The sequence below is a fragment of the Balearica regulorum genome, chromosome 4 (assembly GCF_011004875.1).
Source record: "Balearica regulorum gibbericeps isolate bBalReg1 chromosome 4, bBalReg1.pri, whole genome shotgun sequence".
Classification (NCBI taxonomy): domain Eukaryota; kingdom Metazoa; phylum Chordata; class Aves; order Gruiformes; family Gruidae; genus Balearica; species Balearica regulorum.
Window position 1 is genome coordinate 35,168,578 of NC_046187.1, and position 72,089 is coordinate 35,240,666.

Genomic DNA, 72,089 nt, shown 5'->3' on the forward strand with positions numbered 1-72,089 from the left:
ATATCCTGGCCAGGGGGTGGACAAAAAAAGGCAAGGAAAAATAAGAGTTTAAGAGGCCCGGTATTTAACTCAAGATCTTCCTCAGATAAAGCTCTAGCCAGGATGGGAGTTTTGCCTTAATACCTGATCTTCACCATGATCTCTGTATGCATCTGGATGAATGAGAATAGACCTTTCTTGGAACTGATATGAAGTATACACTGACAGATACACCGATATGTGTATACCTTCCCGTAAACCTAGGAAATGTGTTGCTTTACTAGGATTGCTGAAATATCACTCAAATATCTGAGAAAGGAAGCACTCATAAGATGTAGTTGGAAGTCGTAGCAAGGAAGCTGCTGAAGACGCCAGGATAGGGGATTCTCTGCTACACATCGGCTATGAAAGAGGCATTGAGTGCCTGAGCCCACTGTGCCTCTCAGCAAATATGTGGTATTCATGCACACACGCTCAAAAACATGGCAGCTGCTATCTGTACAGACTGCAGAACTGTAGAGCCAAGATATGAGAGGGAGCTCTCCTCTGCTTTGCTTCTTGCTTCTCCTGTCTCGTATTTTTGCCTCACCCAGTCTTACTGTGCACTCTGCTGTCTTTCTGCAAGGGACAGGGACTGGAAGGCTGGGTGGCCACACATACATTTAAGAAGACTCAGTTAAGTTTCCAAAACTGTTTTCTACTGGATGAAAGAAGATGCATCTATTATCTGGATATGCAGTTGTAATAGTTTGTTTTAATCTACATTATCAGTATGTATGTTTGCTTTGTTACTAAAGGTTGAATGCAGAACACTCTGTTAACGGTTTACAGCCAATTAATCAACAAGTTACTTAACAATAGCTTTAAATGATGTATATATTTTCAGTCCTAATTTCCTGGGAATCAATATTAGTTTTCCAAATTTATTTAAAACTTTAAATTGATTCTTATCTACTAATGGATAGTTCAGTGTTTTTATATTTGTGCCTGTGAAATACGCCAAACTTGGCATATGACAAAAGAATTGTTTACATTGTTACAGAAAAGACACAGTAGTATGTATTTGAAACTACTACTCCTCCTCACTCCAGTCTATATCCCAGAAACAAACACAGCATTAAGTTTCCTGTGAACACAGAATTAAGGTACCCATGCCCAGCAATGATAGTACAGAATATAATTTATCAAGATGGAAAAAGTTCAGTCTCAGTGCACAGTCAGGGTTTGAGCCCTTTACCAAAAATGCAGTAAACCAATCCAGCCATCACAATAAACACCCCGGTGAGCATCTGGAAACCTCTGTGCAAGATACGAGACTGAGGAAAACAAAACTCACTTCGCATATACCACTGAATGTTGCCAGTATGATGAAATATAGCCAGAAAGGATCTAGGCACCTAGAAGTTAGTCAGTATAATACTTAATGTTCAGGCTCATGATTAATACAATGGGCTTTGAAACCTGTATTAGATGCCTAGGTCCACACACGATACCTGATGGCGAACTGGTGTTTCACCCAGGGATTCTATATAGGTGTCATGCAAAGCAAATTGTCATCTATAGAGAAGGAAATCTACAGGTCATAGGAAATACAGATTTTGCACCCTCTCTAGCATAACCTAATCTTCAACAACAGAGTGCTGGAAGGTTGTGTCCGCTTGTGTAACAGCAAATAAACACAGCAGCTGTACGAGATGCTGTTAGGGAAAGCCTGGCCAGCATTCAGCCTACTCCCATCGTATTCCTAACACCCAGCACTGTTGTACTGGTGCTGCCAGAGGGTACGTCCCTGCCTATGGCTTCAGAGAACTAGCAACTTCAGTATCACTTTCTGGAGTTGCATCTGCCACTTTTGAGCTCAGCATCCCATATGCACAGATTATTTTTTCTCTAGAGGCATTACTTTGCTTTAACAGAGCATATATATTGCTGACAGTTTGCTCAGACCTGTGAGGTCCTTCTGGAGCTGCCTGCTATTAGCACAGCATTTAACTACCCAAAAGAACCAAAAGACTGATTAACTAGAAAGAAAGTTTAAGACAGAATAACAGAAAAATGTTGAAGCTTAGTAGTTAGGACACGTACTAGGGTAAGACCTGATTTCTGTCTGGAATTCATTTAAAGTCCTTGAGTATCTGGTTGAATGCAGCCTGTTTCAAAACTTCAACAGAATTCGTAATAAAAATTTAGTCTCATTATCAGTGCACTGAGCCATTTACTTACTCCCACACACAAGTCAGATGCATGGCAAATCAGTTTGCAGAGATCATTTAATTACTCATGAGTGCACCTAGGGCAGTATATCCTAATTCTCATAAATGACCTATAGTTTCAAGTGTTTATTCAGAAGAGAAGCATTTCAGAAGGTCAGAAGGGATCATTCATCAGAGGCTCAGAAATTGCTCCTCTGTCAGTTTTACATACAGTAAACGGATACACAGTAATTTTCAGACTTGCATCAGGTTTCATTATTTTTCTGATAAAGAGCTTTTTTTTTCACCACAGAAAGAATGAATTCTCATTTAAAGGATTTCTTAACTAGTATATTCTTTCATATTGAATCTAGTATTGAACATAATTTTATGCAATCATCTTAGAACTGTGAACAAGAATATTTTTTTATTTATACTGGCACTCAGAATTTGATTGCTTTTGTACAGCTACATTCGCTGTAATGTACAAAGGTTCTCTCTCCCCCTTAAACAAGAGAAAGAAGACTAAGGTCCATTAAGTTCTGAACACTCATGAAGTATCACACTATTACCGTGAACATAAAGAGAATTTAATTTTCAGCATTTTACTATATGAAATTCAGACTTATTCTATTTACAAGGCTAGGGATGTTGCCATGTGAATGAGAAAGATGAGGTAAATGTCTTTCCCTTGTCTCTTCCATGTATGTCATACATGATGGCAAGGCATGTTCTTCCCAGGCTATGCTGGGGAGCACCATTTAAATCTCAAACTACATCACTGAGATGATGTGGGGTGCAGTGACACAGGACACCAAGTCACTCTAGTAAAGGCAGATGAGGGGCAGCACCATGACCACAGGAAGACTCTTGAGATTCTGCCCCTCTGTGACCTCCTCCTCACACTTCCCCGTCAGGGCTCTGCGAAGCCCTAGGGAACACCTGAAGTTCCCACCCTGCCACAGAGGGGCTGGAGCCTGCCTGATGGAGAAGGAAGAGGAGGAACAGTAAGTGCTGTGGCTGCCCCATGCTCCAGCACTGTCTGCAGGGGAAAATTAGACTTTGCTACAGCTTAAAAGAGGGCAAGCTTTGCCCAAAGGCTTCTTTCGTATACCTGGTGGGCATTGATTTTAAAATCATGATTCATTTATTGTGGCTCTTTTTAACTAAAAGATGCAATAAAAACGACTGCAAGCAGCTTAGCAGCCAACTTCAGAGATGTGGTGCCCTGAAAGGCTGGTACAAACAAAGACTTCTTGGCTCAGAACAGACGTTTCAAGTCTTCCCACCTCCCTGGGAAACATTTATGACCTGCTTAACACACACTAGTGCAAATGTCTTTTGTAAAGACAAAATTCCAGATATAGATCAGGTATAACTCACTATACCTCTGCTTTACTACAGATAGCCTGAAAAATGACTGGAGGTTGAAGTATTCCTTCCTCAGTTAAAAAAATTATTCTGAAGCCCAAGAAAAACATGAATGTAAGCATTAACTATTCAGATACCTGTCATTTCAGTGGCTGATAACTGAAAAGAATTGGAGACGATATAAACTGCTGACAGTAAAAAAGTATCTGAAAGAGAGACAATGAAGAGGAAAAAAAATGAAACAGGAGTACCAAAACCAGGACAGAAGCAATTGGGTTTTTTTGCTGGACTCACTGTCACTCTGCATGATATAAATCATGAGAGAGTCCTGAAGAATTAGCAGTGACGCAAGGCAAGTCTCTACCACTGTCTCACCTGCAGATATATCATTGCTTTCGGTAAAAGTCTGGCTTTGAGCAGAGGACAGCATAGATAGGTAATATTTCTTGGTTGTGAGCCAGAGTATAAATTATTTGCAATGCGTCATCTCTGCTAAGATACTTTGCACAACTCATGACTGAGATAGCAGGGCCTCCAAAACTTTAAGCAGGGAGTTGATAGCAAACCACAGCATTAACAACTGTGAGTGCAGTCTGAATATCTGCATAGCTCCCATAATTCTGTGCCATATGGCCTTTATGTAAAGTCTGTGAAAGCTTTGAGATGCAGCCTGCTCTATGGGTTGCTTGTCAGTGCTGATCAGTACTGCTGAGTGCATATCTGCAGGTGCCAGGATATCAAATGACCCAAACCTAAGAGCAATGAGCTCTAATCCACAGATAAATTTAAAGATCCCAATTCCCTGCTGATTTAAAACAGGATTCAAGAGTCTCTCCAGCTCCAGCCATTGACTAGTAAGAAACAGCAGGGCATAAAAATTAGGGAATATTCCTTGCAGTAAGCACAAGCTCACCGTTACCCTCAATCAGTCTGAAGATCCTGAGTAGCTTTGAACACCCTATAGCAATTAGAAAGACAGCTTTGCAGTAAAAAGGGCATTTGCATTTGAACGAAACACACTTAACCAGCTAGCCTCTGGCATCTCAGATTCTTTTGTTTTCCCCTCTTCAAACAACCCTAATAATGTAGATACTATTTTCAAGGGCAGAAAATTCAAAGTTGCCCTATAGAAAGAGCTTCCCCACTTTTTTCATCTGCTTAGTCCCTCCCCTAGACTCAGATTCTTTACTATTTCAGCTACTGCAGTTTCAACAGAGTTAGTCAGAACAGCTTTCTGTAAAACTAATGACTGTATTCCCCCTTTAATCTTGTTTTGTTTGACGGATTAGAAACAAATAGAGCATGAGCTACAAAGGAAGAACTTTTGCTCTTCATCAGCTGACAGAAGGCAAGTTATTCTCAAACTCCCAAACACGGACCTGCTGGTTTATAAATAACTTCCAGACAGACAGTCACATCTAAGCCTCCCTAAAAGAAAATGGAGGGGAAGAGACATGTTTGGACGAAATTCCTGTTCTGGATCATTTAACCATTAAATTGAACCAGGAATTCAATTATTTGGTTACACTGTTTAGAAATACTTGGGCAGATCTGCTTTATCAGAAAATTGGATACAATTATCCCTCTTGCATTTTTGTCATGTGCACATTCTGACAGGATTTTCTTGTAGGAATGATCACACAAATGAATAAGACAACTGGATACACCTGAGTAATCCAGATTACTAGATTCTTGGTTTCTTCCTATTCTAGATTCTTGATTTTCTCCTATTAGGACATCAAGGTGACAACTAGTGATTATTTTAGCTGGAAATGGCTACAGACATACATGTTTTGAAGTTCATGTGATGCTAAGTGGAATAAAGTACCACTGTTACTTTAAAGACTACAACTAAGAACCGAAATACAGCAGCTAAACAACATCAAACATCACATACAGTTTCACTAGTGGAGCTAACCTAAACATCCATTTGCCTGCACTCTTACATGTGTGTAGGAACTGCACATGTTCCAGTATTTGGTATTTGTTTTAAAAATACCATTTGTATTTGTTCTCCTCTACTACAGATTCACAATCAAATATTCAGAATGGTGGTGTAACTATTTTGCATTTTATTTAAAAGAAGATAACACATTTTGCAACTTACCTGTTTCCATATTTCCTTGGAAAAGGTTTTAAAAAGTAGCTATTTTCATAGCTTTGGTGTTATTTTTATGCATCTTTCTAGAGGTTAACTGGAACAGAGGAACACAGACACGTCAGGTGCCCCAGGCTCTCCTACAACCTTGTATATTCACTGCTTCCAGTTTGCCCAGACTCAAATTACCTTTAGTATTTTACTTGCACATTACTGATGCCTTTAATTTCAACAGGACACTGTGCATAACAAGTAGGAGGGTGTCAGAAGCATACCTTTGTGCCCTTGGACAGCGACATCACGTATCCACCTGTGCTGCGTTGAGAATTGGTATTTGTATTAATTTAGTTTCCTGCTGCTTTAACATAGATAATGCAAGCATAAGGAAGTTGTTGTGCAGCCATATTCAAATACGTACATGTTAGTCTATGCTAAGCAAAAGATCAGTGAAATTAGCTGACTTGAAGACACTGGCAGAGGCTGGCAGATAATTTGCTTCTTAATGAAATGCATCACCTAAATTGACACCTTTAATGTCAGAAAGGGACATGCTGAGGTGCACTGAGTCTTGCTGGTTTCCACCTGAAACTTGGTCTGCTCACTTTTTGCCACTGAATAGCTCCAGTAATTTGGGGGGCGGGTGGGAGAGGGGCACCTGGAAGAGTGGAGATTCTCAGTTTGGATGCCAGTGTGTACAAGACATCATGTCTGCTGTTGCTTCTGTACCAGAACATCTTTATGTGGCAACGCCACACACCAAGAGCCGCCCAGAGAAAACTGCCCGTGCAATTATGACTGATGTGATTAAACATTTAAAGATTAGTATGCGGCTTCCAAACTGCTTCAGAGTGCTAAAGGACAAAAGAGAGACTTCCACAGATGCTAGTCCCCACAGGGCTCTGCTCAGTCTGAGATGTGGCCTGAACTCACCCCTCAGCAGCCAGATCCATTTCGGAACTGAGACCCAGGACACATCTCCAGCCAAGATCCTGGGACTTCCCATTTCCTTGCAGGATACCTCTGCTTTGTAAGTTACCCATCAGAGTAAAAAAATCACTTCAAGAGAACACCATCTCTTGGGCCATGTTTTACCAAATACTTTACATGGATGCACACAGCTTCCTCTGGCTGTGAAGATTTTCTAACCTTTCTGGTTTTAAAGCTTTCTATTAAACAACACTTCAGCAAACGTGAATCCTACTTTCAAGTGGCAGTGCCAATTTCCAGAGTGCTGTGCTGTAATTTAATAGTGCCAAATATATGCTTGAATTTTAAAGCGTGCTTTTAGCAGTTTGAACTGCATTTTCCACAAGACTAGTTCACTACAGATACTCTGGGCTTGCTGTTACACAGTCAGAGAGCCACACTTTGGAGAACATTTCAACATCACAACCAAATCACGACTGTCTGATATCATCACAGTTGCTGTACCATGTCTAGCAAAAATAGATTATGGAATGTCATATGATTACCAGAAGTAATCTTACAATAATACTATTTTTGGAGAGCAGACATAAGCATTCAGGGCCAGTATCTATAGCTTCTCCAGCAAGCATACGTATGCCAAGTTTTCCCTGAGCCTTTCTGTTGTTGAGTGGATAACTGCAATCAATCTTTTCTGAGCCATGTTTAATCCATTTTCTGTCACCTACTTTTTTAATTATACCAACATTTTTATCTTAATCTTTTCTTCATACTTTTATTTAGGTACCAGAATTCAGCTTTTCTCTTACTTTTTGATACTTTCATTTAATTAAAGCTTTCTTTATTACTACATTTATTTTTCTTTTTAACTTGTGTATTGTCATGGCACATACTCCCTCAGGCACAGCTCACTCTAAGATTTACTTCACATTTCCTTCCTAGCACTTCCCAGCTTTTTGTCATGGATTGTCTGTCCCTTTCCCATCTATCTGCTTCCTCTTTGAAATATAGGAATCACACTGGAAGTGTACTAACTGAATAATAATCATGTGTATTCAGGGGGAACACCATAGGAATCCTAGACTCATTGCCTTTCTGCAATAATATACAAACATGCATTTCCCAGCAGGGAAACCCATGCAGAAATACAAGGCTGTTGCTAATTACCATGGCCAAATAGACAGCCCTAATGCTGGCAGAAGTGTCTAGCAAGAATATAGATGGGAATGAATGGACAGAACTTGCAAATTTGACTCCATCCTTTTCACTGGCACTGCCTATCCCACTCCTCAATAGTTCCTCCTACTATCCTCCATCTCTCATCCCTGGTATGCAGCACTGGCATTATCCATGGTCCCTGGACGTCACTGATCTGGATCTCCTCCTGTTCCTGGGACTCCCATACCATTCATGTCAGGCAACATACCTGTGCCTTAAGCTAGCAAGGAAAGCCCAGATGAAGGCAGCCCAGGAAGAGGCAGGTCAGTATTGATCAGGATCCACACCACAAAACTCCCAGCATGAAGAATGAAACTCGGAGTTAGACTATACCTGAACATACAGCTGAAAAGTTCCCTTTGTAATTCCCCAGCTCCCACAGCTGGGATGCTGCTCAGAGAGCTGCTGCAGCTGTTCCCCATCATCTGAATATGCTTTCTAGGAACATCCTCCTCTCCAGGTTCCTGTCCCTCATTTATATGTGTGAGTCCTCCAGCTACTACTGAATGCAAATGGCCCTATAAAGTATGTCTCAGTAATCTCACTTATCTATCTGTGCTGTTGCCAGGATGTAAGAGTCCCACAGAGACCAGGCAGTTGGCAGAGCACCTTTAAGCTTGGCCAAAGGGATTCACCAGGGTGATGCTGAGCATCAGCATGCCAACTCTTTCACCAGGCCTTCTCAGCAGTCCACTGAATTCAGCTTTAGACTTTCCGAATGCTACTTTTAAATTCACATATAGGCTTGGGTAGCCCCCCTCTCCCTTTAGAGAAGCGGTTTCAACCCGGTCTGTGTTTGCTAGCATTTTAGCAAGCATACTACAGAGGCCACATTAATACCAGAGCTGAGTTATATCACAACCCTGTTAGATGCAGGAGTCAACATTTTGGATGCATATCTAGCATATTTTCAGTATAGTAATAAAAGATTGGTCTCTAGTTTCCCGACTCATCAAGTTTCTTTGCTATAGGACCACAGCAACACCTATTTTCCCAAAGAATCAATATAAAGCATGAATAAAAAAAAAAAAAGCAGCTCTTGGTGCCCTACACAGACCTGCTAGCAAATATACATGTGCAACTGTGTTCAAGGGAGTTTAGGTTTCCAAGGTCTAGCTGTATCAACACTAATTTAGTAAGAAATTGTCACTAACTGCTTGTGTGTCACAACTGTCAAGCCCCAGAGCGCTGCACAGGAGCGAGCAGGGGGTCCCTGTGGGATCACACCAGCATAAGGAGACCAGGGCAAAAAGTGATTCTCTACACCCCGGGCACAGGCACGGCTGAGTGGGGTCCCCCCCGGGCTGCTCGCTGGGGGAATGGTAATAGATCCTTGTGGACCATCCTTGCTGCTGCCATTGAATGCTTCCCTCAAACAAGGCTTGCCTCGTTAGCTGGCAACGTGGCTCTCAGCTAAAACTCATCTTCCCACAAGCAGTGAAGGGAGGGCAGCAGTATTCATTCCGGGTTGTACGGCAATAAAAATACTTCAGAAATACACATTTCCGAAGCTTTCCCTCTTAGAAGAACTAAACTAAGCTATTTTGAGAGTTTCAGCCAAAACAGACGTTCCCCATCCATAATTAAATGTGGGATTTGGGTTTACTGAGCTGCCCAAAGTGCTTTGTTCCTCGCCGGTCGAGCAGCAGCCGGCTGCAGCACTTAGGCCTGTTTGACCAGTCACCGGGAAAGCTGCCGGCCCCGTCTGCCCGGTCAGCCCGGGTCTCTGGTCACACAAGGTTTTGTGTAATGTACCGCATTCAGTACAAGTGAAATATTTATCATCATAATCACATTTACAAGGGGTCTTGCTCCCAGGAGAGGATGAAAGCCTGAAGACCATCTCAGATAAAGCACAACGTGGGCTTTTTTCCCAGTTGTACTCAAAAAGTTCAGAGCCAGACAAAATCCCAGTTTTGTTGGGGTCAGTGGCCACAAGAAATACTTGAACATTTCTGGTGAGAATCAGGAAAAAAAGTAACTGACCTGAAGTATTGCTTTCCAGCAGAAAGCCTCTCTGCTTGTAGCAGGCTCCACCAGGCCCCGAGCCACCTCTCCCTGCTTCCATCTTGTTTGCTCCATCCCACCCCCAAGGCACTGCTGCAGTGGCAGCTGTGTGCTGGCAGCTTGGTGAGGCAGCAGGGGGTAGTTATAAATGTATAATGAATGTTTTTATGGCTCTCCGGCAGGCAGGGCATATGCCATTTGTGAGCGGCTGCAGTGATGTTATGTCCAGGGCAAAATGCCATAGCCTAATGGAGAAAGGGTGGGAGTGGGGCGATGTGGGGGACAGGGGCAGGCAGGGGCAAAGCTGGTGGCACGGCAGCAGCAGGGCATCCAGCAGCCCAAACTGCAAAAAGCAGGTGACCAAAAGTTTCTAGTTCATTTGAACTTAAAGCCTATAGAAAATGTGAAAATGTAACTACTTTGCTAGAGCTTTTGCTCATGAGGGGTGTGCAGCTCTGGAGGCAGGTACCTGGACATCCATGCTGCAAGTAGAGGTTCGTGCTTGTCGGCTTCATGAAGCACCGTCTTTAAAAGGCGGTATGTTCTCATGTGTTTAGATGGAGGGGGAAAGCAGCCTATGACTCGGTCTGTAGCAGGTTGCCTGTTTCCCAGAACCATTCTAATACATATTTTACTCAAACTGTTGGACGGTTCAACAGTCTCCCCTGGTTATATTCAGGTACTTTCTGTTCCTCGAGTTTCCCCTCAAGTCTCAGTATGTCTCTGTCACAGCCCATTGAAACGAACAATTTCAGGTTTTCTCTACTTGGCCTATTTAAGGTTTGTCTCCAGCACTCGTTTTCCATGGAAATTCCTATAGCCTGATCTTGTAGGCCACAGCAGAGCTTGATACTCTTGGTGTCACCTCGGCTAGCCTGGTGAATTTGTAGCGCAGTAAGTACTAATGTTCAGGCACTGAGTTTTCTCCTAGAGATGGGCATGTTGGCTACTGACAACATTTCCAGAATTTGGGGCTTAGAAGATCTTTCAGGCCACACTGGTGTGGTTGCTGAGCTTTGTTCAATGTCTCTGTGTAGCTCTTCAATACATCACAGTATAAATATCTGAAACACAAGTTCCCATTCTCCTCAACCACCAAGGACTGTGTGTGATGGGCGGGAGGAATGACCTGATAGAACCTGAAGCCTTTACAATGATCTTTGCACAGTTAAAACCCTGTAAGAAAAACAGCAACATCTGCAGGAGACAATGCAGGTCTGGGAATTATAAAGCTGTGTTATCTGATCTCTGATTTGGTTGTGACTCAGGGTTGAAAAACTACATTTGTCTAACACAGGGGATAACAGCTCTAACCTGTTCCCATGGGACACTGGGAGGATCTCTTTAATGATACCTTGTGTATCAAATCTATCACACTACCTATGAACAGCAAGTACTCTAATTTATTCCAGATATGGCTGGATATCAATACAAATGAAATCTCTGGGAAGTTCAGATACCTGAAAATCTTGCTTTGTTTTACAGAGCCAGGTTTCAGGATTCATAAGGCAGGATGGATCTCTCCTTGAGCTGCTAGTATTTTAAGTGTGGCCATAAAAAACAATCCTTGCTTTTTTCCTTAAGAATTCTTAATAGTATTCAAGGGCAATCTAGGTCTCATACAAAACCAACAAAGATGTATGTGCTAATTCTTGGCTGCCTGTTTTGCTAAAGATGAGTAAGACTCACTTCTTCCCCATGGAGTGTTTTACTGTGGCAACAGATTATCCATTTTTTAAGAAATAAATGTTTAAATTGATGAAAACAGAGCCTTGCCAGCCATGACTATAATACATCCTGCCTACAGTAAATCCTGTTCTGGCACGTGTGGGCAGAAGCTTGCTCAGAGGCATTTTGGCAGGTCAGAAAAGAGACATTCAGGCTATAGCAAAGTGAAACCTGTACAAAAACTTACTGGCCCATCTTGTCCTTGCTCTGTTTTACCCCATCAGTGGGGAGACAGTCCACAAGCTCAGGATGTCATCACAGCTCTGTGGCATGGCCGCTTAGGACACCTTTATATGAACCTGATAGCACAGCTGTGCAAAAAACCAGGTCCGGTGGCATCCGATGCAGAGGCTCTGAGCCTGAGCTATAGGCTGGCACACTTAATTTCCCTCCCTCGTGGCAGTAATTTCAAGTAGTACAGTCTTGCCAGTTAATTTTTTTTAGAAACTTATGTTTTGCATCCATGCCCATTTTATAATCTTACTTCTCCATGTTGCTCATAGACTGACAGCAAGGATTGCATATACAGGTAAAACTCTCTCTGCTCTTTCTCTGATGACTGCTTTAACCAGTTCACATGATTATTTAAAACAAATATCTGCATGAGAAAAGGTGAAAGTGAATCATAAAGAGAATAGTGTAAAGGATATTTGACTTACAAATCAATAGACAGGTTTCATGAAACACTTAGCGTGCACTTGCTACGTTGAGCTGTGAGCTATTAATCCTGTTGATTCCACCTATCACTGCCCTGATATTATTTGCACATAACCTCACTAGTGATACTTGGTGAGCCAAAAAACATAGCTTGCCCTTGAAAATCAGGGGTCATTACCATGAGCCCTTGCTTTGGATCAGTTACAAATGCATAGTTGTTTGCAAAGAGCATTTGTCTAATGCAGTGTTCCTACATTTTATTGATTCACATGAGGAATAGAAACTTTAAGCAGAATGCCATTTTGCTGCAGTGAAATTTAACAGCTTGATGCTCTACCATCTGTTTAAGGGAAAATAAGTATCAAGCTGATGTTAGGGTTTAATAATACTTTAAATTGTACAGCAATACTGGCGGAAGAGTCATTCTTTGAGTAGATTGATCTCTTTTGGAAGTGCTGTATGACAGCAAGAATGAACAGAATTATTTAGTATCTTAAGCAGGAAAGAGGAAATTTGGTACATTATAAGAAAGGAAACCAGAGGATGCTTGACAACAGTCAGCAAAAGAGTCAAGGGGAAAATGAGCACATTGGCTTTGCCTGCTGAAGGCAAGATAGCAGGTAAGGACAGTAGCTGGTGGACTGTGAAATCAAATTGCCAGGAGCTGTTGATGCAACTGTACCACAGCTGGTGCTCTGAAACTGCTGCTGCCTTCCCAAGACCATCCTCATTCTCCTTGTGCTTTTGACTAAACCTCTATTACGTGTTTTCTGGGATGGGGAGCCTTCTGTGGCAAGTCATCTTTCCATTTTGCTTGTGCAATATCCAGCACCATATTCATAACCACTAATGTTTCTACAAATTATAAATTTAATAATGACAGTACTGATTGCTTTCATTTTCTCACTGGTATCCTCTCTTTCACCACGACAGTCAAAAAAAGTTTAAATAAAATCCTGAATGTCTTCATTTTGCTCCCTGAGCTTTTGCAATATAAATCTTTCCTGCTCCCATTTCAATCAAAGACAACATTCTGCTTCAGTGGTAGATGATCTAAGCAATAAAAATCGTATCAACAAGGGTCTACTTAGACAAAAGTCAAACCTAGGAAGTTTAGAAAGTTATCTGCAGTGGTTAGTTATTGGCTGAGTTAACTGCTGTTCATACTTTGCCTACAGCTGTCAGTGAAAAGATATTTCTGGTATGGGGAGGGAAGAGTGGATACCATCCTGTCTATGCCAGGGAGCAGAACCTGCAATCCCCAGGTCTCCCAGAAGCCCCTCAGGATGGAAGCAGTTATCCTGCCCACCTGCAGGGTTTCATGACCAGCCTGTTGGACTAGGTGCTAAATCACCTCTGCACATCCTCATTACACTTCAATATTAGAAGTGCTGAGAAAGGTATAAGAATTCAGGGTAGCTAAGAAAGTTTTTTTCCCCAAATGTCATTTATTCTCCGGAATTCTGCAGATGCTTCTTCAAGAAAGTGAAATAGATTGAGGACAGCTTGAATATTTTCCCTTTCACTAAATTTTTTCCCCGTTGTTTTTCCTTAATTATTTTGTTAGAAAGCAGCATGTGGGGATGGGTAACCGATGTATTACACCATGTTAAGAGGTGCAAAGGAAAGTATAAGTCAACAAGGGTATTATTGTTAATATCTATGCAACACCTGGGCACTGAAACAGTTAAATGGTGGAATATCCTACTTCACTTTTTGAGAGTTAATGATGCTTGAAAACAATGTTATCCTCCTATCATTTGTTACCATCAAGGACTGGACATCCCAGTTTATATTAATGAAAATGAATATATATTCATTTTATATTTCTATTCATGAAAAATGATTAACCTATAATGGGAGTTCTTGCTTCTTCTTTGAATGAAGAATTAATGAAAAAACTTTCAACTGGTCTAGTCTGAATCTACCCAGAAACAAATGCATCACAGAAAAAGACTATTCATAGATGAAACGGTAGTAAAAAAGAAAAATACCTTGCAATACCAAGGGCTTTTATTAGCACTTTTCTTCTGAGTGTAGGTGCTAAAATTATGTGCTATGTTGAAAACATAGCTTAACTGCCTGAGTGCAATCTCTAATATGAGCAGACTTCTCCATGCCCCAGGCTGAAATAACAAGGTAAGAGTTCCACAATTACTTTATTACCCATTGGGGGAAATCTAACCAATAAATGTTATTAAAATTTCAGAAATTGTTCTTTAAAAGCCAACGGTTCAGTAGAAATCTGAAGGTGGAAGTGCTGATGATCTAAGAGGTGCTTTGAACTTGAGGTTAGTTATTGCATAGTGACAGGGATGAATTAGTCTGGGTCATGAAAGCTGATGGCTGCTTGGCTGCCATGACTCTGAGATTGTGAAGCTTTCAGTCCTGTAAGAAGCAAGCAAGATAAATAGTAGAACCACAAACTTGGCCTTCAGGAGAAAAGATGATGGCTTGTTCAGGGATCTGTTTGGCAGAAGCTCACAGGAGACTGCCCTGGAGAGCAAAGGGACCCAGGAGAGTTTGTTGACCTTCAAGAACATCCTCCTCAGAGCACAAGAACAATCCATTCTGACATGCGGGTAGTTGAGCAAGTGTGGCAGGTGGCCAGTGTGCATGCACGGGTCTTTCCTGCCTGAGTTCAGACAGTAAGCAAGCACACAGATGGTGGAGAGTACTTGCCACCCAGGAGCAAGACAGAGACATTACTTGAGTGGGCACGGAAGGATTCAGTAAAGCCAAAGCTCAGCAGGAGTTACAGCTCATACTGGATTTGATGGGCAACAATAGAGGCTTCTGTAGGTACATTGACAGTGACACAGGACATGGAAAAGGCTGAGGTACTCGATGCTTTTTTTGCGGTTTTTTTTGTTTGTTTGTTTGTGGTTTTTTTGTTCGTTTTTACTGGTGAGGTCTGCCCTCAGGCACCAAAGCAGAAGAGGAAGACAGAATAGGGGAGCACTTCAGTTAAGTGGACATAGCTAAGTCCATGGAGCCAAGTAGGGTGTTTCTGAGGGAGCTGGAGAAGCAGGCTGATGGGAAACTTTAAGTTCAAGAAAGGCAAAGTAAGTCCTGCATCTAGGGCCAAATAACCACATGCAACAGTACGGGCTCAGCCCCAACAGGATAGAAAGCAGCTTTGTGGGAAAGGACCTAGGAGTACCAGAGGACAAGAAACAGAACATGTCAGCCACGCGCTCTTACAGCAAAGAATGCCAACGGCATTGTGGGCTGTATTAGCAAGAGTGTATTCAGCAGGTTGATGGAAGCAATTGCTCCCCTCTATTTGGCATGTGTGAGACTGCATCGGAAGCACCATGTTCAGTTTTGGGCTCCCCAGTGCAAGAAAGATACGGATACACTGGAGCAAGTCCAGCTCTTGACTTGCAGCCAAGGCTGCCATCAGCATTCATAACCCAAACTAGTACATCTCTGTTAGTCAGACTCAAGTAACTCAGTTCAACAATTAACCAAGTGAAATGTAAAAGTACACAGACCAGGTAAGATGATCTATTTTATGAATATGAATGAAGATATGATGGAGAACAGCGTACAATCTTTCTTACGCAGAATGAGAGAATTTGAATAGAAAAGTATCATCAACTTGCCCCTTTAGTGCACCAATGCAACAACTTAATGCCTGAATGAAATACTTTGGAAAAAAAACGAGAGTTACCGATCATCTTCTAGGTTATTACTTGGAAACCCCTGTGTTCCTTAAATGTTTGTTTGCTTGGCATGCCAGCAAGCAAAAGCAAGTGTCAGTGAGCTGGAGGGGAGAGCTGTAGTGCCAGGAGCTCCGACTTCAGTGGGATACAGTTTCCTGTCTACTTGTCCTATTAACAATGATGAAAGAATAGTTTGTGCTTAGGGATACCATTCATTTACATGCATTAAAGCTTTAAATAAAGATTTGTATCCTAGGATCTGATGAAAACATTGAGGACATTATACTAAAATATACTTTATTAAATACAAAATATTTTTCCTCTGTCATCAATGAACATATTAACAGGATATATACAGATACATGTTAATTTTTATAAATTAATGTACATGTTCATATTTCTCAGCTCTATTTTTCCACCACATTTGCATCATACTGTAACATGTCCAAGTTTTTACAATGTAAAATTAGACAAAGCTCCCAAAAATTTAGAAGTTAAACACACAGTTGTATATCAACTGTTTTTCCACATCTACAGATCTTCAGCATCTTTTTCTAATTGAAAAGCTGTGGATTTATGTGAGTGCCAGCTATATCACTCCTCTGAAAGATGTTACCAATATCTTCCCACTTCTACCTTCTGTCAAAAATTTTCCATCCAATCATCTAAAGGCTTAAAGCCAGTAGGGATGCAGTATTCAGTTTAGGCACAGGCACATGACAAACCCTCTTCTAGCTCTGCCACTACCTCTACCATGCTCTTCATTTGCCTCCCTCAACTATCGGCCTGTCAGCACAGGGACCTGCCGCGCTCGCAGCAGCTGAACACTGAACAAAAATAAAGATCCAGATGATTTGTTTCTCACAGGCTGCGTGCTTTGCCTCAGACTCTCCTAACCTGATCATGACAGCCGTACAGCAAACTCTGCCGTCTGCTACACTTTTCATCTTCCCATGATACTATAGCTAGTTTCTTAACGCACTAAACCTGAATACAAGGCTCCAAGTGCTAGGAGCCTGGAGGACCGACAATGCACATCACCACTCCAGCCTAAATGTCTGAATTCGTTCAGTATTTTTTCCATAAAGTTTGGGTGGGTCAGTTTTGAGCTGGCAGTTCTGTTGCATTCAGCCTGCACTGTAATTCTGATACTTCTCCTGCTGGTGTCTCTACCTTCCTCTTAGGTTGCTCCAGGAAGCTTCTCTGGCTGGGCATCTTCTCAACAACTTCAAAGTTTCTGTTGGCAGTGGATTCTTTCTCACTGGGTGCCAATGCTGTCGTCGTGATATCCCTACTGCTGGAAAAAATGCCTGGCCTGCCAAGGTGTAACAGCCAGAGCCACACCAAGAGTTTATGAAAGCCCCGTATTCACTTATCTCCAGTATCTGTGCTATAGTCTGGCTTAAGCCAGATAAAAATCAGGATTTGCTGAATCTCTGCGCAAATGACAATGTGCAAGATTCCCTAGCTGGGAACGTCTGTGGTAATGCAATGCACTGCAACACTGCAGTGCAGGAAGCTCAGCGTGGGTACTACAAGAAAAAGCACAAATGGCCTAGGATCACAGCCAGACTCCAGGGGCTCTGCAAGAGCAGACTGCGGGCCTCAGAGTGCTTCTGAGAGCTGCAGCCTCTCCCCTGCCCTCTCCCCTTCTTGACCAATGTCCTCCTCCTCCCAAATGAAAAAAAGATGAGCCTGCATGAATGCTACCCAACCCAGAAGTTCAGCATTCGAGTGATGATTCTTGGCACAAATCTGAGTCTCACAGAAGGGGCAAAAAGATCACTACTGTCATTAAGGTCCACTGGAAGACATCAAGTGTGCATTAGTGTGCATTACCTGCAGACTATATATGATAAAAGAATGGGTATCATAAAGGTCCCTAGCTTCTCTACAGATACTTCGGTGGAACAAAACCTGTTCTAGCCACAGCATTTCTGAGTGAGCAGTCCAGTGACAGACTAGAAATAAATAAAAGAATAAAATCCAGGTCCAGTACAATTATCTTTTGAGGAAGAAGCAGATCTTAAAGCAAGAGGCAGGACCAGCAGAGACCTGCTCGAAAATCCCAATACGCAACAGGGCTACCACGAACAAGGTACATGAAAGGCAACTGGAAGTTGAGACATGCAATGTAAAATACCAGGCAACATACTCAAACCTGATCCCACAATAAAAATACTTCATAATCTAGAAGCTGTATCAAATCTACAACTGCTCCTCACAATGGAGATCTAATCTGATCTGCCAGATGATTTGGCTGTACACAAATACAACTACTAGTGAAACCTCATCATTATTCTCAAGATTAGCAAATACTTCTTGACACTGTCAATAGATCATATGCAACAGAAATATTGTACATTTTATAAGCCTTCCTCTACACTTGTTTATGGATAGAAATTAGGTTAATGATGGTAACTACACCACTTCCTACTGTTCTAATATTTTTGCTTTCTAGTACCTGCTCCTGCCTGTCATAAACATTGCAAATGAACAGGACCATGTTCAACAATGAGATAGAACAGATATCCTTCTGATTTCACTTTCACATACATACCAGCAATAAATTTCACCTGTACAGCATACTGGTAATAGAAACAGTGAGGGCCAAAACAAATGCCTCTAAAATCCTCAGTGGCTTTCACTAAAACAAAATCCAAGCAAGAAATATTAGGAAGCTAAAGAAATTAATCTAGTTGCTGGTCTTGTGGTTTTTCTTTTCTGACTAGATGCCCCAGTGTTACATGAAATGCAGAATTAATGAGTATTTCAGTGATTTATGAACAGCATAGGACTCGAGTGAAAAAAGCAAGTCGACTTCTCAAATGCTCCTTTGACTTCCCAAGGAGGCTGTCAGTCTAAACAGGAGCAAGATTCTCATTTGAGAAAATACATCTATAATTTATAGACTAGGGGTTTTTTACATATTGGTTGGTGATGCTGTTTATGTTGGTGGGTTTTTTTTTTTTTAGGAATACACACTGGAGAAGCAAATCTGCTCTGGAGTGATTATTAAAATTCAAATAAGTAAATACAAGCATTAGTAACAGCTTGAGTTTAGATGGTAGGCAAACAAGAGATTTGAAGATCTCTAAAGACAGGTAGTCTTGCCATTGTTTTCAAAATAGTGAGGCAAATAGCCATGAAAAAACAGGAGAAATTTCAATAATTTACTACAGCAACTAGCTCATTAGCAATGATGAAAACATGTTTGGGAAGGATTTACTTGATCATGTAAAAACAATGACAGACGCCTTTAAATTAAGTTCCAAAAAAAAAATTTGCAGTGTCTAAGGTTGCCTCATAAGAGTACCACTGTTCTGCCCTTGCAGTTGATTTTGTGTGAACTGCCAAATATGCTTCTAAAAACGCTCTTTCCTGTAGGAAGCAGGAAATCTATGATCCCATGTATGTGTATGAAGACCTGACATGGAATTAACAGCTACAGTCTTACTTAGTCCTGGATCATTTTACATTATATGGATTCCAGTTTAATTCTTTTGTACCATCATATGGCTGACTGGTTTTGGCCCCATGAAATCCTGTTTCTGCTTGATGCAATTTTCATTTAAAAGCTATTTTTATATTTCATAATGTAACATAATCTAAGAATTATGTTCTCTCTAGCTTGTCTCTTCATGTATCAAAATGGCATCCCCCTACCATACTCCTTAGACTTTTGTTTCATTCCATCACAAGAGAGCCAACACGTCCTTGCCCATCACCCCCCTACTCCCTCACAAAGCATTTCTTCCAGACTTAACTCCCCAGCAGTGTGGCCTAGTAACTTAAAAATAACCATTCTGCTACTTAATAGGTGAAAAAAAATGCCAGAGTCCAGCCTTATGTATCCTGAATATACACTTTCACCAAAAAGGAACGAAGTAACGCAGGATTTACCAATACTAAGTTAAATGTGGAATTACAAAAATTAGTACATTTTCTAAAGCAATGGAAAGGGACAATGGATCTATTTAACCTCCAGAGAGAAAAATAACCCCCCAAAAAAGGATGCAACATCTATTATGAATTCAGTGAAAATCAGCTGTTATTGAAATAATGACTAGCCATTGTTCGAACTTTGTGGAACATCTTTTCTCGTCGAAGGCAATAGACTGCTCAGTAATTCCTTGAATATGTGACTTTGCCAGGTGGACTCCAGGGAGAAGGCCCTTCATGCCCACGGACAGCTTGCAACTTCTTTTGCTTCTTCTCAAGCTGCTCTCTCCTCTCTTTCTTTTCCTGAGAATAAAAAGATGTGTCAAAAAAAACCCAACCCACAAACAAAAAACCAACTCCAACAGAAAAGTTACAATTACTGCTATACCTTTTTTGTGTAAAATGAAAATTTAACATGCAATAGAGATTTGCCTTTTGGAGCTTAGCACATCCCTTTTAGGGATTCAGTCACACACACTGCACAATACAACACAAGAGGCTGCACATTTGATGTCATTTAGGATTAAGGTGACTGTCTCAAGGATGGGCTGGTTTTGTGTACTATCTAAACAAAAAGCCCAGCAGAAGGCCTAGTGGATTAGGTACTGTATTTGTCTTGTAAATAATTAGTCTCATCCTAATGACTTCTTTTCTGTAAGAGGATACCTAAAACATAACGCTAAATGTTGTTCTCATTACATGAAAACATTGATGCATCTTTGTAACTTTCCATACTTATTAAATCACACTTGCCATGTACTAGAAAAAGACTAAGAATTAAACAATTTAAATAGATAATATCATCAGAACCTTGCAGTGTTTATAATGTAAGTTAGGTATTTTTATATTGTTCTGTTCTATACAAAATATGTATTCTTCTTCACAAAGATGATTGCCATTTCACCATTGTGAGGACCAGCATCTAAGGGGGCATCTGCATTAGCAATTTAGTACACTGGAGAGTACTTTATAGGTGAAAATTTTCTTTGTATCATACTTGCAGGTTTGTGGCGCATGCTTGAGCTCACTGCTTACTGACTTAAAGTAGTTTCTCTCTTAGTGGAACCAAGGTTGACATTATGGACCAGAGCATAACTTAGAGTGCCTCACTTGACAGGTGGATAACGGGTCCTCGAGCAGCAGGCTTTCTGGCACACGAACAGTGCATTCACTCCTGTAGGACCAACGACTGGCATACACACTGTTGGCAGTAAAGATGCAATGCGGATATGCAGGCTGAAAACCATCATCAGTTGTGCCAAACCCAACCTTGGTCCCTTCCTCTTTTGCAGCCTATCAGCCAGTATTTTGAAGCACCGTAAAAGTTTCGTATTTTCACATGTATAAACTGTATTGTAGTGGCAGTACTGCTCCTTGAAGATAGCTGTAAGATAACTGGCACTCTCAGACAACCCATGATCCCATCCCTCTGAGGACACTGTATATCCTCAAACTCAAAAGATCCTAGCAGTATTTGCCTGTTATTCGTAAGTGAGAAGAGAAATAGTGAGGTAACTGTGGCTAAGAGAGTAGACTGGTAAATGGGGTAGAAGTGTTACTGTAAAAAAGGGAGCTTGAGCGGAAGTTTTCTCTTGTTTTACATGTATGCAGCAGTCAAACTGTACTAATGCTAGCTATACATGTGGTATGTACAAAAGTTTAAAAAAGTATTAACATGCACTGAAACATCAACCCTATCAATATGATTTTAATCTGTGCCCTTTAGGTCTTTGTTAACACAAATCTGAAGCTCCAATTCGGTTAGGAATGTTTGGTCTGGCTAAATAAACACACAATCATTTCATGTTGTTACTAGAAAAGCTGATTAAAAGCAAGGCAAGGTTTGCATGGAGAAGTAATACTCTTTACCAAAACAAGCAATACTAAAGTTCATCACAGTTAGTACAATAACAAATATTATCTCTCCATGCAAACTGTATCTGTCTGGATTATATGGAGTGATTGAGACAACCTGGGCTTGTAGCACTGTAAGATTCTGACTCTCCTCTGTCATCTTACACTTTTGCCTTCATTCTCCTTCCATAGAGATCTTCCTTGGATGAACACAACTAGTGGCTTTGGGTCTTGTTCTAAAGACAAGTTCAAGATATTTTTTCAGGAATTCTTAAAGGGAACTGGTTAGTACCCTAAGGGGAAAGGAGTCTGCATTATCAGTGATATTTCTCAAAACAGATGACAAGATATGTGCAAGCAGTACAGATGAGCTTTGGAAGAATGTGCTCTATAATGGAACATACATATGATTCATGTTTTGGAGTATTTGCACATATCCAGCCAATTTATTATTTAGAAAAATTTAATCATATTCTACAAGTCTTAGAATCTGAATCTGTATTTGACATTCAGACACATCAGGACAGGTAATTGAAAACTCATTAAAAATAGGACTTAGAGTAGCAGTATTGACAACTATTTGAGAAATCACGTTACAAAGAAATGTGCATATTGTATGTTTATAAAGCACTCTTTACTGAATACATGTTGCACAATACACGCAAGTATGAAAAACCCAAACCAAAAATGAAGCATACACCCATCCAGGAAAGGAACAGAAAGTTGCTTTGGATTTTTTAGTCATGTCTCCGTTTTGAATGTTTGGGTTTGAAGATCCAATTTTCGTGAATGAATCCCAGTGCCAAGGAAAGAGTCTCGAGTTAATTTAACCGGTTTTTAAAAGATGAAAGTTGACATAAAGACTTACTAGTTTCTTCCCTGCCTTCAACACAAAGCTTTTTATGTTCTAGTCCTAACCACAGTTCACACTCTCACAAGCCATAACTGATATAAATCTTCCCTAAAATAATAAACAAGATGTTATTTGCACTAAGAGGAGAAGAGTAACAGAAATAGTGAAAGATGAAAACAATAACTGTAGCTTGTCATACGCTAGATCAATTTGATTGTACGACTTATTTCTCTGAGGAAGTTTCCTACTTAATAGCCTAGTAAGATGCATACATTTTTCACTTAGAAAATTCTGGGAAGATCGCATTCTTTAGCATATGACTGCCACATAATAATTGAATTTTAGATAGTACAGCAGACTTACAACATTTAGGAGGAATAACAATAACAGCCTTATTTCTAACATATTGCAATGCCAGGAGATTAAAATTCCAATATAGAAAGTATTTTCAGATAGATCTTATTAAACCACATGAAATGAATAACCCACGTCAGCTGTTTCTAACCCAGAAAAGCAACAAATCCATGAGAGTCATCCAGTACATCATTTCCTGATGATTTTAAACAGCTTTAGAATGCCAAAAATAGATGTTCAGCATGCTCACCCTCAAGGTAAATTTTCAAACTTCTTTTAGGGCATTTATGTTGGTCTTCCAGAACTATTTGAGAGCAGTGTTACTTCTCATCAACTTATACTACGTTAATGTTTACCACATAAAATGAAGAACATAACACATCTAGGATACTCGCTTTTCTCTACAGAAAACAGGTATCAAGATTACTATCTCAAAAATAATAGAAACTAAACTGATCTGCCATTATAAACCTTCTATATGATTCTACTCCTCAGAATAGGTGCATGTCAATTACAAATGTCAGACACTGGTAGTATCTATTAAGTAAAAAATGATCATTTATCAAGTGAAACATCTAGATTGGCTTGAAGAGTACTTCAAGTATCAAGAGGCAAATACCATGAAAGAAACAAAAAACCAGAAGCTTAAATTTCCTCAGCAATACTAAAGTATCTCAGCTCAAGATTATCCTTTTTATGTTCATATTTTACAAGTGTTAATAGCCTTTTTCAGGGAATTTATTTTCATGCTTAAAAAGTAATCTTCTCTATGCACTTATGTTATCAAACATTCACACAATGACCTCTAAAAGCATAAGTAACAGAATTGCCATTAACATAAACCCAGAATGTTTTTTATATTTTAGAAGGACTACAGGGAGATCTTTATGTCTGTTTTACCCATGCGATACGGTTAACACCTGGTTCAGGAAAGCTCAGGATGAATTTACACATTTATTTCTGTTGAATGTTACTGAAAACCTATTAGAATACTTCCCACTATATTACTCCTATTTTATTTCCCTTCAAACAAAAAACCTCTTATTTGAAATAATACACTTAAAAGACTTCTACAATTCTGCCCTCTCAGATTTGATGCCTGTTTATCTACCTGTATGCAGATATCATCTTAGTTCCCTTGATAATACATTGGCAACTTTACAGGCATTTGTCTCCCACAGTGCACTGAAGGTGCGTATCTTCTCTATTACTATACAAAGTGAGATAATACCATGGCCAAACACAATGACAGAGCCATTGCCTGATATGCTTTCTCAAATAAAGGTGTGTTAGCTGTGAAAACCAGCACAATTTCAGAAAGTAAAAATGCGAAGACTGGGCATGAGACACATCAGTCAACACTTGGCACATAGACACAGAAAATGAGATCATTTTAGAGGTGCCCTGCCAACCGATTCAGTACCTATCACATCCTCCAACACCTGCTTATTTTTCAAACTGCTCCACTCATGTAGGCACATGTACATCCATTTAGATCTGGTCATTCCTCCAACTACTAAAATTTATTCTAATAATCCCACTGAAGTCATGACCTCAGGAATTTATACACAATTTGAACAAGGGAGCCTGTGCTAGACAGCATATTTCATTCCCAGAAAAAGAGATAATTTTTTTACCTTCATACTGAGTCCAAGACAGCAAGGAAGTCAAATGTACAGTGAGAGGTAACATTCACACTTTGCTACAACTATGCTAATTGAGCACAGTCTCAGTAAGAGGACCATACTGGAACAGAGTGTTTAGCTACTACTCAAAGCATAGTACTTCCTTCCTTGGGAACCAGGAATATTGACTAAGCAAGAAATAATCTAAGATTGGACATTAATCATTTGACAGAACTGAGCTGGAAATCACTTGACAAAGGGGACCAGAGAAAACACTTCTTATCAATGATTACAGAAATCAGAGGTATTCCCACAGGGGACCAGGTCAAATAAGATCTTAAAAGACTTAAACCTAAGACTAAAAGGGTTTGAAAACAGAGAGAAGGGAAAACATGCAGGCTCTTGCTGTTTTACATAACTGCCTATTTCTGAGTTAGCCAAGTAAAGGACAATTGTCCTTTTAAAATTTGTCCCACATCCCTACATCTGCCTGCCTCAATTCTCATATATTCCTCACCTCCCCACCAAAGGAAAATAGAAAGCTCACTTGAGACTCTGGAAAAGATTTTTTTTTAAGCTACTGACAGTAAAAATGAATCCCTGTAAGGACCTTAAGCTAGCTGAGTTGCAAGATCCCATTCTTATAAATGGCAACAGAGATCATATATATACGTATGTATACATGCCAGGAATCACAAGGAAGACAACAGAAGAAACACAAGAAAACCTTGAAAGTCTGTATGATGAATGACTGCATCACAGGGCGAGTATGAAATCCACAGGTTCTTTAACTAGCAAGTCACACATCTTTAAGAAAACAATATATACTAAGAATATTAGTGATCTCTCTCCTAGTTTGCCTTTCTGTAGCAAGGAAAAAAAACCTGCCTTATTGTTGGGACTAGAGTACTAGATTAGTTTACTGCTTAACAACTGTGACTAAAGTACGCTGCTGTAGAAAAAATATAATTGGGAGCGTGAGAGTTCCACCATTTCTAGTAAATGGAAATAATCTCAAACCTCATTACAAGTGCTTTTATCAATTTTAAGGTATACAAGTCTCCACTTTAAATGCTTCCTTGAATGTATATGTGCTCACTGTTGCAGCTGGTGATGTTGCTTGGCTTTGCAGGTTTTGTGCTGTGGTGAGTTGGCCCTTCAGAGATGGTTGCTGTGGACATGGAATGTCAAAAAATGAAGACCAACTATGAAACTCAAAACTCTATGACATATATTTAGGGAGAATATTATTTTCCAGGTATGCTAAATCTCAAGACCACTGTATTTTATCATCATTTTGCTCAAGAATTTTGGGGGACTAGCTATGTAATGCTGCCGTCATCTGGCCACTCTGATAACAGCATGAAAACCCATGAGTATTACAATACAAAAGTGCTCACAGTCATCAGTACATTAATCCTTTTGGTTTTGAAAAAGTGCAAAAAAAAATTAAATACCAGCCATCTTTCGTATTCCTCCATTGCCTTTTTATTTTTTTCTTCCTTCTTTGCCTGTTGTATTTCTTGCTTCCTTCTCTCTTGGACTTTTTCTACTTTCTTCTGTTTCATATATTCCTCCTTTCTTTCATTCCTGTATAGTGAGCAGGAAGAACAGGAGATCATCATGGAACCGACTAAATGCTGCATCTGTGACTGATTAACTAAATTGAGTCAAAAGAGCTATTTTACACATTTAATAAAAGATCGAGAATATATATTAAAAATCTTTGAAGTCCATCTTTATATATTATATCACCAAGGTATAAATGAACCTACTGTTCTACCTATTATGACATCACCTTTTCTGTGCTACTTTCTCCCTTATTTGGTATCATACAAAAATTAGATTCAAAACTTCTGTGGGTAATAGTAAGTTGCACATGGTCTGTGAAAAGTCTTGGCTTGTAAAACCAATAAAGAATTTCTTCAACAGGCACATCTTATTTGCTTCTGAATACAGCTACGTTCATACATTATATTCCACAAAAAATGAAGATAAAGATTTACCTTCCTTCCTATGGCTTAGTAATGAAGCATGAGAGTAATCACATAAGACATTACACTACTCAGTGAATCTTACTTCTCGGTTGCATTATCTCTGCCTGGACTTAGTCAGTAGCCTTTTGGGGAGGAAAGCATTTAAGTTACTAAACTGAAAGAAGCTTTACTGCTTGTTCTCATTGTTACACTTGTTCTCCATTGTGAGTAAAGAGCCTGATCCCAAGCATGCCATTGTCTCCCAATTAAAAGCACATCAAGCACTCACAGAAGACCTACTGCATTTATAAGCAAAGATTTGGGAAACTGATATTCCAAAACCCAGTGGAGTAGTACCATTTTTCAACTGCTGACATGCTGTTTCTCTTCTTCTCTGCAACCAGTTCCTCTTCTTTCTTCTTCCTGATTCTTTCAGACTGTTTTTCCTTTCTGCTTTGCTCTCTTAAATATTCCACTTTTCTTTCTTTCCATTTTTCAAATGCCTAAAGAAAACCACAAATTCATTAGAAATCTTACCCCTCACCTTTTTGTCAATAATCTGCTTCCTTATTCGGTATTATTATTTTTTATAATTTCTACACATTCCAATTTTGGAATATTTGTTTGTAGCATCGCTCAGACGTGGGTATCACTATACCTAAAAAGAATAAATTATTTTTCCCACTGAGTAATAGTTCATTGCCAATATATTTATATGGAATTTATTTTATGTTCAGTTAATAGAATCCAGATACTGAAAAACGCCTGTTTGTGTGCAAATGTAAATATTACATACTTCCAACAAAGCAGACTTTAATATGAGCTTTCTTCAGAAATTAACCATGTTTACATTTTAGAATCTAGTTCGTTTCCATCTCTTACTGGATTAATCAAAATTATTCTCAACAATCTCCTGAACCATATCTGATACACATGTACGTATTTCACATCACCTTCTGTGCTGCTTCCGTTTTGTCCTCGTTCTGTTCTGCTGCTTTCTTTTTCTTAAGTTCCTCAAGCTTCTTTTTTTCACTTAACTTCTTTGCTTCTCTTCCTTTCTTTTTTTTCCAGGCTTCAAAAGATGCAATTGCTTCCTCTCTTTTAACAGCTTCTTTCTAGATTGAAAATAAGTCTACATTTAAATACGATTAAATATAAAACTATAATTGAAATAGTATGCTTTAAACTCATTGTCAAATGTAGGATTAGATAGAGCAATAAAGAAATGGAAATTGATTTGCAGACAACATTCTAAGTAATACTCAAAATTAAATCTGAATATAGAGCATTTTTTTTCCTATACTCATTTTTAATTAAACTTAAATGAATGAGACAAACTACTCCTGCAAAATATGTGTAGAAAAATATGAAACACACACATGTTAAATGCTTAGAAGCAAAGCATATTAGATACTTAAAAGCCAAATCTAAGAATTGCGTATAGTACTATTCAAAATATAATTCTCTGTAGAAAAGCCTCTCTTGAGATAGGGAGCAAACTCATTTTCTTATAGATAACAAATTAAAACTGAACACTTGAAGGGTTGAGCATCTCACGGTCTCTGTAAACAAACCTGAAAATTGATCTAAGCAGCACTTTTAACATACGTTACGTAAATGTGTAGGGAAGCATCAGCCACACATCTTTTACAGCAACCATAACAAGCGGGACATGCCATTTACTGTTTCAGCTCACCTTGTGCTAGTCAGAGAAAACCAGATGCCTTAGAATAGCAGAGGAGGTATGCAGTTGGGCAGAAAGCACTGGTAAGCATACTTCAAAGATTTATGATTTGTCAACTTCTTTTTAAAACAAGAATGTAAACAAACCTTTTCAGCATTGTTCCGTAGTTCTTCAGCTTTCTTTTTTTCAATTTTCTTTAATTCCAGTAGAAAGACCCTTTTCTTTTCCAACCAATTCTGTAAGAATCATCATAAGACTTCAATACTTCTAAAGTCTTTTAAATGTATGACTAAAAAAGTTCTGTTAAAACAACTATGTATTATTAGATCAGCACCAATATAATGACCACCAAAATTACTCTTAATTATTCCATGTGCTACTTAGATAGCCCTGCGGAAGACTAAGCTGTATTCACATAAACATTATGACCGAAATAGTCTAAGGTTCTAAAATGGGCTACAAATTACAAAAAAACTTAAGGCTCTCTTAAAAAAACACACCAAAAAAAAAAAAAATAAATAAAAGAAAAAGAAGAATGGAATAAAGATTCTTATCACTTGGTATATAGGAATATTATTTACATTTATTGTCTTTTTTGCAAATACTTATAATTAAAGAGAATAAAATCCAACTGGGAAGAGTGAGACTTCAGGCATCCATAAAGTGTTATGAGCCATTTGCAGAAACAGTCTTAAATTTTCAAGGTTTAATTATGTATTTGGTATGCTGCTTAAAGATACAACTGTCCTAAATGAAGCTTATTTTTACCTTTAAAAATTATGGCGACAATATAAATACGGATTTGAGGTTCTAAGGTTTGTTCTAGAAGCGTAACGAGTACTAAAAATACATGTCAAGATATGCAACATCTATTAATGAAAGTTTTTCTCACCCAGATTAGTAGCAAAAATCTGTTGGAACCCACAAACTAATTGTTACAAAATTCTACACAGAATCCACATAGATTATCCTTCCAGAGAGAATACTAGACTTCATTTGCACTTTTTCTGAATGCCAACTGAATAGACCATACCAGGAAAAGAAAATTTAAACTACAGACTTACTTAAGGAAGTAGAAATAAAGGAAAATATTATATGTGCCTGAAAACAGAGTGAGACAATAAATTATGAACCACAGTGTGTCCCTCTCATCTACCTTTTCAGTTCATAATTTAATGAAAAGGCATAACCAACAGAATAAAAGGGTTATTACACCTATAAGCATATGCAAGGCATACACTCAGAAATATTGATTTCAAGAAAGTAAGAGGTGTTGACTCCTGTAACAGGACCTTTATATGCATAGTTTTGTTTGTTGGTTGTTTTGTTCGGGTTTTGTTTGTTTTTAAGATCTACCTGGAAAACAGCTGCTCGTAAACTATCTGCTTTGTCAAATTCTGTATTGTTGTTCTGCACACGTTTATCCTCCAACACCTTTAATGTTCCCAGATACTGAGATGAAACAGGTGCAGCCGATGGAAGAGCTTTTGCCTTTTTCTTTAAGTGTGCACAAGACAGAGACCTGTAAAAATACCAAACATATTAATGATCTTTCCATTTATTGTAGCTGATAGCAAGTAGTGTTCCTTTTATTTCAGCGCATATCAAAAGTTACTGCGATTCTGTTTTTACATGCACTTGGCTGGGAATAGGGAGGAAGAAGCCCGTTTTCTTCTGAGGGCTTTATGATTGGCAAAACAAGACACTACTTAACATGTTCAGGCCAAGAAAGTTTACAAATTCCTTATACTTTCATCTACAAAACAGCTTAAAACCTGTAAAGACATCATGGACTGGATTCACTGGTGGATCCAGTAGCACATACTCACCACAGACACTGGCAAAAGACTTGGAGTCTGATCTGATATAACCTGAGCAAGTGTTATAAGAACATGCCACATATACTAAACTATTTTCCACAGATGGTTAGAGGTTGTCAGCAGTGAAGAAAATGCTGACAGAAAACGAGAGTGAAGCGGCACTGTCAGGGCACTTACACGCATCTTACGCTCTGCAGACTGTGATACCTAGCATCTTTCTCTTACCTGTCAGATAAAGAAGCTTTCGGGTTTTGTAGAACCGTGTCCATTGTTTCACTTAATTTCTAAGATACACAGAGGAAAAGTAAAATTTTAGAGTCTCTCAAGCAACAGAACTATATCAGGATGAAACAGACTTTTACAAGCTAACAAGGATGCTAGAAAAATATGTAAGAGAGCTGGTCTAATACAGAAAGGGTAGAGTACTAGGTAAGAAATTTAAAAATAAAACAAACCACAACCCAAATAAACTTTCAGAATGCCTGTATCTTTTTGGAATGGCACCTGGAAACATTTCTTTGGACTATGTAAAAGTATAGTCTATAGTTTAGAAACACAAAGGAATAAAAAGAATAAAGCTGGACAGTAAGTTTCCTTGTTATTATATCAACATTCTTTTACTGTTTTTTAATATTTAACTTTAACAGCTACATATATGTACATATTTTCTTATGATAAAGCATAAAGTGTTTTGCATCTTACACATTACTCAAGTCACACCATGGATTCCATCCTCTGCCAACATACACTGCTCATTCCAATTCACCTAACCTCACAAAAGGGATGACATTTTCACTTGGGTAAGGGTATTTCATTAATATTGGAAAATGCACATTTCCATACCTTTATCTGGTTTAAACGATTTGTGCAAAAGGTATTTCCTGTATCTTATGCATAAAATGATACAGAATTCGTAAGAGACTCAGCTCTAGAAGCCAGAGATAAGTTGTCAGTTTTACAAACAGAGTTCTACACATTTAAGGTACCAATAGTAACTTCACAAAACTTTTCATTGTGCTTGTAGGACATTGATCTTAAAAAATGGCACAAATGCATATGAATAATACCTTGTCAGAGTCCTTTGAAGTATTCTTTGCCTCCCCATGCTCAGATTGATCATTCACTGATACCTCCTGTCTTGTATCAGTTTCTATTTTCCCTTCCACTATTTTCAACTTTTTATCTGAACTGTAATCTGTTGACTCCTCTAATTCCTTTGTTTTCTCATATACTGTGGTCATCATTACTTCTATCACAGAAGGGGATTTTCTACTATTGTCCTCCAGTTTCAAGTCACTGGTGCTGATAGTCTTCTGATCTTGATCTAATGGGAGAAAAAAAGTTTAAGAGGACACATTTGCTTATACAACAAGAATTTCATAGATTCTCAGTATTGTTATTTCTGTACTAAAAGCATGTTTATGAAACATATTACTATATTTGATATAGTATAATGTCCTTTCTATATACTTCCTTCTAAGAACTATATAGACTAATAACAAGAGTATTCACTTGTGTTTAAATGTAAGACTGGAGTAGCAACTGAAGTTTTAACAAATGTTATAGAATGTAAGAAGATGACTGTCCTGGTTTCGGAATTCTTAAAAGAAATACAAGTCATGTATGAAAGACTAACTCCAAGTTACCTGAAGAAAGGAATACCAATGCTGACAACATAAGAAATTTAGCCCAGATTTACAATGATGAAGGTAAATTCAAGGTGATAAAGAGAATTCTGAATTCATATGAACCACTTTCTATCTTCTGTTGATCTATAAACTTTCATATTTTACTTTACGCTTACTAGATAGTACAACTGTATATAAGCTGTAGGCATCAGAAACTGTACAATGGTAAATGAGCTGCAGCACTTAGTGCACAGGACACTGGAGACAGCTGATTTACTGCTGACTATGAGCACCTTGTCCATGAACTTCACAGAACTTCATGTGCAAGTCAGTTTGGCTCTGTTTGCAAAACAGATACAAAATACTAACCTTCTCATGGTTAGATGAGAAATACCACGCAAAATCTGTAAGTATTTATGATTGTAGTTTCTTTCTTGGCAGTTCAAGCTATACAAGGTTGATCAGTCTGCTTGGAATTTTTCACCATCAAATTTAAACACTTAATCTTCCCCAATCCCTTTTCCTCCACTTTTATTGCAGACTCTGTATCATTGTTGTTTCTATGTCCTCCTTTGTCCTGACAACACCACCTTTATCATTCTTTTCCTCTTATGCTGTCCCTGCACATGGAGAATCTACCCATTCCAGTATACTCATGCTCATATCCTTTTCCCCATTCAAACTCTCCTCAGACATTGTTTCATTAATGATGCTTAAAAGCATCACGCTATACCTAACAAATTTTATAATCCAAGGTATCACAAAAACATGAAAAACCACTGAAACCATACACAGATCTAAGGATATTTGTTATTTACTACTCAGTACATAGCCTGAGTTTTCTGCTTCTTTTCACCCTTCTACACTAAATTCTTCAAGCCAAGTCCTATCTTTCATCTCATTAGGCTGCAGCATATGGACATTACATAGGCCATACAGGCAGCATTGTTCTCGCTGCATCTGACAGTCTATGTTACCTACCTGTTACAGTCCTGCACACAGCATATTACCCCCCCTGCACGATTCCTTTAGCAAATTAAAAAAGGTGTCTAACAGTCTATTCCACTGTTTTTCAACCTGGGATCCATGGATTTTTTGCAACCAGTCTGAAAAAAGGGGACTAAGAAAGGTAAATTCAACGGATACTGCTGAGAAGCCCACAGATTTGGTATTTCTTAAAGGGTCTACATCCCCTAAGAACTGTTAAGGAATCACAAATCCAAAAAAATAGAAAAGTGCTGCTAAGTTTGTATTAAACTTTGTGGAAAAGGTGCAGGAAGAAGTGAAAGACCCTAGTCATGTTGATTGTATAAGAGGAAAGGAAATTAAAATGACTTCTCTTAAGTCTCAAAGATGCTTAGACAATGATGTACACACTTGACACAAGTCAAAGTACAAAACCTAAATTCTCAAACTTTAATCTCTTCCTCTCATTCCTGGGATGCCTCTAGGGCCAAACTCCTCAATACCTGAGATGATACTGTACTTGGACATAACTGCAAGAACGAAGCTGGGCCATCCTGAAAAACCAGAACAGAAGGAGACACAAGGGCATAAGAAAGATACTAAAAGACAGTAGAAAGGAAATTAAGAATGTCACTGATTTTAAGAGGACTTGTATTGGACTATTAGATACTACTAAGGTATAAATGGTAACATTTATCTGGTTTTATGTATCCGAGTTCTACCTTTTGCAGATGGTGCTTCTCCACACGTCAGTAAATTGGAGTCTCCAGATCTTTCATTATGGGAAGTAAAATTAATAGAATATGGTGGTCGTGTACTTTCTAGCCATGGACCCTTAGATCAGAAAGTGACAGATAACCAAGTGAGCAATTCATAACAAATCAGAATAATTTAACTTGACTTTATAATACTGTGATAGAATGTGTATTTAGAACTCTCTAGGAGAAGGATAATTCTTGTTTTATATTTGGAGAAATAAAAGCAATCAGCATATAAAGCTGCAAACCATCACAAAATCCTGTTTCTAGTTAGAAAGAAAAAGAATGATGTTCTCTTATCTGTCCCTCATCATAAGAATGCTACTGGCAAAAACATTTTTTCCCACTCCTATTTTTGTCCTTGTTTTCACCCAGAAAATTTTGTCAGCTAATTAAAAGTTAGTCTCAAAAGTTTCCAATGTAGATGCTAAAAAAAATCAACACATATACTCTCTTACTTCAGGACCACGGCTTTTGGCAAGCATTTTTTTCTTGGGCATGGCTTGGCCATTCAGAGTAGTTGGGGATGATGGTGCTGAAAACGAAGACAATCCATTTCTAGAAGTTATTTTTCCTTCTGATCTACTGAGTTCATTGTCTTCCACAGGACCACTTTTTCTCAATATACGTCTTGGTTGAGGTAATGGTTTATAACAGCCATCTAATGAAAGAATGCTGATATTCTCAGCTGAAAATAAATATTATAGTTTCAGTTATGCCTAGTTAAAGACATTTTAGTGTGGAGCACTACTTTGTCAAGTTAGATTCAACTATTTTCAGTTAAATGATCTACTTAAATAATAGCACAGCTTTCTTAATACAGTGAGGCCATATACAAACAGCTATATAAAGAGTTATAGCCACTTTTTCAGAAAGTTTAATGAAAGTTTTAAAGCTAAATAGGCATTTTTTTATTTCTGTCTATATATTGAAACTACATTCAAGACCTTATCTGCAGTTAGAGAGACAGTGTTTTCATAAATACAGAAGAGAGCACATATACAGCACTGTTGTAAAAAAACCTATTTGCTATTCTGCTTGTCCCTTTATCTACTAGAGAAGATCCAAAGGGAAGACTGCTTCTCTCCATGCGGTGCAGAACAGAACAACCTTGGGTAGGAGGAGACATCATGAGAAATGCAGATGAAGAGGAGGGCTTTCTGTGTATTTCTAGTTTCTTCAGTGATGTCTCCATCCCCTCCCTAAGGCAGTCACTGGGCAGCAGAACCACCACGCAATGGTTTCTTACAGATTCCTATCCTCTGGCCGCTCATCTTCCTCTTATTTAGTAATCCTATCTTACTCATGTTTTCTTCCCCCTGCCCTGCCACCAACAAGATCAAGCCATACAACAGCTTTCTACCTGCCTTTTTCTTTACCTATGCCAATCCACATAGAAATGTGTATCTAATTCTGCACATTGCCACGGAAGCATTTCTTATTAAGTCCTAGTTCACACAAATCTATCGCAGGAAGTGAGAGAATCATGGTGCCTATCCAGCACACTCAGCTGCGTAAAGTCTAATTATATAATTAGTGTGAAGTTTAGAGAGCTGAGAGGTCACACAATATTCGTACAAGTGCACTGACAGTTTTTCCGTACAGTAAATCACAAGAAAAATCAAAGGAGCATAAAAAGCTCATTAATCTCTGGATAGTCATCTCCTCTGTTGGACAGAGATCAATTTATCTAACATAAGAAAGTTTACCATTGTTGACTACTGCAGACAATATGCTCATTTCACTATACGACTTAGATTCACACGAAGAAAAGTACTTCTTCACCTTTTTTCTGCCAGTCTAAAACTACACGAGCACAGCTGCAGTGCCCAGCTCCACATTCATGTAGCACTTTGGTGCCATCATGTGGAAAGAAAAAAAGATGATCTCATTAAGCATGCTCTACCAATTTCAAAGTTGTAATCTTCAACCACAGGTAATGACCAGCCATAAATTTCTCTCAACATCAAACAGGACAAATTCTTCTCATAGGATGAAGTAGATAAAAATATGAAGTCTTTTGACATTTTAAATTTGTAAAACCACATGTAGTCAATCAGCAGAATTCCAAGTTCTACTTTGCATATTAAATATGAATTAGCTATTCTTACAATGAAACATTAAAGTTCTTTTTTATGTGTTTGATTATACATCAGTACCTTCAAAGTAAAAGATCATTTGTGATGATAAGTCTACCATTCATAAATGTTTTGGTTACGGCTCCTTTTCTGACATTCTATTACATTACAGAATATGACGTCTCAGCATCATGACTGCAACATTCTATTTGTGAACACTGTGGTCCAACACCACTGGTCATAGAGCAGGGATGCTTATTTAAGGACCTTTCCACTAAAGGGTGCATGGCTGCTGTGGACACCATATGACCACAGCTCTCTGTGCTACGTACATGCAGAGCTGACAACTCTGTAGCCCTCCCACACCTTCCACAGACATGCACTGATAGAGAGCTGGACTTTAAGTACCCAACCAGCTGGTTTAATCTCCTGAAAGGAAAAGGCAAACAGGAACCTCCTGCTACTTGGCCCATACTGGTTCAGTTTACCCCCTGGCAGCTGGAGGTTATCAAAACAAGTATTTTTAGAAGAATATTAAATAAATTCCCTGAAAGCCAAAGCATCTGATACTTAATACGGAAAATAACCCAAAAAACAACACTTTTAAAATACTGTAATATGGCTAAGCAAGTAGCAGCAACAACATTCACATGCTTTCTTTTCACCTGATGCTGAAGCATTTCTTGTTTTGTGCACCCGTGGCTTTGGTATTGGCTTGTTTTCCTCTTGATTCAGTGTAACTGCTTTTCTTTTTTTCTGTAGTTCACAAATAGGCAAGTCATTACAGTGGTCACTTTCACTGTTAGCACGTAGTACTTCTTCAGCACCTGAACACTCTTCATTATCTTTTCTGTCATCAACCTCATTTTGATTTCCCAAACGTTCTTCACCATCTTTTCTGTCATTCTGTATGTTTTCACTTTCTAAAAGCATTATGTGCTGAAGCTTCTTTTCATGAAAGCATAAAGTCATGCCATCGTCATCACTCTCAAAGTCGTCTGAGTATTCAGCTGTTTGCTGTTTTGCTGCCTGAGCAGAAATTGCTTCTTGTAGGTCATCCTGAAATGGTTTCACAAACAACTTTTACACAGAAGGGAAGATTCACTTCTTCAAGATCAGCACTAACTACCCCCTCCCACACGTATGTAAGTAAAACTGAGCAATAAAGATTAACCTCTTTAACTGAAAATTATTATGAAGGATAAGTAAAATACAGTGTTTTCACTCTATCCTCATTCCCCCATTTTTTCTATGTTAAAAAAACCTCTCCAAGTATATTTCTTCTTCATAAGAAACTTATCTTGCAGATCCCTCTTCTTTGGCAATAATGATGTATCATAATGTGTCACTTTTTCCCCTTTTATATTTTCTACTCTGCTCTTGTGAGACCTCACCTGGAGTACTGCGGGGCCCCAGTACAAAAAATACATGGAACTGTTGGAGCGAGTCCAGAGAAGGCCCACGAAGCTGATCAGAGGGCTGGAGCACCTCTCCTATGAGGACAGGCTGAGAGTTGGGATTGTTCAGCCTGGAGAAGAAAAGGCTCCAGGGAGACCTTATAGCAGCCTTCCAGTACCTGAAGGGGGGCTACTGGAGAGGGAAAGCTGGAGAGGGACTGTTTACAAGGGCATGGAGTGATAGGACAAGGGGTAATGGGTTTAAGCTGAAGGAGGGTAGATTTAGATTAGATGTTAGAAAGAAACTCTTCACTGTGAAGGTGGTGAGGCACTGGACCAGGTTACCCAGAGAAATTGTGGCTGCCCCATCCCTGGAAGTGTTCAAGGCCAGGTTGGATGAGGCTTTGGGCAACCTGGTCTAGTGGAGGGTGTCCCTGCCCATGGCAGGGGTGGTGGAACTAGATGGTCTTTGAGGCTCCTTCCAACCCAACCCATTCTATAAATCTATGATTCTATGATATGTTTTGTTTGGCAAGAGCACAACAAAAAGGTCTGTACAGTCACGCATGACAGAGGAGGTAAGCAGGGACTACCTCTTCACTGACTACTGCAGTACAAGAACCTGAAGCAGGTGACAGGTCCAAAACAATGGAAGAATGTCACATTAACCACTGATATTTCGAACTGTCTGCAGCAGGACACCATGGACAGATCATGTTTACGTGGGTTCAGAAAGCAACTGGTCTTACTTATACATGAAAAACATTACGAAATGCAGCAGTATCGCCAGACTGGAAGACCCTGAGCCACAAAACACTGAAGGCTTGGGAGCAGGTTGGCTGACCGGGGTCTTGTGCTCTTCCCGGGGCACCTGCTGTTGGCCACTGCTGGTCCTTCAGCCAGACCTGGTTTTGCAGGACTATGAGGAAGGGGGAAGTGGGGCTGCTGGCATCACAGAGCTGCTGTTTCCCAGGTTATGCACGGGGAGCAGCTTCTAGTGTCCATGCCGAAGGGAAGGCGCTCCCCTGCTTTCATTTTGATAGCAAACAGGCTTTTTGGGGGGGTCTGCTGTCTTTAACAGCAAATTACCGTATCGGCAGTCGCAGAAACCTGCTCGCAGCCAAACGCCACCGATACCGTTCCCCGGCCCCGCAGGCAGCGCTCCCCGCCCGCCTCCCCGCCCGCGGCCTACCACCGCCGCCGCTCACCTGCAACGCTGCCCCGCTGCGGGCGCCTTCCCCCGACATGGCGGCGGGCTCTCCTTCCGGCCCCGCTCCTGCCAGCGTCTCCGGCCGCCGGTCACCCCTCCGAGAGCTCCGAGAGCCCCGGCGTCCCACCGCCGCACTGCCCGTCACCTGGCAACGCCGCCGCGCAACAGAGACCGGATAAAGGGCGGGCGGTGGCGGCGGCCTGGAACCTGCCGGCGGAGCCTGCCGGGCTTCAGGCCGCGGCTGCAGGATGGTGAGCACCGGCGGTCATTGCACTCTGCCCTTGAGTTTTACACCGCTGAGCTCCCGCCTCTCTGGCGCAAACCTCGGGGCTCTCCGTTTTTCTGAAGTCAGACTTCACCCGTGTTTTGCAAAAGCCAGCTGAAGTAAACTGGATTATTTATGCCCATATCCTACATATAACTGTGTATCTGTTGCGATAACAGGTGTATATATATACACACGTGTCCAAAGAAGAGCAATGAAAGGTCTAGACCATAGGTCTTACGAGGAGCGGCTGAGGGAGCTGTGGTTGTTTAGCCTGGAGGAGGCTGAGGGGAGACCTCATCGCTCTCTGCAGCTACCTGAAAGGCGGTTGTAGCCAGGTGGGCGTCAGTCTCCTCTCCAAAGTAACAAGCGATAGGACAAGAGGAAATGGGCTCGAGTTGTGTCAGGGGAGATTTAGATTGGATATTAGGAAAAACTTCTTCACTGAAAGGGTTGTCAATCACTTGAACGTGCTGCCCAGGGAAGCGGTTGAGTCACCATCCCTGGAGGTATTTAAGAGGCGCGTAGATGTGGTGCTTAGGGACATGGTTTAGTGGTGGACTTGGCAGTGCTAGGTTAATGGTTGGACTTGCTGATCTTAAAGGTCTTTTCCAACCTAAATGATTCTGTGATTCTATGATTCTATGTATGCCACTTGGGGCATGTCATTGCAGCAGAAGACAGGAGGGACACAAGTTCATCAACCCCACTCTTACAGTCACGTAATTTAAGTCCTCACATAGACTTTCCATAAGGAACAAACTCATTTTAGTGCTTTCTGGAAAAAAAAATAAAAATCTCATAGCACCCATGCATTAATCTGAATGAAATTTTAGAGATAAAGAAATGATAGGGTCATAGAAGTAAATCACCTGGTGCTTGCATGTCCTAATAGTCTGAGTTTTATTTCCCCAAAAGATGGCTGTGCAACACTCCTGGCAATCACTAATCCCCACCTTGCCAAGCAGCACTTGTCCCTGCAGAGCTGATTGTCCTAAAGGTCGTCTGTCCACTGCATGAGCAGCAATGGAGGCGACCAAACCGCAGGATGCTCTGGGAATGTTGATCTGGTGCATCAAAAGAAAACCGACGACTTCAGGACCGCATACAAATACGGACAACTCTGTTCTTCCTCCAGTTTAAATGCTTGTGATCACTCCTTTTCTAAAATAAGACTGGTGCTCCAGTTGTCTTAGTGATAATAAAGAACTTCTGACATGCTTGCGGTACTTGTGTTACATTTGCATATATTAATCTTCCCCAAAATGCATTACATTTTCACATGAAGAAAAATCTCTCTGACAGAAACAGGGAGAGAATATGTAGGACAGAGCCCAAAGCCTTAGGACTTGTTTGCCTCTTGTTTATTTATGTAGAGTTACATTTTAAAAGCAGTGCAGTTATGCAAAGACCACAACACACCTGGGGGAAAGAGGGCCCTTGCAACCTTGGGTTTAAAACTAACAATTAATTGTGAATGATTAATTGATATTTATGTATTATGTGTGAGCAGCTCCTTGCTTTTTTTACCTATATTTCTTTATGACCAAATAATGCTTGATCTGCTGATTATTCATGCCCTTTGTTGAGAGTCATGCTTGATGGCACAATTTTTCCCCTCTATTTTATTGACATATGAAAGCCTTAAATTTGACTCTGTGCTATTCCATCTCTCTATGGAAGGTGATATTGGACATACTTGTTTAGAATTTAAAAAGTAATAAAGAAAAAATGTAGGTATTCTTTCTCTGTAATAATGTTAGCAATTGCTGTTGAAGTTATGTCCATGTTACCAACATCTGAAATGCCCATTTTATTAAATTCCAGAAGGTGGCAGCAAAATATTTTAAAATTTAAAAATTTGTTCCTTTGTTCAAATATCCACTTTATTCTAGCTTCTTTTACATTACCGCTGATGTATATGGGATTTTTTGAAAGACATTCATTTACATCAATTTTCCAGCTGTGCATACGCTATATAGAAGGAAGAAGATTTGGTTTAAATTATTATGTTATTTACATGAGCCAGACAATCCGGCCTAATATCACCTGTATTATTAAATATTCAATGCACTGAGTTGGTAGCTTGTGGGGAGAAAAAAATAAGTCAATACTGTCAGTACTGAAGAACTCAAAATGTGTGAAGATGTTTTTGTCAAAATGCATGAACATCAGGTCTGCATCTTCTAGTCTTACCTCAGGCAAAAATCCCATCGAGACCCACTGAGGTGAATGGGAGTTATGCCTAAAAATGGATGTAAGGCTCTGAGTGTAAATATAAAGGTTTTTAAGAGTCCTGCTTAACAAAAAAATCTGAAGGCTTATTGTGAACAAAGAGCAGATTTTATGGCATGAAAATAAGCATTAATATCTGCTTTTTAATTAATAACTGGTTGAGAAAAATACTCTAAATAATCCCAGCCATATTAATATGGCTAAAATAAACTTAGAAGAAACATTTAATTCTGGCGCCCAAATGTATGTTAATCTCTGCCATTGCCCAGAAGCTTAAAAAACTGCTTTTTAAAACAAACAAAAAGGATACAGTGACAAGCATCAGTGTAATTCTAATCTGCGTGGAGGACATTACATTCAGAAAGCAGTGAGGTATGAGGAGTTTTTCGCATGGCTAGCTCATATGCATATAAACAACTTCGAGAAGTGGTTTATTTTATTAATGTAGCTAGAGTTTGTGAGATTGGGTTCAGGATTTTCTCTGAACAAATGACACACAGATTGAAACTTCTAACATCGTATGTGGTAAGTCACTTTAAGTCAAAATGTATAAAACCCCTTACTGGTGAGAAATGATATTCTGCTTGCTTTGGTACTCCTTCCCAAAGTTGAAAGTTACCCTTGAAAGGAGACTTAATGGCATGGCAAGATGCCCAAGTTGATGTATGTTCCCGTAGAAAGTGATTTTTGGTGTTGGTTGCAAGAATCTTCTCTCATAAATGACTGTTTGTGTTCTTGACATCGGTGGGAATTAGACATCTAGCTACAAGTGCATCTGGCTCTTGGATTTTGTGTACCTACTCTAACAGAGTAACATTGTCAGTGGGTCAAGTAACTTCTTCAATTTTAAACACGATGAGATCTTCTACCTATGGGTCACTCTCCCAGCCATTCTTAACCACAAACATTAAAAATTACTCTTCTCAATTTTTCTTCCCGGTCCATATGAAATAATCTATTACAATGTGCCATATTTTGCAGAGCTATGCCTATTCTCCCAAAATATACTGTTCTTTTTTTTTTTTCTCGCTTGTCTGGAAATAAAACCAGAAATATAATCAACTTTATGCTTTTAGGGTTAGATGTGCTCGGGAAGTCGTATGCCCTCACTGCAAGTCATCCAGTATAGACGTGCCTGAGCTGGGTTTGACCTTTGCTGTCTCAGATGGAGAGAGCAGCGTCACTGTGTTGGGAAAACATTCCGCATAGTCTAAGCACAGAAAAATCTGGGTAGGTTGAGTCTGTAGCCCTTAGTGCGTGCTGTCCTACCTCAGCCACTCGCAGCCCCAAGGGTGCCCCAAGCAGGTGACAATCGCTCTGGAGTAACTGCAAAACCAGCCACCCACCACTGCAGAGAAATACACAGTTGTGCTTCAGCCTTTTGTTCTCCTCACCTGTGTTAATGTTGAGTAAATGTCATTCTTCTCAGAGAACAATCTGTTCAAACCATGACATTGCCAGTCTAACCGGGAAGGATTTGACAACTCACCTTAATTAACTTAATTCATATTGGCAGTTCTCTTCCAGTATCCCTGGATTATTCCACAAGTGCTCCTGCAAGAGCTGAAGGACTTGCCTTGCTACTTCTAAAAATGTCTTTTTGTACCTCTCAGTCGCTTCTGGAAAGACAGATCTCGGTATATTTCTTGACCATCTGATTTTTTTTTTTTCCCCCTACATGAAAAACAATGGTTAAACTGTTCAGTTTGAACAGCTAAGCAGATACGAGTAAGGTAATACCAAAACCAAGGATGATAATGTGGGTTTTTTTTCCCCTTTTTGCATTTGTAGTATGACATTGTCTTTAAATGGATGACTGAATTTAAATATTTATTAAATTCATTTACATGGCAAAACCTTTTTTTCAGGATTAAAATATACATTTCTTCTTTTTCATTATTCTTAAACTGTCACTAGTGATTAACACAGCAACTCGATCCCCACTACGTAGAGAAAAGGGGTTATATTCCAGTGCATTACAAAATAACTATGTTTTTAACCACACCTGGGACCACAAGAAAGAAGAACTATCAGCTTGAAACATCAGCTTAAAAGTTAGCTTGGCCTTTTCTTCAGCATTCATTCTTGTAGAAAAACTAATGATATGAAAAGAAAATATTTCTTTATTTACCGGTACTATATTCAGTGGTTTCCTACCATGTTCCCAGAAGAGAGCAGCTGAGTTTGTGACAATGCATTCTTCGTGCATTGAACACAGTGATATCCATACAATGTGCTGTCATGGAAATCAGATAGAAATGCACATTGTCATCAAATTCATCCTCTCATTTTTACATCTTGATCCAGATTTGTAAGTAGCTAAAGAAGATGCTGTCAGGATGAGGAGGTATGCAAGTGTCACTTAGTGGATTCTTGCTCTCAGGCATATTACCAAGGAACTTGAATTTGATAAATGTAATATATATGTGAGTAAACATAGATGTTGAAGGAACAGACTGCAAAACTGAGGCAAAAGAACAGGGTGATTAAGATGGATAAATTCATGACAACTTAATTTAGATAGCAGTTCATGAAGAATACATGTATTGACTGGTTAATTTATTCCTGAGCATTAGACTTAGAAGCAGCAGATGGAGGTAGATATCCAAAAAGAAAAAGGGCAAAAAAAGCAGCTCCTTTATTTTTTAAAGTTATTTTAAGCTTCATTTTTTAAGCTGCCTTTTTTTGTTACTAGTACTCACTGTGATTTTAAGGAAAAGCATTGGAACACACAGGAATGAGACACAGCTGTCTCCGTGTTGTGCTTGGTCATAGTAACAGGCAATGAACTTTTCAAACAGACAAGGCTTGTATGTGTTGGTGACAGCAGATTAGACTTCCTGTAAGGGGAGTCAGAAAACGCAAACCTTTTCACGTCAAGTGGAGTCATTTTGTGTGCAAATGACTCAAGCTACTGGTATCTTTTGTATATAGATAAATTATTCTTTTAAAGTCTTGCAGTTGTGAGCTCTGGTTGAATAAACACCTTTGATAGAAACCTCGCAGACCTGCAATTTCATTAAACATTTCTCGCTCTCGAAACATCTCTATGTCTAACATTGCATTAATGCTGTCAGGAAAAGCCAACAGCTGTTAAGTGCTGAGTGATAACTCAGGACTTTAATGTTATGGCACATTTCACAGAGAGAGGAAGAACGCCTGTTGGATTGTCACCTGCGTGTTTGAGAAGTGTCAGGACTCCAGCTGCTTCCACCTGCGGGATCACCAGAGAGGCGGACGCAGGACCTTGGGTTAAAGACTTGGACAATGTCCCGCAGCCTTCCAGCCCCAAGGGACAAGAAGTCTGACATCATTAAAATTATTCAGAGAAAATGGATGCAGTAAAAGGCAAAATTAAATTGCTTCGTGGTCAGAAAGATTGACTGGCTAATTCTCACTGACAATAATAATGTCTGCTCCTGCTCTTTACGTCTATATTCCTCCCTTGTCTCCTTTTAATTTTCAGTGCTATTCTAGTTACACTAAGGCAGGAAGATTTAAAGGAAAATAGGGCTGCCAGGTCTGATTTTGCTACTGTTACCCTAACAAAGAGAGAACGGTGCAAGTAGCTTCAGCAAGTGAAGATGTAAGAGGACTTTACTTGAGTAAGTGTAGCAAAACTAAGGTTCATTGGGAGCACGCTGACTGTATTGCTTAATCTTTTTGCATTTATAATTGACCATATAAGAGAATATTTTTTATATCTGTTGAATGTGTTGTTTTGTCTATCGGTATAAGAGCCTCACCGGTACAGTATCTGAGGACTTCCTATTCTTCAAGGGAATTACCAGTTTTCCCTACTACACTGCTGAGAGAGGGAATTATTATTCCCATTGTCTGTATATAGAGATGAGACTCAGGGGCTGTGCTAGTGACCCAAAGGCATGCAATGATTCTATGGTGTTGTAGCTTTGGAGGATTTCTAAAATCTTTGTTTTTCACTAACTTATGCCCTTAACCAGTGAATAAAATTCAGACATCTTAAGTGAGAGCTCATACCCATCAGAGGCAGTGCCACACAATAAGCAGAATGATCTGAAGAACATCCATGGTATTTCAGTGCTCCACAGAAGGTCTAAGAACTTGCTAACGCTGCCCTTTGCGGTGGTTTTTGTTGTTTGGTTTTTTTTTTAGTAAAACCTGTTGAATGGCATTTTTTTGCATACACTATAGGCAAGGTATGTATTCATGATAAGATAGTAGAGAGACCTGCTCCTGAAGAAATATATAGATGACTGTAGCATCTAGGTGGGCTTTTCCTATTTTCTATTTAGCATATAAGTGCGTAGATCACTGAATATCGTGTAGATTGGAGCCCTGGTTTCTTTAGCTTCAGATGCACTGTACTCAACAGCTCCTTCAAAAGAGAGCCGTTGTAAGGGAGGACACTTACATACCCTTTTCCCCTTCCTGGGCCAGTCAACACGTGTCCACTGATTGTGTCAGGGGCTGCAGGCTGAGCTCTACAATGGTAACACCAGAGAGACTTTTATGTCATCTCTCCAAGGGCTATGGAAAGAACATTTCATTCAGACTCATTAAGGGAAAGTGTTGATTAACCTCAGTATTTGGAATCAAATAATCCAAGTTAGTAATCTGGAACATTAAATCAAACTCCGTATTTGCAAAAGAAGCTTAACAGTTCATCTTTTCTTGTTCTCCATGGTTCCTTCCTTCCATCCTGTGACTTAGTTTATAGCCCCTGTAACTGGTTTGAAATTTTGCAGCTGCTAAGATTACTAAACTTCGGTTTAACAGCAAACGTCATCAGCCCAAATCTGTGCTTCGAGTGATCTTTCTTGACATTACTTTTTTTTTTTTTTTTTCCAAATTGATTAGTCACCGGTTTAGGGGATTATCAAAAGCTGCCCTAAGACTGGTTCTCTGTGCCAGGACTCTTCAGCCTGTTTCGTCAGAGGAAAATCCTGAACGGAAGCTCACGGGCATGCCAGAAACATGTGGAGAGTGGGAAAGCATCTGAGTGCCAAACCTCTGAGGGGCTCTTGCGGAGCGCGGGAGAGACCGATGGAGAGAGACGCAGCATGGCCGTGCAGAAGGGAGCTGGGCCGGCGCGGGGGGCAGGAGACAGCACAGGAGGGTGGAAGGGGGTAACTGAGCTCTGTGTGTCAGAGTATTTTTGAGTGCGTACTCTTCAGGAAAGGGATGGTGCTTCCTCAAGGTACATTTTCATGCATGCATAGATTCAGATTAGCTGATGTAAATTGCATTTCCAGTTACATAGGTCCGCCTGGGCTGCTCGGGGAAGTGGGAAGGAGAGCTATGTAGGATCATGCTAACAGCTGCGTTGTTCCATTTCTGAAGAAAATTCAGTCAGCAGCAACGCTGGAATCTCTCGCCGGTGATACCTTATGCCACAAAGATACATTCTAAGTCTCTGAGGTGCGTGCAAACATATCTAGGTACAAACCCAACACACTGAAGCACTGATTAATACTTGAAAATGGTATTTTAAAACCGTATCTGGAAGACCATTTGTAACATGAACTTTCATCACCAATTTTCATTTCTTTCTTAGTTTCAATACTTGTTCCTTTAAGGGGACAGTGGCTGATGCTAAAGCTACTCTTTCCTGAAGTTAAAACTTATTTTAAAAAAGTGGTTTAAAACCTATTTGCAACATGGCAGTAAGCCCATATATACATACACACACATTTATACTACAATATCTATCTAAGCACCTGACTCCCTATCTATCTACTTAATCATTGGGCTCTCTGTGTTGAAAACAGATCCTGGAATACTTCATGAGAGGAACCAGCATGATCCTTTTCATCTGTTGCCTATGAATTATCCACAGTATAGCAACTGCACTTCCCGCCAATGGTATTTTCTGAAGCTTTATAGTTCTATAATGTTGGCAAGCTTTAGATGCAAAATTAACAGGCAGCATCAACAAAACACAATGTATTTACCCAGCTGCTGAGAATCTTTTCCTGATAGTAGAGCTGTGGGCTATGAAAACCATTTCATGACAAAAGACAGCTGGGAACTGCATTTTGTCTTGTATCAAAACATTTTTTTTTTTCCTGTAGAAGAATAATGGAAAGCAGATCAAGATGAGGTAGTGATCGCACGCTGATCTTTTTGTGCAATGTTTCAAAGTTGAAATGTTTCATAAAACCTCTTTTTGCTAATGATGCGACAGACCCATTTGCGTTGCAGTAAATTACTAAATGGATTGTGCAGTGTTTTTCTTAGACAATATTGTTGCCTCTTTTTCTCTTCTTCTGTTTTGTTTTTGGGTTGTTTTTTTTTTTTCCAAACACATAGTTATTTACTTCATAATTCAAATAAAATATGCCAACTGTGTTTCCAAATCGTCTAGGGAAACACCATGCCGCTCAGGCACTGCTAATAAGAAGCCCAGTTCACTTCACATTGTCTTTTGAGCAGTTGCAGCACTGACAGATGCTGATGGCTTACTGCACAAGAGTACCGATTACAGATCTAATGGGATTTTCTCTAGTACTACTTACTTTTTGTTTCTCATTTTCTCTCCAGGATCACCAAGGGATTCTCGGAAATCAGTGGGGATCTACCAAACCCAATCTATTTCCTTCTAACTTCTTGTTCTAATTTGTGTGCCCAGCTGCTGGAAGAAGGCCCTTATAAAAGCCCTGGGGTTTTTTCCTCTTTTTCATACAATCCAGTCAGCCTCTAGCTCTTTGAAAAAAAAGAGGAAAATGTCCAGCAATACGATGTCCATTATACATGCTTAAGCAAACTGGTTTCGGTGCAATAAAAGGCAGTGGCTTTCATATATGCTAATCCGTGCATTCGAGATATTTCAAGTGTTCCGTGGTGGCCTAATTCTGCACTACTGGTTTTAGCAGCAGGACCGTAATGATCTGTGAAGGGGCAGAGCTTGGGCAATGCTGAGGGTTTTTCTAATTCTTTACCCCTGTATTATCTCAGTCAGAACATGCTCTTCAGGTGTTGAATTCCTGTCTTTTACCTGTGGCTTAGTGCTGTGCAATAAATGGCTTTAGCCCGGTCTGGATTTAGCACAGCAAAGTTGTCAAGAGAGCGCAGAAAGGCGCTCCCGAGTCAAACGATGCCCTTACACAATTCACCACCTCCTCTGCTAGCTATTTTAGCTAGCTTTAATCTTGCCTAATACGGATAAAAAGACTGATGAAATCGGGGCTGCAGAGACTTCCCTACATGTTGTACAAATCCTGTTGATAACTCTGCATATGTATTTAGCAGCTGATGTCTGCTATACTAGAAGCTAGCTGGCTAGAGAAAGCTATCCTGGGTTGCAGTCAAATGCAACATGTAGAAAAAAAATTCCAGAAAGGTACTAGACATTTAAATCAATGGGGTAAAGCATCTGAAGGTGGTTGCGAGTGGTGGGATGGGGTGGTTGTGTCTTGTTCTTTTGGCTTGGGGCTAAATGCATTAGTTTGAAAAAAATCCTGCAATGTACTGTAATGAGAATCATGCCTCAAGGTTATGATGCCACCCTATCTTGAGAGATAATAGCCAAGTAGACAGAAACAAAGCTAAAGAACAAAACAGAGAGAGTTAAAATTATGTGTGAGCTCCGGATCTTCAAAGTGGAGAGGGAAAAAGTAACTGGCCCCGATTTTTTTTTTGCAGGTGGTGCTTTTCCCTCCTTGTAATAACGGTGCTGGTGACATTATAGAGGATTTCACATGTTCAAAGTGTGACATTAGCGTCAATGAATGATTCTTATAAACAGCCAAGTGAATTAGCAGCAAGTAAATACTACCTGCCTTTTAAGTTAGGGAAGCCTTACAGCAGAGGCCTGCGATGAACATTAAAATATATACTGCATAATACAGTACTTAGTCTCAAAAGCAGTCTCCACACAGATTTGGATGGTTTTTGATGTTGTAGTGTTTTTTCCATTTCCCCCTGAAAATGCTTACTGCTGGCAAACAGAAAAAAAAGTAGTTTGACACTAATTTTTCCAAGTGGATGAACCATGCAGGCTAGTGGCCAATGTGGCTGCTTAAACTAATCTTTCAATTTGAATGTCCAAATAGTCTGCTAATCAACCTGGGTTGCAAATATGGAGGTGACTGCACCATTTCTATGCTACAGGTTCTTGGGTGTGCAGTGGCTGTACAGGCTTTTTTTCATAGTTTCAGTTACATGGAAATTTTAGTGTTATCTTCTGGGGAAGTTTCTGTTTGGAAGACTATTTGCATGTTTTTCCCTCTGTCTTTGTTTCTCTCTCTCTCTTATACACACAGTCGTATGTATACTTACTTTATGATCGCTATGTATACAGATTACTGAATGCACATTATATGACTTACATAATATACAGGACATAATAAGATGTCAGCCTCAGTAGTTGAGATTATATTTCCAGTGCTGAAATCATATGCTGTATACAAAGGTTTTACACAGACACTGTGAGTGGGCTTTTGCAGTGTTATATACTGAGCTAACGCTCTCCTAATGCACACTTCTGTATGTGGTGATTTAGCCCATGGCTGTGAATTCTTGTGAAGTGGACATTTCCTTTTGCATTACATCTTCTTATCCTAAGACAAGCTACTATACTTACATTTGGTATCATTTTGTTGTAACAGAAGAGTCTACACGAACAGACCCATAGTTGTGAATTTGCAGATGTGAGAATTCAGCAGTGCAAAGCTTGATTTATTTGCTTGCCCGGTGCTATGTTCTATAATTAGCTTTGGCTTTCTTTCACATGGGACAAAAACCGTAACATGTTCCATGGGGAATCATCCAAGTGTGTTGAACTCGGATGTAGTACTTAAATGCCTTTTAATTTAATTTTTCTCCTATACCCTTTATTACCTTGTAACTCTCACTTACTTAAAAAGATTTGCAATGGTACAATATATTTGTGAAGGGTAGAGATTTGTACTTAGAAACCAGGTTTCAGATATCCAGATTCTTTCTCCTGTCTTTTAATGGAGTGAGAAAAGATATAATGATGTGCTAAAGGTTCTTGTGATGTCTGTAGTCTCTGAAGTTATATTGAGGCGATGATGAAATGTGCAGCTTATTAAGGAGGACTGGTAGAATATACACACTTCTAAGATTCAGGTTTTTGGCAGACATCAATGCTGTCATGGGCCGAGGAGAATTAAGTTTAAATTATGTGGATTCTGCTATCCTTGATTTTATGGCAAATGCCTAGGTAAACATTCTGCCAGCATCTGGGATGAAGTCTTTGAATAAAGTATAATACTTTTTTTTTTTCCTAGGTTAGAGATGGTAATCAGATTAAGAAAGGAACTAAATTGTAAAACCTTGGTCCTGCACATGAAAGGGACCACTTAGTGGTATACAACTCCTGTAAAAACATACCCAGGGTCTAAGCAAACATTCCTTTGTTCATTAACCGTGACAACTGAGTGTTTCCAAAGTTATTCCCAGAAAGCAGAGATCCTAGTTACTGGAAGAAACCTCTAAGCACTGAACAGTGTTTTGTCATTTTTTTCTGTGACATTTAGCAAAGGTTTTCTTAAGAAAATTAAGTTTTGGAAGTGGTGAGCACTTAGAACAAAATGGAGGGATCTTCTAATCAATTTTTCAAATAACCTGTAATAAAGGAAGATACTGACAGGTACATCCTCTCTGCTGACTATCACATTACTGGTAATTGGCTGTGGTCCACAGACAAACCACGTTTATGCAAGTCATAATTGCTTCAATGTTTTCTGTTTTAAATAAGGACCGTGGATCAGAACTGCATTTCTTTAAGAAGATAAGGCGCAGCTGATGCACAGGAACTCCACCTGCATTAAATAATAAGACTGTTCCTACTAATCAGCAAAGGCCAGAAACGTGTTGTGTCTCTGCCTTTTGGCAAGTTTAGGCATCTGCTCCTACGGCACAGGATGTCAGAGTGTATTACTGAGATCATGTGAACCTAAGAACCGAGCATTTGCCTTTATAAACAACTCTTTCCACTGTTGCCTTGTTCTTTCACGCAGGGTTTTAGGTCTTTCAGCCAGCCATATCCTTCCCAAGACTTTTTTCTTATGAAGATTTTGCCACGAGGCTTTGCTTCTCTTCTGGGAACTGAGCTTCAGAGAGAGGTTAAAGAGGTCATGCCTTCATAGAATTTATCAGAGACATTTGACTAGATGCTGCTGCCTTTCCAAATTCATGACAAGTTTTTAACTTGGATTTTGTTTTAAAAATCAAATCCCTCAACACTCTTTACAGCTCTTCCATCAATGAAACACACAAGAACACCCTTCTCAAATCTTAATGGTAAACATTTTTGGTCATTGACTTTCTGTCCACCTGTCACACAAAGTAATCACCATGCAGTAATTTAATAATGTTCTTCTCAAGAAATACATGCTGGGCTTGGAAGGAATAAACACATCAGTCTTTAAAAACATCCTTACAGGCAAAACAACTATCTTTCTGGATTTAGGGCATGAGAAATTGAACCACTTGTTCTATCCCTTTAACAATGGGAGTTTTGTTTTATCCCAATCTATTTATACTGGCAAAACAGAATATTGGATCTTGGACCGATTTTCAGTTTTGACCTTTACAGTGGACTCGTATGTGTGGTAAGGGACAACAGACTTGGGTTGTCAACCAGGTACTCTCGAAAATTCTAGTATTTCTCTAGTTTCACGCTCTTCACCACTGTCCATGGCATTTAGTGCAGTTGAGGTAATAAAATTGCATGATTATATCAAAGGTCTATCTACTTCAACATCCTGTCTCAGTCACCAATAGCACCAAAAGAACGCGACAAGCATATAGTGGTATCTCCTCAGAAAGTTTTCTCACCCTATAGTAGTGTGTAGCTCAGAAGGTTCCTGAGTTATGGGTAATGGCTTTCTATTTATATTTAATAGCTCTCAGTGGATTCTTCTTCTAATGATCTGTGGAGCGACCCTTGCCTTACACCTCCTCACCAGTCTTTTGAATGATTCTGTTTACAAAATCCGTTTCTGCTAGGAGTGGAGGAAGCCATGATGAGAGTTTTAGGAGAGCAGGAACACTTCTTGCTGACCACCCACAGAAAACAAGGGGAAGTTTAGTCCTTAAAATTATTATTAAACCAACTGTGATTTAGCCACATTTCCCAATAATTTTCTGCTACCTCAGGAAGATAATATTACTATTTCCATGTTAAAAATGCATAGTTGAATTTCAACGGCTCTCCAGCAAACTGGTTGCAAACAGAAGGCAGAGACCCCAAACAGGACTGAAAACTCAGGACACAGAAATCAACACCTTTCTTTTTCAAATCTATTTGAAAGCTTTCCTACAAAGGGATTTTATTTTAATGTGACCACAAACAAAACTGCAATGTAAGATTGCACATGAACATGAGAAACAGAAATGTTTCTCTCTCCAGACAAAAATTCCTCTATTTACTCCAGATATAGGAAATTGCATATTTCTCTTCCTCAGTTGTGATCTGTCCTTACATATTTTGCTTTAATCCAAGAATAATAGCATCTAAACCATCTCACATGGAATGCAGGGAGATGAAGCTCTAATGGCTGTGAGATCCTTACTGAGCATTTCTAATCCCTGATCAGAAGCAAATCACTAAATCACAGTAGTGACAAACGCTGCTATTATATTTTTCACCCACTGGAAACTCTTCTACCATTAGGATATATTTTTTGCCTGCTATAAACATGCCAACGTTTGGTATACTCTGAACACCAAAGATTTAAAGATGCACGACTAAGCTTTGGTCTCTCCCTCGTTCTGGTGAAACAACCTTCGAAAGTTCACGTGAACAAGAAGCTTCTCATCTGACCCCAAGTTCTTTTCTAAGAGCTAAATGCTCTCCCTACCAACACAGTCATCCAGGCGGTTATTGGTCAATTTGCAATTAAGCAATAGCAATCAGTAGCATGTTGCTGTACAAACCTCAGAGCAGCCTGGGAAGACTATTCCTGCCTACACATGAACTGAACATGAATGCAAATAGAAAGTATCTGGTGTCTGTATTACCATCTTAAAAACGTTATATTATAAAGTTTTTCATGTTAGCTGTTTCACCAGCAATCATTCTGGTCATTCATACTAATGTTGTGATCATTATATCAAATTGTGATCAAATTGTGATCATTATATTAAATACAGCTCTAATCAGCACCGGTGTCAGGCTGCTACCACTGTTATGATGCTACATTTGCACAGTGAAGATCTCTGTTTATTTTTACTGTCATTCCACTCCTACATTTTAGTTTCATTTTACCCCTGAAACACTTGCAAGTCTCTAGGAGTTTTAAAGAACATGGAGCCTGAAAGCTCAGTGTTAAGAGCTTTTAGCCCTTTTCTGGTGTTAGGCAATGGTCTTGTTAAGCTGCTTAGCCTTGTCCATACTGAAGCCCCTTGAACACATTCAGCAGTCAAACTCTGGAGTTTCCTAAGTGTTAAAGTTGAGAACCAATATTAATTATCATCTCTCCTCTATGAGAAGGGCCAGTGATTAATCAGTCTTGACAAAGGTGCAAAGCAAGCTGCAAAGCTTAAAATCATTCAAATAAATACTCTTATGCGCTACAAATGGTATGTGGACAAGTGTTTAGTAATTGATATAACTTTAAAGTATCAGGGGACAGTCATGACTGTGGTCAGCAGGTTATTTTCTATTTTGACCTGGTCTAACTTTGAAGGTGGATCCTGTTTTGAGCAGGTGTTTGGACTACCTCACCTTTGGAATTCCATTCTAACCTAAATTATTGTATTATACTACTTGCATTAATATGATGACATTGATTGCATTATGGCTTTTCGTGATGCAGAGTGGTCTGAACTCAAAGTGCAAGTCAGAAGTATTATTACTACAACAAAAGATGGCTTCTTTTTCTCCACGAACTTTTTTGTTCTTTGAAAAATTAAGGCCATTTCTGTTATCTGCTCATGTTGATAGTGATCCCATGGATGTGAGCAGAAAATGTGTAGAAGTGGACACTGACATAAGCAAGAGTGACAGGGGAATCTGGCCCAACAGCTTTTTGCAATTGTAGTTCTTTTCATCTATAAGTATGCACAAACTAGTTCTGTTTTCTACATGTGTAACCATTATTCATAAGTATTTGTTGAATAATTTTTTCAGAAAAATTCAGATTGCAGATGGTTAGCAAACTGTATTGGATGCTCACTATTTAATAGCATGTGAGTGATCACTCAAATAAGAGGGGACAGATTCTGCTCCCCAAAAGAATGCATCTATATTTTCTCTAGTACTGTAGCTAATGGTGGAAGTTAGGTATTAACAAGTAACTAAATACTTCCAGAATTAACATTATCCTGATAATACATATAAAATCTGAGTGAGTGTGTAACATTTTCAGAAATATCTCACCAGCTGTCAACAAATAATAGCATCCTCCCAAATAATGGCCAACTGATCTCTTTGTTTGCATTGACAGAGTATTTCCTGGTTACTTTTTGATTTATATAACCAGCTCTTTAAGAATTCCTAATAGCATTTCACAGAAAATAATATCAACACTTCTTTGTGCATTTAGACTCAACCCCATGAGCTCAACATCTGGAACACTTTATAATAAAACTATTAATACTGTTGTCCTCCAAAATGATACACAATTTATGTCATGGCTGCAATGGGTGTCTGTACTTTCATCTTCTCGTTGGGTTTATGAGTCACATAGAATAAATAATGAACAAACCTAAGCACAAAACCATTAAGAACATTGCACTCACTTGAGAGAACATTAAAAAAAAATCCAGTGTATAGAATACTCTTAATATAATTGCAAACAGAAATGTTTAAAGCACATTTAAGTGCCACTTGCCAAGATCTGTTTATATCAACAATATCTGTGCCTTTTTTTGACTAGTACCTTGCCTTGTTGCTTCCTTCTGGATTTTGCTACTTCTTGCAGGTTACATTAAGAAGGCAATGAGGTTCAAAGTTCTCATCTGCTTTTCTCTCCTAATATCTTGCACTTAATATGATCGTGAAGTTTGATGTTGCCTTTGCACTTGAACCAAGAGGCCCCATGGCTTTTTCCCCAAGGCCTTCATTTTCAGAGTCGTGTTACAGTTTTACTTCTCAATTTTTTTCAGGCTACTATTTATAATTCTCCCTTTTATTCAGAAAATGTAGGAGTAGAGGGGTGTCTTTCTGAGTATAGAAGTAATCTGGAAGTGAAGCCTGTCCCTCCTCCAAAGGTTAAGGGTGAATCAAATTCTCAGCCTGTGAGTGAGTGTGTGTCTGTGTGGGTTTTGTAGGGGAAGAGGAGAAGTTCAAGGAGGAGACCCGGGCTGGAGAAGGTAAGGTGACTTTTTTCTCGTGACAAAAGAAGAATGCAGAAAGGACACACGCCTGGTTGTGTAAGCATGGAAATGCTCTTTGCTCCCACTCTCTACATACAGCCTCTGGGAAAGAAACACTTTAAAGCTCAGGTCTGCTCCTCGGTGGACAAATAACATGCTATGACATTTACTTTTTTGAATGCTCAGCTGCAGATGGACATGCCTGTTAATATTCTTAAGAGTACATCTAAGAACCATGTGTGTAGAATACAACCCAAGGAATCACAAAATCATTTTTGCAGAACTTATTGCAGTCTGCTAGATGCACAAAATATTTAATCTACTTAGTTACTTGCACTAATACATAGAAGGTGTGGTTGACTTTTAATAGTTCCATGATAAATTAAATAGCGTTATCTAATTTGGAATGGCTCCTGATCTGTGACAAGGTGGCATTAGTGTACAGGTGCTTGGGCTTTTTTATGTATTGGTTTTTTCCTGAAAGGTTATTACAGAGATGTTGGAAATAAAATAGATAGTAGAAGAAAAGAAAATCTATTTATTTCCAATAAAAAAATAGAGAGCACAGGTGTGTAATGGCTGGTTTCATTGCAAAAGTATCAGTTTCACCACATTTGTATCAGCTTAAGTGAAAATGTACCAGCTGGAAAAAATTAAATCAGCATGAATCACACATTCAAAAGGTCACTGATCTAAAAATATACATCCCAAGAAAAAGATAAAAATGATGTATGCAAACTAAAATTGCCAAGTAAAAATTAAAACCCTTCTAAACATTCTAAACTTAGGACAGTAATTAATTTGAAAGTAATGTGGAAAGAGGCAAAAAGCCACCCTGTGATGTCACTTTCATTATATGGAACACAGCTAAGGAGATAAAAGAAGATCCTGCAGAGCCCAGGAGAAGATTAAGCCTCTTTATCTCCCTGTAGGAGGGGAAGAGCAAATACACAGGTAGTATTTTGTGTGTAGAGAAGAGGGAGGAACTCCAACTGACCGAGTTTTAATGTGCACTTCTATCACTTAAGCGTACTGATAACAGGAGATATGTGTGTGGGTGCTGAGGATCATAAAGTCACCCCAGTTGTCAGTCAAAATTACAAAGCTAACAACTACAACAAAGTCCTTCTTCTTAATAAATTTCCAAATATAAATTCTGACAGGAAACAAAAACAAGCTCTGTTGGATGCTGTGCCTTCTTATCACAGCCTAATGCTTAACAAGAATGAAAAAAATAAAGTGCAAGTATGCGGTAGGAATGAAAATAGAGTGCAGATACTCTTGAAGTCAGAGACTTATTAGTAAAGCCTAGAGCTGTTTTGATCCAAAAGTAGATTGTACAGCATTTTGTCAAATTTGGCTTGTATGTGTGTGCGTGCCAGAAATTTCAAAAGGATACTAATTAGCCTTTCTTTTGCCTGTGGTAAAATCTTATCACAAGATCATGCTCTGGCAGAAGCACCTTTGCAAAGACTGCCATGCCACTTGCTGGCCAAAGAGAGGTTGGACGTAGAGCCACACAGGGAAACAGCACATGTATTGTCCCTTATGGCTTTTCCTAGAAAATATGGCTCGTGTGTAATTTTATCAGTAAACGGCCCCCTTCTTCTTTTCTTAGCCATCCAGTTACAGCAAAAAGGGGCAGATGGGCTCACACTAAGCTGTTGTAAATAATATAGTTCCACTAAATTCAAGGGAATAAGGCTGATTTGCACTGCTACCTGTATCAAGCCCAGAATATTTACAGAAAGCTTTGATATTTTTTCTTCTGTCTGCCAGCTGTCTTGGTTCTGCTTTAAAATCTCATGTCCCTGCATCTCCCTCTCTCTCCCCATCCTTTCTTTGGGTCTTGTAATGTCATGCTATGGGGGCGCCCTCTGTGTAAAATCACTTCTTAATTGCAAAGTTCCTAAGGAGCTTAATGAGTTTCTCTTATTTCTTGGAGTGTCCATGTCTGCTTGAAGTCCTGTGGCATCCTTCTTTTTCTGGTAAATTTATTGACTCTGTTACTTTGTTTGTATTTATTTTTGAGGGTTTTTTCCGAAGAGTGGTAGGAGGCCACATAGAAGGAGGAACTATTGCCATAAAAACTCTGGAGTAATAGAGATGAAGACACTTTGCACCATTTTCTAAAGACGGATAAATTCCAAGTTCGTTTAATTTCCCCTGGCAGTCCTTTTCACTGCCTCATCTCCTTGACTGCGGGCTATCTAACGCACATGTAAATCAGAGATCAGACCGGGTGGTGAATCACTGCATCAGCAAGAAAGGAGCAAAATAGAAGCAGAAGGCCACGCAGTGGATCGTTGCACTAGAAATAGGCAGGAAGGCAATGGAGTACACCAGGAAACTGAATGGAGGAGCTATAGGAGAGCAGAAGCTGAAAAGGACAGTACTAGTATCAAAGGCTCAATTCAGCAGCTGCTTCAGTGCGATTGTGCTAGACATTTACGTATATGGTGAAGACTGAGAAGACACATTCAGATTAACAAGGGTTGAGTGATTTAAGGTAACACGAATGTTTACCCTGTCAATTAATCCGTAAGAACAAAACTATGTTTTAAGAAATAAAGCCAATTATCCTAATTATGTAAAAGCATATGTATTATTGTTGCTGTTTGTTGATACAGCTATCATTGGCAGGATTCCTCCCTCAAATGTTTTTCTGAACAACATTCCCAAACTGGCACATTTTGTTGTGGGCATTATCATGTAAAACAAATAAAAATGTTGATTAGCTAATTGTTTACAGTATTTACTGCACAGTTTCTAAACCATGGGAGACCAGCATTGATGTGATTGGTTTTTCTATTATTTCTAGGTATTTTTATGACTGTGATTTTTTGCAGTAATTTTTATAACAATTTCTCAAACTTAACTTGCACTGCAAAGGTTTTGGCTGAAGTTTTTGCTGGTTAAACCAGCTTTCCATCTCCAATGTAAAACTACCTCTGCAAGCAACATAATTCTTCAGACAGCAGGGACAAGAAACAACATCAGCTGTTTCAGTTGCACTATTAGACAAAGAAAAGCAAAGGATAATCTGATGCTTCTCTACAAAACTTACCATTTCTGACTACCAAAAAACTTCCAGCCATGTTTGTATCCCCATTGCCACAAGTGAGAGAGGACACCCTTTCTGATCGCAAGGAAGGATTCCTGGTGGCACCCAGTAATGATGAATTTATTCAGGAGAGGGAAGGGCACCCTTCAGATAACCAGGAGGCCTTCAAAACACTTAGATCTGGGCTGGACAATGCTGCATAGAATCCATGACAAGAACCCCCACTCAAGTCATGAATAGCGTAACTCCAGGCAGTGGTCAGTGCTCATCTCAACCTACTTCTGCTTAGTAGCCTGGTGCTGGTGTGTCTCCAGTGACCCTTGGAGTCCCTTCTCTTGCCACAAACACCTCTCGCAAAGGCTCTCAGGAGTGTCCTCATGTTTGTGATGGCTTGAATTGTGGAACAGCTGTGCTGGTTTTGCTGGGGTAGAGTTAATTTTCTCCATAGTAGCTAGCATGGGGCTGTGTTTTGGATTTGTGCTGAAAACAGTGTTGATAACACAGGGATGTTTTCGTTACTGCTGAGCAGTGCTGACACAGAGCCAAGGGCTTTTCTGCTTCTCACCCCGCCCCACCAGCGATGAGGCTGGGAGTGCACAAGGGGCTGGGAGGGGACACAGCTGGGACAGCTGACCCCAGCTGACCAAAGGGATATCCCATACCATATGACATCATGCTCAGCATATAAAGCTGGGAGAGGTTGGCCAGGGGGCAGCTGCTCAGAGATTGGCTGGGCATCGCCCAGTTGGTGGTGGGCAACTGTTCTTCATTGGCATCATTTGTCTTTGTTGGGTTTTATTTCTCTCTTTTTGTTATTTTCCTTTTAATTACATTATTACTATTACTATTATTATTATATTTTATTGCAATTATTAAGCTGTTCTTATCTCAACCCATGAGTTTTCTTACTTTTACCCTTGCTATTCTCTTCCCCCCTATCCTGCTGGGGGGTGAGGAGTGAGTGAGCAGCTGTGTTGTGTTTAGTTGCTGGCTGGAGTTAAACCACAACAACAGCCCTGAAGAAAATCTAACCCTTTTCAAATTTTCACCAAGGTGCTTTTATTTTTCCTCACTTGTCATTTTATTCAATGTGCATATTTGCCTTTTTCAAAGTCAGAGCGCCCTGCTAATTGACCTTGATTAGGAAAAGAAAATTGGAAAAAGCAGGGCAGCTTACATCCCTGGTGCTTGCCAAGTGTAATAGTAGGGATGGGTGGGAGTGCATGATACAACGGCTGAGCATGCTTGAGTCCAAGGAGAAGCACGAAGGGTTAATGCACAACATGGCTGAAGAAAAGCAGAAAGTACAAGACAAATACAGTGAAAGCTGCGGGAGGTCTATGAAGCGTGTAACAGGACTTCCATGGATAAGACAAAGAACTAGAAGGAAACACACACTGGCCTGTGGGGAAAAATACAGGATGTGTCAGAAAACACTTCATGCACACCTTAGTGTGACTAAGTTTAAAAAAAAAAGTATTAATGTTCAAGTTCAGAAGCTCTGAAGTATATCACTATTTGCACAGTTTATCACAATTTTCTATAAATTTGTTTTCAAATCATGATCTAGCTAATAAGTATGACATTCCTATTTATACATATTTACAGGCTCTAACATTCCCTCTACCCTATTTATAACAGGCATTTACAAGTTATGAAAAATCCAAAGCCAAGCCAACTATGCAAACAACTAGACAAAAGCGGCACACCGTGCAATCCTGACTGTTAAAGGGATCTTTACAGCCTTGTTGAGCTCTTCTGATTGTGCCAGGTTATTCCAAACCAGCAGTCCTTACACTTCACTCCTCCATCCAGCTAGTTTTCGCTCCACAAATATTGTGGAAAACATAACATGCAGTAGCAACTCATTTCAGTTCAGGCTAGCCGTGAGTCACTGCCAGGATTTTTCAGTCTGTTTGGTACACGTTCAACAGCTTTGTTGTCCCTGTTCAGAAAAAAGGCAAACGGTTCTCTATTGCTAGTCATTATAAACCAAGGAAGCAAATGAGCAAATGGCCACCTAAGGTCAGCACTGGCTCTTTAAATCCACAAATGTACGTCCCAACATTGTATTCCTATTGGTTTTGTTGGAAAAGATTTTGTATTTATAAGGCTGCAGCATCACATACCTTCCCCACCTAGTGAATGCTGTTCATGAAGCATCCGCTTTGCCTAAGTCTGGGTGCTATCATAGAAGACTATGAGGTCCCACGTGGCCATGAAACAGTAAATAGTGAGCAATTTCTTGCTGTCTCCTTCAGTATAAAATATAATAAGCATCAGATTAAATTAGCTACCTGTTCAAAGCAAACTCATTAATGTAGTTCCATAGGCAACTTCCCAAAGATTGTAGAGCTGCTTACCACAGCTTGTTGTAGATACTAAAATTTTACAGGGTTTCAAAAAGCAACAACACAAGTTACTGGAAAAGGATTTCATCAAAGGCTACGAAATACAACGTGAAAACCTCTGACCTAGGAAGCCCTGAGGCTGGGAGGGTGTTCTGGAGAAGTGCCACCACATGCGTGGTCTCCTCTTTTCTCTCAGCGTCTGTCGCTGGCCACTGTCAGAGAGCTAGGAGGCTAGTCAGGCTTTTTGTGAGCCAGTGTAGCTGTTCCTCTGTTCCCACGTACTCAGAGACACAATGTGGTGAGTCAAACTGGGTTATGCACCATATTTTTGCCTCTTCCAAACTTCAGGCGTCCCATTATTTCAAATCTGCCTGTTGTTCCTGTTGCCGGAGTCCTGGCACACCTGACTATCTGTTCCCGTGCTGGGCTTTCCAGCCCCAACCTCATTAATCTCTCTTGGCCAGACAGAGCCAAATTTTGGAGAAGAAAAAAGAGGAAGGCTGTGCAGGTATTGTGCTATGCCAGAGCAGAGTAAGCCCATGTAACAGTGCTAAGGGAGGGATCAGATGCACCGTAAACTCCCTGGCCCTTGTCACCCCCAGTGAATCAGCATCTGGGCCGAGGGTTGGCAAATGAACAATCTCCATCTGCTGTCACCAGCGTCTCTGTGCCAGAGGACATTTCAACCTTTGTGAAATTTGGCGTGACTGATGATGTTCCTGGATTTGTACAGCATTATAACGTGGCACATTCTTTAACGCTTGCTTCCGTCTGCTGTGCTGTGCAGTGCTGATCATCAGATGTCTAGGACGTCTTGCCCTTTTCATGCACTGCCATCATGAGCCACTCCACTTGGTGTCTACCACAGCTCCACTGGCTGCCTTGGGAGTAGAGTCTGCGGGGAGTTTTTGCCTGTGAGCAGGCTCTGGTATGCTGCTTGTCTCTCTGGGGCCCTATTTCTGGTTGAGAGATTGAACAGAAAGATGAAAAGGCGTCATGAAAAATCTAAACCAGAAATGTGAATATCAAAGAATGGGGAAAACGTAGCGGGCTGGAAGAAAGGGAATTACGAGAATTCGAACCTGAGCTCCTTGTTGGTATTCCACAACACACTTCAAGATGTCCCTGAGGAACTGTGCTCTAGAGAGTTGCTAGGCTCAATAGAAAGTGTATATTACCATATCTTTTGCCAAAATGGACTTTGAGAGGAGGACACTTGGCACTAGGAAAGGCAGCTCAGCAAGTACGTATCTGTCCTTCCAGTGCAATGTGTACGAGCTGTAATCAGGCCAAAGTCCTGGCAGAAGAACTTTCTGCTGTAGACATGACCTCAGTCCTCTACCGCAAGAAACCGATGGTAATATTTTTGCAACAAAACTATGTGTGCCAATATTCAACATCTCTCTTGCAGTTGTACAAGCATGATTGCTGTGAGGCTGAATAACCAGTTAGATGGTGAGCTGACTGTTCATACAATCCTGAGAACTGTGCATAGATATAAACTATAATCAAGCTATAATCATGCCTTCTTGCACATAATATTCTGAAATTTTGGAAGAAGTTACCTTTAGTTTTTTATTTCTACCTTAATTTGTCTTGTCAAGAAAGGGATAGTTTTTGTCTGCCTTCAGTAATACTCTGGTCATTTAATAAAAAGGTATCACATGTTCATGCTACTTTTATTATGTCTGATAAAAAGGTATGATACTATTTCATTATGTAGTTTATTATGAACCTTGCTGTTTTTCAAGGAATGGTGTAGTTACAAACATAATTTCCTCCCTTTTTGTGTGAGAACTGTATTCTGCATTCATTCTGTTAAGGAGCAGTTTACTGTGAGTCATAGATACTGCCTCATACGCATGGTACCAAGTCTTTCTATCTGATTAAGTAAAATTAAAGTGAAAAACCTTTTAATCAACATGAGTATTAAATTTAAATTGAGAAAGTACTTGTGATCAGCAGAGATCTCATGTTTCCCCCCCTCCTGTGATTAGAGGGAGTGACACGTCTTTGCCACTGGCTGATTTGTGTGTGTCACTTGTGTTGCCAGCAGCAATAGTTTCATGGGCTGATCCTAATGAGTCGCGACATGTATTGTTAATTATTCTGACATGAATTTTTCTTTTGGACAGATGTTGTGTGTAGCATTAGTAAAGTACCAGCCAAAAACATCGCTGTGTTACTGTTTTCGAAGAAAATTGTTCCATGGAATATGTATTGAAAAGCAGCTTTATGTTAGGAATGTAGTTTCAGGTCTGCATTAGTATGAGCATCTCATCATAAATATTTTGGGGTAGCTTTGGAAAGTGCGATATGGTAACATACGTGGAAGTGACACACTGAAAATCAATTTGTGAAAACAGGACTGGTATCGTAGTGATATAAATGCATACCAGACAAATGACTTGGTTTTTATTACACAAGGCTACAGATGAAGTCAAAATAGTCAAGACGTGCATTTGAGAAAGTGAGGGAGCAGTTAGAGCAGGCAGTGGGAGGTCTTCAGTCTGCTGGTGTGTGATCAAACAAGTTTAATCAGCAGCCCATCTCCTTTGGCATGTAGAACTGAAATTCCACTTTAAAAAAAATACAGTCAAAAAATCATCAGCAAGGCTATTTAGGGAATTTCATGTAAAATGATGGCTTTCCATTTTCCCACTGAAAGGAACATATTGAGTCTTAAGATAATGCTGGGTCTTTCTTACTACAGCTCTTTCAGAGTGCTGCTGGGAGCTGGTTTTCCTGACTGGAAAAATTTTCTATTGAAATTCAGAAGCCACTGCCTCTATCGTGCTTTCGGTATTCGTGCTTGATACCCATAAAATATGTGCCTGTCCTGGCTAACTAAAAGAGGAATGGAGAGAGAGAACATTTCCCTTTTATGTAAGCTATAACATCAGATATTACCGTCTCCAGCATATAGCATTGCCTCGTGGGTAGGCAGTGTCCATCTCTGAAGAAAAATAAAACAATTCAAAGTATTACAACAGAAAGCAAAATGTAGTCTTTTTTTAAAGACATTCCCTCTACTTTTTTCTGTAAACCTAGAAATAATTGAGCTGGATTTCAGTCTTGGGTTATGTGTGAATGCATAGAAGAATAGTCTGGCTTTATCCAACTACAGCTTTTGCTATAATTGCTGCTATTCTTCACAGTTGCTCTACATTGATTTTGGTACTTAAAAGGTTTTCTCTCGCTGTCCCGTACAATAACATATGGAGTTACAGCCTCAGAGAAAACATTTAGTAAGGAAAGATGCCATGACTATAAATCCCAACAATCAGATTTCTGCACAGATGGATATCTAGCTTTGTATGTCTTCTCCAGACCCGGGATCAGCTCTTCCCTCAGATGCTGTTCATGACATAGACAGCTAATACATGAATGATAGATTCAAAATAAGTATACATAACCCTCCTCCCTAAGCAAACATAAATCAGAACCCATAACGTAGCTGGAATGTGCCTGATTAAAATTAGTTTTCCAAATCCTTTTAGAAATCCTTTAAATACACCAGCTATTTCAAGACATGCTTTTCTTAAAGAGCTGCATGAGTTTATAAGTCAACCATTCCAATCAGATGAAAACAAAAAAGGTACTTCTTATTTCTCCTTCTCACTTGCGCACTGTGATTCATAATCCTGTCAGTAAGGAAATTAACATTTAGCACCACTGATCCCATCCTATTGTTCCCTGCTGTCGTTAGCATTTTTTTCAGTCTTTCTTAAATATTTTTACATCAAACTAATGGAAACACCAGAGAAATATTTAATCTAGCAGTTTAGTTATGGTACTCAAGCCTATGACTTACAGTAGCAGTGGGGTTGCTTAGAAAATGACAATTTGATCATGGAAAAAATCTGAGGTTTTGAAATTTTGGGAGAGACTCCCTTTGGAGGTCATGGAGGAAGAGGGGAGAGCTCCAGCTCAGTGTGACTCAGAGATGGGTAGGCCAGTCAGCTGAGAAGTGAGACAGTCTCAAACCAGTCCTCTGCCTGATACAAAAAAATAATTTGAATTTCACAGGAACATTCCTGGTTAGTCTAAGGACTGGCACATGTTCCGGTCAAAATTTGAACCTGGATGTGAGGAAGCGTGCATGTGAAATTTTCATCAGACCACTAGACTTTCATAAAATGCTTTGATACTGCTGGAACAGCAATTTTTGAGACAGATTTTTTTCTGTTTGGGTTTTTTTTCTTTTCTCAAATTAGCGATAGTATTGAAAATTTGAAATGTCCAGTGTAGATTATAGGAGTCTGTGATACTTTTCTGAAAAGAGAGCATTTTTAGTAAAGGAAAGCCTTTAGCTCATTTCAAATGTAAGTAATATCTCTTGGTTTGACTTTTCTCTTTGATGCTTTTAGGTTTATAGCATTAGCCAAAATGAATCAGATTATTTCTCACAGCTCTGTACCTCTTTATAAAGGTCAGTGTTTAGTTATTGAAAATGTTGGAAAGAAGATACATGTGACATTTTATGGTATTGATCTGTTTATAATGTATTATAGTGGCCTCCAGTGCTTTAATTTCCTTACTAGCCCACTTTTAGTGCTGCTGTCAAGGTGGGAAATAATGTTTTTTATGTCTTCCCTGAGTTTCTCTGTTCTTACTTTCTGCTGGCATTTCACCACTCGATAAAGTCTTTTTATCTTTGGACTTGGGCTTTCTGTATTCAGGACAGTAGTTAGTTAGTCTGTAGCCCTTTTTACTTCATTTCTTGTGCCTCAAAGAATTTAGCACCATATCAGCTATGATGTTATCCAGTGCACACTGTGGAGAGATGAGATGCTGAAAATAATATAAAAAATAGATACTCGTTGACTTGAAGGTTAATTTGACTAGGAGTGCATGTGTGTAGGAGTAGTATGCTTGCAAGCTCTATAGTCAGGAGGTTTTCAAATTATATAAGTGACAGGCTGATTCCAGAGTTATAACATTTCATCTTGATGACCGACAATGGAAATGGAAATGAATTTATGAACAAAAAAGTTCTTGCGAATATACTGTCTCACTTATGCTGATGGGGCAAATCCATACAACCCATGGAGCAAATCCATAGCAAGGGAACTAACCCATATTTACATGATATACCTGGGATCAGGGTGAGGCTTTTACTGATTTGGTCCTTAGCACCTACAGCTGGTGTTCCCAAGTACCTGGGATAACCGGTTGAATTTTTAGTTGTTTAGCCTCCATGGTAAAGCTGAAAGCCTTGGCAGTAGGAAAGCATTCAAAAGTTATTCATATTGCTTTCCATTTGGAATTTGCACTGTGGGGTAGAAAGCTGCTTCTGTGGGAAATGTAGAACAATATTCTGAACGTGACTGACAAATGAAAAACTTCTTAGAGTTTTACAGTACGTGGAGACTCCAGACACAGGAATGGGAATGAAAAGCAAAAATGAAATGTCAAAACACAGCACCATGTGTTTCTAGATGAATAAAAAGAGGAGCGGCTTCCATGGGGAAAAACCTGGAAAGAGATCCAGAAGGACTAAGTAAGCCTTTAAATTTTGGTCTCAGCCCTGCCGGAGACCCTAGTGAGTTAGGGATTAGGATACAGTCGGCAGTTTTCCCAGCCTGCTCTTGGGTTTGGGGCCATTCAGAATCTTTTTTAATTAGATCACTACTGTTGGTCTAAGGGAGTTGGAATTTTTTTCCATTCCTCTGCACTATCTTTTAGCATATTTACAATATGTGGTCAGAAGCAAGATTAAAAATAGATCTCCTAACACTGAAATATATTGGGTAGTTTCAGCATGGAGCTCTCCCTTTTGTTTATCATTCCACCTGGGATAGAATTTGATTTGTTTTAAAAGGTAGTTTCATTTTATAGGCTATGCGATCTTGTGTTCATCTCACAGGTTTGTATTTTCACCACTGACACATCTGACACACAGCTCACTCATCATTAGAAGTCATTGCTTACTATAAAATATTGCTTTTACTAGTATGTAAGGCGTTGGCTCCATTTTTCCCCAGAGATTATCTAAGGCTGCTGAATGCCTTCTCTGTTTAAATTGCCCAGTTACGTGGTGCTTGGGTCAATTAATGGCTGATGCTCTTTCACTAGATAGTTCTCATATTTTTCGTGCTGAGGGTTCCTATACGTGTGTCTGATGTGTCCCGTTAAACCCCCCCATACATTCTGAGCAAAATTTCAGTCTTTCAAAAATTATTTCTCACTTATCATATAAGTTCAGTCTTTGTAGTGTTTGCCCTCTAAAATAAACATTTGAGTTGAGCTTAATAAAATCTCATCTTAAGGTTCTGCCAAGATATTAACAGTGAAGTCCGCGTCTGCCTTCCTCTTGGTGTCTGAATCTGTTTTCTGGTACATGGATACATGCATGAGCCTTTGTCTCTATGTATTGATTAAGCATGCAGAGCTTCCTTTCTTTTCTACAAGTGAGTCTTTAACAAGAATTTAGAAAGTAGAAAGGCATTAAAATAGCAATTAACTTAATTAAAATTAAAATTAAAATTAAAATTAACATGAAGAGCCAGTAAGCTCACTTGAGCTTACACTGGAAAACTCTACCTCAGTTGTATTGCTGTCAGGATAAAGTATGATAATGTGACTTTTTTGCCATTCTTCTTAACTCTGGTTTTACTGTTCAGTGTAGGATCAGGCTCAGTGTTAGTTTCAGGACCTAATGTTCCTAGTCCGGAAGAAAATATGAACAAAACTGAGGATAACAGAGAAATGAAGACTATTCTGAAGAGCAAAAGTCAAGAGAATAATCAATGTTTTAAGAAAGTAAGAAATAAACACAAATGGAAATAGAATCCATTTTAAAATGCAAATATATAAGGCTTGCTGTAGGTGGGTCAATTAATTAGCAACCTCTTTATGGTGTTGTAAAAGAATATAAGACAAAAGTGATTTTTCTGAGGTGGCAAGTACCATTTAATAGAAACTCTCTAGACAAAAAGGTTGTTGTATGAAAGGAGGAGCTGGGGGCTGTGTGACATGGGACATGCCATCACGCTGAAGGTGCCGCAGCGTTTCCTGTTGCAGAAGACGACGTGAGGCTGCTGGTAGCTGCGCCAAGCTCCATGGCAAGAATTGCACGTGTTCCATTTATCACCGTGTCAACGGCACAGCCAGGAGAAGGCGGTTCTCACTCCATGGGAACTCCAAGTTCTGTCTAGAATTAATACAAAAAGCTGATAGAATACTAACACAATTATCACTTGCACTTTGAATTCATGCTCAACCTAAGTGCAGTATATTAGGCGAAACTCTTCTAAAAGACCAAAGGTAATGGAGAAAACAGATCGGCTTTTGCTGCTTTTGGGCAGAAGTACAGCAACAGACTGTGAAGAAAGGTTAAAACTGACAGAAATATGGGCAACTTAAATGGAGGCTTCTGTATAGTCCAGTGCCTTAATCTGCTTGGAAGGAGCATGAATAAGCAAAACGCAGAGATTAAGTGGTGCCCAACCAAACAAGAGGACAACAGATCATGCTTTAATGTTGGGTAACAGTGGAGGGAAGATGAGAGGTCATTATATTTTTAGCATCTGGTCCTTCTGGGTTTTATCTGCATATTTCTTTTTCTAGTATACCTTCCAATGTATTTGTCTCTTTGCAGCTTGCTTTGCATCTCTGGGCCATGCTATTTGAAAAGGTAAATTAGTTTCCTTCTGTTGTTTTGGTTTATTGTGAGAAAACCAGCCTGTGATAAATCCTTTTGCATTGCGGCAGAATCTGCCGCCAGAATAGTCTATTGTCTATGTTCCACTGAATGAAGAGGAAAAAAAATATGTTAGCCCTGTCTCTTCTACTGCCAATTTTCTCAGTAATCACAGCTCTCCTCCACACCCCTCAACAGAAAAGCAGAAACAAATTTGCAAACTTCATCAGGTATTTTGTATTTATATTTGGCATTTCAAAACTGATCCAGCCATGCTTTCCCAGGCATACCGACAAACAGATAATTAAATCTGAAGAGATTTTCTTCCTAAATGGTGAACAATTCATGCTGTATAAAACCTTTGACATGCATTCAGCACTTTTGCTCATTCTTTTTTTATTGCATGGCCTTCTTCTATTAAAATTTGAGTTAAAATTGCCTGGTTTATCAGCAGGGTATAGTATATGAATCTGAACAAGAAAGGATTTCCTTTCTTGTAGAAAGGAAAATAGTGTAGAATATAGTCTGTATTCTCCATTTGCTTTGATTAGACACCAGAGATCTTCATGTACATTTTCAAAGCTAGGAAGGTGAGTTTTCAAAGTAAATGTATCCTAAATGGCATTAAAGAAAGTGATGGCGCCTGTGGTTGGTGAGGATACAGAAGAAATAGATGGAAAGGTTTTCAATGAGAAGGAGAAAAAAGGGCTTTTTTCCTATGAATCTGAGTGAGACAAATTCTCTGCTTGTCAGAGGAGGGAGAACTAAAGCAGAGTTTGTTCTTTTCTGGCAAACCTCTTTTTAAATTTGTGGTCTGGATAAAGAAATATGCCTTCTAAGAAGTAATTAATATCTTTTATTAACATCATGTCTCAGAATGAGACAGTAATTTTGTTTGAAATTCTCTGCCAGAAGATAAATTAGCATGATTGAACTGGGAAACGTGAAAGCCCATAATTCTCATGCTTTATTCAGGTAATTATTTAAATTATAGAAAAGCAAAAGAGGAGGGACTTACATTTTAATATATCACAGAACACTCATGTGTCAGAAAAGTATGCAAAACTTGAAAAGAAATATCTGTGAATTAACAATTTGGAGTTCTTCTTTCCCTGAAGATAAAAAGCACTATATATAATCTGTAGGCTACTAGTGATGCAGACTAGTAAATACTGGCAAAAGGTGGTAAAAAAATTCTAGCCCTTCTTATCTTTTTTAATTCTTGAAAAGTTTAAGACCATTTTTGATAAAGATGATTGAAAGTCCTCATTGAAATTCATTTTAAAAGCCTTTCTGAGTTAGGGTGCAAAGAGGAGCTTTCAAAGTATCTGAACAGGGGGAAATCTACAAACCTCATATTTCTTTAAAAATTATGAACTTCTATTTCAAAAAATTGGAAGTGAAATTGAGTGTGGAATTCCAAAGTTTATGGCTTGCTATATCCCATTAGACTGTTTTTTTTTGTTTGTTTTGGTTTTGGTTTTTTTTTTTTGTTTGTTTGTTTGTTTGCTGAAATTTTTTTTTTTAAGATCTTTTTGCAGTGCTTGGAAAAAGAAAATTCAAATGAAAACTAAAATGGCAATTAAACCCAAGGATATGTAGGGACAGAAGATGCAGAAAATCATGTTACTGGGGTTTTACAGAGTTGAATAAGTCTGATTTAGCCATAGCATTTTTCTGTACAACTTTGTCTCATACATAAAATGTGTGAGACTTCACCTAAAGCTTTAATCCCCTGAAGAATTTCCAACAACTATTACATCTTGTTGATTTTTTAAACATTACTGTTTTCTTGCCTCTTGCAATAGATACATAAATAATAATTAAAAAAAAACCCAACCTTGCAAGAATCAATGCAGGTGAGTTTCCTTGTGGCCAAACCACTTGCTTGTGGTACTGTCAAAAATTCATGTTTAAAGTGGATTGAACGGTATGGTGAACTTGTCCTAGCTTTATTTGCTCCACATGGGCAGTGTTACAATTCTGCCCCTGCCACTGTATATGAGAAATCAGTGTGAGAAGGACAGGACTGCTATGAAATCTTTCGTAATCCCTGCAAGTGCATGGCATGACATGGGATTACCATTATCCTTTTTGCATAGATAATCATTTCACAGCTGTCAGAGCAGTATTCAGTTGATTTAAAAATCCATTGTAAATTGATAATAATAGTAGCCTCTGTTAAGGTTTTGCTAATATGATAGGAATTTAGTGCTATCAGATGTACACCGAGTTTGAAAATATTGTAAATGTTTAATGGAGTTCAGACTTTGTCCCCAGCTAAGATTTCAAGACAAAAGACAGGAACAAAGAGCGTGAGGTTGAGAAATCACACCTGCTTATTCCCTCTGTAGTGGGATTAGGGTCAAAGAGAGGTCTGTGAGTCGTGAACCTTGGGCAGCTCCCGGAGCCTCATCCATCCCCAAGGCTGGGCCTTCCTGGGCGATGCACCAGAGATAGATAAAACATCTCTTTATCCCTCCTTTTCTCCAGAAGGATTCTTGTTGGGTGGCATTCTTCTGCTTGGATACCCTTTTGGTACCCAAAATTCATATTCAACTGGATGGTCAGCTCCTGCCTTCTACGCTTGTGACATCTCAGCCGTTTTTTGAAAGGATGCTGTTGAATTGCTCCTGCTGGTTAGGCTTAAGAGCTGCCTCTAAACAAGTCTATGCGGTGCATCTGATGTGCGTCTTTTTGGCAGACGTCTCAAACATATGCATAAGATTAACTACAGTAAATTTGGTTATAAGCTTAGTAGCTTCAGAAGCTATTTGATCTTTGAATGCATAAATGAGCACAATGAATGCAGCCATCACAAGAATATTATGGAAACAGTGTCCATAAAGTCGATAAACAAGCACGTTTGGAGATGAGATTGTTTGCAGCCAGAAACCCCTTCTTGCTACAACAGTCTCCAGTCCTGAAATGCTATTATTTAATTATATCTTCTGAAATAACAGGACTTTGTACTCTGTTGTGTGTATAAGTTTGTACAATGGCAGTTGGTCTGCTCCTAGGGTCTCAAGAAGCCTCTCTGTTCCAAAAAGGCTTGAAATCTATGTTAAAGCAAACTTACAGAACAATGTTATAGAATATAAAAATGTTCACTTTCTCAGTAATGTCTAGAATATGTTTGCTACTTTGCCAGCTAAAGGGAAAACTAACAAAAAATGTATGTAGTAGTAAAAATGAAGAGACACTTGGATTACATGTAGGTGTATCTTTATCTATGTATGTTTCTGTATTGAGTAACATGTTGTTGTTGTTGTTATTGCCACCAGGCTTTTCTTTCCCAGGTGTAATGCTAATTCTGAATACTAAAAAAACTTCCTCTGAGATAAAGGGACAAATGGAATGCTGTAGGTGATCAGTAAGAAGAAAAAGTCATCCCTTTTACTGATACAGTGGGAGAGGAGAGAGAAAGGACCACGAGATGGGGGTGAATCACGCTATACATTCTGAGAAGACTATCCCCTTCTTTTTCTGGAAAGAAAAGAATAGGCTTGTGGTAGAAGCTACATCAAAACCCAATTAATAATGAGTCTTTTGTAGAGAAAACAGATAGGAGACAGAAGATAGAGCCACAATAAAAAGTGAATGATTTTGAGGGCACCTGACAGCAGTCTGTTTTTTTCATGGCCCTACCTTAGTAGGGAGCGCAATTCCGTGCAGTGGGAATCTGATAAGCATACGTAAAATGATACTGCCAGCCAGAAACAGACTAGTGACTATGAACCATTTGAATGTCATATGCTATTACATAGAATAGGAAAAAATGATGTCATCAAAGCAGTGGCAGACTGAGAAGGAAGACAGGGCATTACTAATATTTCTCATTCTGAGAGTTATTAATGTGGAAATAAAGAAAAAGTGCTGGATGTTACAGATAGAATTTTTTGATAAAATACTTCAAGTTGTGAATTTTTCAAAACCATTTTTTTTTTTTCTGCTGAAAGCATACAGATTGATTTTCTACTCACAGTAATACCTAACTCCATCACTAGGGAATTCCAGGGTCCACTCCATAATCTACTGTCATTTATATGCCTATTGTTTCCCTAGGAGTGGCATTTTTGGATTTTCATTTTTCATAAAACTGTTGGCAGTTCTCAGTTTCATGTTTATACAGATCAACAAAGAGCTTTGAATTCTCACAGGTCTCAAAGTTCAAATAAGTTTTCACAAGCTTCTTTATTATTTCCTAGGCTTTGCCCCAGTGAACACCATGGACATTTTCACTACTGCTAGATGCCAGATTAAAATGAGGGAAA

The 72,089-nt window shown here is 39.3% G+C and overlaps 1 protein-coding gene and 1 long non-coding RNA gene across 3 annotated transcripts; both read right to left on the minus strand.

Annotated features, from left to right (window-relative positions):
• Positions 1-16,167: 16,167 nt before the first annotated feature.
• Positions 16,168-38,134, minus strand: MAP9 (microtubule associated protein 9). Of its 2 annotated transcripts, XM_075751756.1 has the most exons (12): positions 37,986-38,134; positions 36,046-36,439; positions 33,761-33,990; positions 33,267-33,378; positions 31,018-31,274; positions 30,176-30,234; positions 29,487-29,652; positions 28,277-28,366; positions 27,400-27,561; positions 26,804-26,949; positions 25,928-26,060; positions 16,168-20,087 (listed from the first exon to the last, which is right to left on the minus strand). In XM_075751756.1, the coding sequence occupies exons 1-12, from the start codon at positions 38,022-38,024 to the stop codon at positions 19,965-19,967; spliced, it is 1,911 nt and encodes a 636-aa protein (XP_075607871.1). In that variant the 5' UTR covers positions 38,025-38,134; the 3' UTR covers positions 16,168-19,964. The 2 variants fall into 2 exon arrangements, with proteins under 2 accessions (XP_075607871.1, XP_075607872.1); XM_075751757.1 differs by lacking the exons at positions 33,267-33,378; positions 33,761-33,990 and having other exon boundaries at positions 37,986-38,120.
• Positions 38,135-59,366: 21,232 nt separating this feature from the next.
• LOC142601554 (uncharacterized) lies at positions 59,367-63,825 on the minus strand. The gene is made up of 3 exons (XR_012835073.1): positions 63,081-63,825; positions 62,567-62,749; positions 59,367-61,129 (listed from the first exon to the last, which is right to left on the minus strand). It is a non-coding gene; the product is annotated as an uncharacterized LOC142601554 (long non-coding RNA).
• Between the last annotated feature and the right edge of the window lie 8,264 nt (positions 63,826-72,089).

What these genes read in the sequence shown, in the direction of transcription:
- MAP9 (XM_075751756.1), bottom strand. Translation starts at nt 38,024, where the DNA reads ATGTCGGGGGAAGGCGCCCGCAGCGGGGCAGCGTTGCAG. An exon ending in GCAGCGGGGCAGCGTTGCAG is followed by an intron (nt 36,440 to 37,985) that starts GTGAGCGGCGGC and finishes AAACCATTTCAG; the next exon opens with GATGACCTACAAGAAGCAAT. An exon ending in TACGGAACAATGCTGAAAAG is followed by an intron (nt 27,562 to 28,276) that starts GTTTGTTTACAT and finishes TTTTCAATCTAG; the next exon opens with AAAGAAGCTGTTAAAAGAGA.